The sequence below is a fragment of the Anas platyrhynchos genome, chromosome 1 (genome assembly GCF_047663525.1).
Source record: "Anas platyrhynchos isolate ZD024472 breed Pekin duck chromosome 1, IASCAAS_PekinDuck_T2T, whole genome shotgun sequence".
Taxonomy (NCBI): domain Eukaryota; kingdom Metazoa; phylum Chordata; class Aves; order Anseriformes; family Anatidae; genus Anas; species Anas platyrhynchos.
In genome coordinates, this window is record NC_092587.1 from 171,123,919 (window position 1) to 171,196,007 (window position 72,089).

General features: G+C 36.3%; 1 protein-coding gene and 2 long non-coding RNA genes across 3 annotated transcripts; 1 reads left to right on the forward strand and 2 right to left on the reverse strand.

Annotated features, from left to right (window-relative positions):
• Nucleotides 1–3,245: 3,245 nt before the first annotated feature.
• Nucleotides 3,246–38,016, reverse strand: LOC119715561 (uncharacterized). Its single transcript, XR_005262758.2, has 6 exons — nt 37,760–38,016; nt 34,815–34,924; nt 27,550–27,674; nt 27,143–27,328; nt 5,334–5,399; nt 3,246–4,245 (listed from the first exon to the last, which is right to left on the reverse strand). It is a non-coding gene; the product is annotated as an uncharacterized lncRNA (long non-coding RNA).
• PCDH20 (protocadherin 20) lies at nt 37,992–44,174 on the forward strand. Its single transcript, XM_027472707.3, has 2 exons — nt 37,992–38,191; nt 39,229–44,174. Exons 1-2 carry the CDS (start codon nt 38,042–38,044, stop codon nt 41,938–41,940), a joined length of 2,862 nt encoding a protein of 953 aa, XP_027328508.3. The 5' UTR covers nt 37,992–38,041; the 3' UTR covers nt 41,941–44,174.
• Nucleotides 44,175–44,501: 327 nt separating this feature from the next.
• Nucleotides 44,502–49,706, reverse strand: LOC140001305 (uncharacterized). Its single transcript, XR_011806389.1, has 3 exons — nt 49,072–49,706; nt 46,371–46,455; nt 44,502–45,935 (listed from the first exon to the last, which is right to left on the reverse strand). It is a non-coding gene; the product is annotated as an uncharacterized lncRNA (long non-coding RNA).
• Nucleotides 49,707–72,089: the final 22,383 nt, after the last annotated feature.

Consider the following 72,089-nt stretch of genomic DNA (forward strand, 5'->3'; position numbering starts at 1 on the left):
GAAAACATCCTTATATTTATCTCTTGTAGACAGGACAACACAAGCTAAGCTTCATACTTCGAAATGAATTAAAGACTGGTATTAAATAAGTACGTGCTAATTTAAAACAGTACTTCTTTTTGAGTTGAATAGAGTGGGTGGTATTTATTTCAGCTAACATACAACACCTATATTGTAAGAGACCTTAAGGATACTTGTCAGAATTCTCAGGAAATATTTATATAGTATCCCTGAAGTTTTGCAGTTCATCATCTTCTTTAGTCTAAGCAGAATACACCACATGAATTTAAAAACAGTTCTTAGATTTTCAGAATTTTGTTAGCTAATTTACCTCCTTATGCTTCTGCTCACACAAATCACAAGATTTTTTAAATTATACTTAACATTTTGCAAATAAGAACATGAATACAATTACGATACCAAAGTCTGTCAGACACTGGCCACAAAAACTTGACAGCCTGACAGAAAATTTCAATCAAAAAAGAATAAAGAAAGAAAAATAAAAGAAAAAATATTTTTTTTCTCCAGATTTCTCCTCTCCAAAATAAATATATTTGAATACAAAGAACTAAATATGGAGTCCAATAATGTTAATCTTTTAATCTTAATGTTAATTAAGATTAAATTAACTTAATCTAATGTTAATCTTAATGTTTCACTTTTAAAATGAAGTTTGACACTAAAAGAAGAAACAAAATAAGATATGCCAGAAGAAACTTAGAAAAAAGGCAACTATTCATAAAACCATGTTTATAAATCCTTGTGAGATTTTTCCACATCTGGGATTGTGTCTTGTCAGCTTATGTTCTTGTATGACAATACAATAATTAAAAGGGGAAGAAAGAGACATGTTTACACTGAACTCTCTTACCTAATATTTAAGTATTTAGTGTAGGATGAGATTAATTACAGTTTATGCCAATGTTTCTCATGTTAAATAAATGCTAGGTATAGATAGCTATGCTAGGTATGCTAGGTAGAATGCTAGGTAGAAATAAATCCAATGACATTACATCAAGCTATTCATATCAACACTTCATAGAGTTCACTTCTTTCTCAGCAGAGCTGTACAGGAGAAAGTTAGCTGGAAAGGTTCAAAGCAAAGGCATATAATGAGTTAAAATGTTAGCACTGTTTAGTACTGTCTTCCTCCTTGAACTTCCATAATTGAGCTGTACAAAAATGCTTTGTAGGTGGCTGTTTCTCTCCATTTTAACCATAAATGGAACATACCATAAAAATATTTAGAAACAGGGATTTCCATCACATACATTTAGAGGGAGATGAGATGAATTTCTGATTTACTCAGATGCCACTTGTGTTATTGGCTCATGGAGATACCTGGAGTATCTCTACACTGAGTGCAGTATTTAATTAAGCAAGGGATAGTTGTACTGTTTTTATTTCAAGATAAAAAAAGAGGCCTGAGGGAAGAGGGTTAATTGGCAACCCACTGTCTTTCAACAACTCCTTGAGGGAGGCTGACTTTTATATAATCATCTCTGAGTATTTCTAGGTCTAAAGAAATTAGCTGCTAATGAAACACTACCATTACTTCAAAAGTAGTCACAACAGTTGACTGAGTGCGTACATCTTTACAAATGAGCAGAAATTGTCTGAGGGCTTCTAGAAAAGATGACTGTGGAAAAAAAAAAAAGTGTTCTGACAGTACATTTAAGAGGTTGTGAATATATAAAAAGTTTATAATATATTAATCTTTCTTTACATGTTCATTTAATACTGTATTGGTTTGTTCTGTAGAGTGCCAAATCTTAAAAAAACACCACAAAACACCATGTTAAAAACAGCAGTTTAACATGGTTGCATTAAATAATAATAATAATAATAATAATAATAATAATAATAATAATAATAATAATAATAATAATAATAATAATAATAATAATAAACAATAATAATAATAATAATAATAATAATAAATCTTGGTTTGTATGTTTTTCTTTTACTACTTAAAAAATAAAAACTGGAAATTCAGTGAAACTGTAAATGTTGTTTAGCTGCCAATGTATTTGCTCAGGAATTTGTGTTGGCAAGATTATCTCCCACACAAGGGTACCACAGATCACAGTAACTGGGCATTGGTCAGCTGTAGTAATGATCTAACTGGTAACTGGATAGTTCTTGACTGAATCACTAACAGGATTTTTAATGAATACTATATCAGCACTGGATTGGTATAGTAAAATTCAGCTCTTTCTTGTCTAGCATTTGTTTGCTTCAGCATAAGAATGACAAATCATAGAGCTGGCTGCTGCCATGTTATTGGCTGGGATAGAGTTAATTTTTTTCATAGGCACTCTGTTTTGGTTTTAGAATGAGAATAATGCTGATAACGCACTGATATTTCAGTTATTGCAGAGCAATGATTACACAGAGCCAAGGACTTTTCTGCTTTTCTTGCTGCCCTGACAGTGACTGGGGGTGCATAAGAAACTGAGAAGCAAAAGAACCAGGACAGCTAATCCAACCTGGCCAAAGGGATATTCCATACCATGTGGCATCATGCTCAACAGTAAAACTGGGAGGATTTGACCAGGGCTGCCATTGCTCAGGGCTGGTTGGCATTTCTTGGCTGGTGGTGAGCACTTGCATTTTACATCACTAACTTTTTATTCCTTTTTTTAAAAAATATTATTATTATTAAACTGTCTTTATCTCAACCCACAAGTTCTTGCACTTTTACCTTTTTCAGTTCTCTCCCTCATCCCTCCAGTGTGGGAGCAAACGGCTGTGTGAGTTCACCTTATATGCACTTTCAGCAGGGCAAAAGCCTGCTGAAAATCTGACAAAATTGTTTTCTTTTTGTTATGTCTGATGAATACATGGGGTAAGTGGTAATGTAAGCTCAGAAGAGGATCTGGCATTTTGGCTGTTTCTCTTGTTTCAGAAACAGTATTAAAATGTATGCTTTGCACTAAATTTTGCTTCCATTGCCAGGGGAAAATGCCTTTATGTTCAGCCCATTGTGAGTTTTAATATTCTCTCAGTTTTCCTCCTAACATTTCTAAAGATTGACAAAACAGTATTCCAGGACTTTCATTTATTCAAAATGTTTAAAGAAGTTCTTAAATCCTTTTGAACAGAAAAGAAACAGTTCAGGAAATAAAATGGTGTAATTTGTCAACCTAAGCGACATACAAAATGATTGATGACACCCTGGCTCCACTGAACTTACATAGGAGTTTTACCATTGATTTCAATGAAGACAGTTTTGGAACAGATGTGAACAAATATCTTGTCTTAGCAATTCGTTTTTATGAAGAGAAGAGAAAGCATAGAGAGAACACCATGTTCTTTCATAGAGTGAAGCAATATAATAGAAAAACAATATAAATGGTTTGGAAAAACTAAAAATTAGAGAGAAAAAGAGGTAGGCTATTAGAAACAAAAGGCATTTTTACTAAAAGGAAAAAAAAAAAAAAAGCCTGTGCACATGCATACAAGGCCATCATAGGACTTTCCAAATACTCTTTATTAATTATTTAACAATTCCTAAAAACTGACGGAAGTTCAAAATTTAGGAGAGATTCTTCACAAGACAGATATCACAAAGCATGACCAGTTAGTGAAGAAAATCTCCTAAGATATCTTGACAAACAACAAAGAAAGATTCATGCTTAACTCTTTCATTCTGAATCCTCTTTGGAAGTACCTACCTCTTACAATCTAGGAGTACTAGGAGTCTAGACACTTCAAGAAGTTCTTTGTCACTGGACTGAAAAGTCACCAGGGCAAAAACCAGGTACAAAAAGAGAAGCTTTCTCTAACTCTCCCAGAAAGATGGACAAAAAATTAGGCTACATACAAACTCCACCAACAATATCTCCCAAAATTGAAACTGAGCAACTCTGCAGAAAGTCATCACAGATTCAGCCAGGGCATTACCAGTCCTTACTGGCCATGCCCATTCTACCCTGAAACTTCTCTCCACTTCTGCCCATAGGCCCAGAGGTGACGCACAAGCCCAGACCTGGGCACCTAGACTTGTCCTGTGCTATGCTGTAGGAGTGCCTGTCTTCAGGCCTGCTTGTGGCCCCAGTTCCCTTCTGCTCTTGACTGGATCCCATGGACGGACCCTGGACCTAGTTCATCACCTGCCATGTTGGGAGTTGTCTATGGACCCGGTCACCAGCCCACAGCTCTGTCTTCCATGTCTTCCTCTGGCCCTCAGGACAGTGTCCCAACTCATTCCCTCTTCTGGTGCAGCTCCATTTCTGCAGCTCCCTGAGAGATGCATAGGGAGAAGTGAAGAATAATAATCAGTTATGTCATTCAGTAGCTCACTGGATTCTGCTCCAATTGTTTCTATATTTTTTACAATACTACATGAAAATGAAAAAAGTAGTTTCTGAAGCAACTGAAGTAATTCTGACCAAGATTCAGTTTTATACTTCCTGGATCAACATATTTTTTTTTCATTGTTATTTTTTAAAATACAATATGCTATGGTGGCTTTTGTTTTGTTTTGTTTGTTTTCTGAAGAGAAGTTGATTTATGGACATTCTCAACAGAACAAAAAAGTTACCAAAGAATGAAAAGCTAAAAATACAAAGTTAAAGCCAACAAACCTTGAAAAAAAAAAGTGAGTGAGGGGCTCTGTGATGGTGGCTGGTGGCTGGAGCAGGACTGCGGGTCACAACCCATGTGCCTGGTGCCAGCTGCTGGAGGGCAGCAAAACAGTCTGCCCAGGTGTACATGGGGTGTGCGTGTGCATTTGCTGTCAAACTCCACACTGGAACAGCCATTGAGTAGGTGACCAATGGAGCGGGTGAGAGGGGCTGGGATGTGAACAGGGGTGCTGGGTGGGCAGAGAGGCCGTGCTGGTGCTTGGGGCACCCATGAGTGTGCATGTGCTGGTGAGCCTGGAGGGGCTGTGTGTGTGCCTGCACCAGGGAACTGCTGTTAGTGCCAGCCTGAGAGCTTTGTTTATTTATCTATTCCTGTCACTACTACTGTAATTCTTCCAGAAGTTACTATATAAACGGCTCCTCTGGCAATGGTCTATATATATACACACACACACATATATATAACTCCACCCCTAATTCAAATTCTTCTATAAGACCTTCTTCTACAATGCATATCATAAAACCATCCATGAAGTTGCATCAAATAAACTATCAGTACTTTTCCATATGTAAAAAAAAAAAAAAAAAGTATTCATGTATTCATGTAATACTTTCTGATCACATTCTCCCCCTGTATAACCTACTATGAAGCTCAGAACTGAGGCTTTACTTTGGTAACTGGAAAACATCTAACATACGTTAAATCTTCATGTAGTTTAATAAATAGTAATGAATGATATTTACCCATGCTCAATGTTTTTATCCAACAGTACAATGAAATCTTCAGTTTCAGATAAGTTAATATATTTTCTGAAATAAAAAAGAAATTGAAATAATTAAGTGGCTGGGTTAAACAAACAAACAAACAAAAAAAAAAACACAATATACTTAGGTGAAGACAGATGCATAAAATTCTAGTAAGAAAATGGAAGTGATTTGCTTCAAACATCAAGAACCAAAATGACTAGATTAAAATTGAATGTTTGAGCAAAAAAAAAAATACAGATATCAAAATCTTAAATCTATATGTAGTCACATAGAATAACATTTGTCTTGCCTAAATATACATATCTGGACATTATTTGGTTAATCTGATAATGACTGTATGCTGTCTCCATAGTAAAATGAGCAAAAACATAGGTGCTTCTCAGAGACTTACTCCTGTTTCATGACATCTTCCTAAAATGCTTGGAATTTATTCTGTGGGTACATCTATGGCATTCCACTAATTTCCTCCAGACATTTGTTTCAATTCAACAACTGTTTTTAAACGGATTACAAAAGGGAAAAAAAAAATCTGCTTTTATTTCTGAGGTTTATATTTTGGCTATGTCATATGATGTGAAGGTTAAACTTCCATGTAGTTATAAATGTTTCTTGTGCTGATCGTGTCAGGTCAGCTTATGATGGGTAAACCACAGCCATTGTTGATAGAACCCCATACTCTGTAACTTCTGAACAGAGATGGCAATAAATAATAGTAATAAAGCATAACCTTGCACATAACTCACACATCGTATCATAGTTTGTTATATTCCCTTACAGCTGAAAAATAAAGGTGAGCTTTATTATTTATTTATTTATTTTCCCCAAAACGGGAAAACTGTTTTTAAGCAGGGAAAATATTTTTCATCTTATTAGTTATTGAAAATCATTCAAAACTTTTCAGGTCAAATAATATTCCTATTTCACATTTTCCTTTGTTACAGCAATTATAAAATGACTCATAGAATCATAGAACAGTTTGGATTGGAAAGGACCTTAAAGATCATCTAGTTCCAACCCCCGTTCCTGCAATGGGCAAGGGTGCCACCCACTAGATTGCTTGGGACCTAACCTGGTCTTGAATACCTCCAGGGATCCACAGCTTCTCTGGACAACCTGTTCCAGTGCCTTCACTCTCAGTGAAGAATTTGCTCCTAACATCTAATCTAAATCTTCCCTCTTTTGGTTTAACACTAACTGAAGGAAGATTGTCATGTCCTGTCCCCTGTCCCTGCCCCTCCCCCCCCCCCCCCCATCCTATCACCTCATATCAGTAAAAGAGTACTAGGTTTATTTGTATTGATCTTGCAAAAGTCAGTAACAGTTCTCCATGAAAAGATGGGACTAAAAAATACAAACAAACAAACAAAAAACACCTTGTAAATATAAAATAATTTTTACTGTAAATTTGAGTTGATTTTTTCACTCATCTGGAAAGGATTTCAATTCCCTGCAATTTGTTTAATCGCTCTTTATCTTAGGGAACAGTACATGGAATCAATGTGCTAGCTAAATGTGCAGTTAACATGCTAGCTAAATGTATGATCTAATTGACATTAACTTCTTTCTTTATTTATGTATTTATTTTATTTTTGGTCATAGTCATTCCATACTTATTCCATCCTCTCTTCAGACCAGGAACTGCACTATTGTCAGTGTTTGTGATTCACATCATATGCCAAGTCTTGTAAGATTATTTGATTTGTTATAAAAATAAAAATAAATATTCTTAAGACTCATCAATTTCAGTAAAGGTAACTAAAAAAAAAAAAAAAGAAAAAAGTCCATATAAATACAAAATCAAAATAATCAGAGTTCAGAAAGAAACATAGAAACATGAAGAAAAAAAAAAAAAGAGAGATGTTGATTCATATTTGATTTTGTCTCTATGCTTAAAATATAAAATTTTACTATAAGCATCTTAGACAGATGTTATAGGTACAATATAAAGCTCTGTTTTGTGTGTGTGCATTTTTTTTCCTTTCTGTGGCAAATGATGCATTTGTTCATACTATGTTTAGAACATCAAATAATTTATATGAGGAGAAACCAAATATAAGTGCCTCAGTCAGGCTTAGTTAATTCATTGATAACCAGATGGGGAAGACAGAAAACATTAAATATTATAATTTAAAATGTTCCAGTGTGCCTTTTATAGAAAAAGTAATTGCATGGATGTTAAATATTCACACTGCAAAGTAGTTCTGAAAAATTGCCCATTTTAAATTTGTCTCCCACCAAGTTTCTATTTTCTAACATTACAACACACTCCAAGAAATATTTGGGTTTGACTTGTTCTCTTGATATCAGTGAAGACTGTAACAAAACCATATCAAATAAAAAATATCTCAAAGAATAATCAAGTTTATTTTTCAGTCTTGCTACAAGATGACCACTCTATTGAGCCTGTGATGACTTCACTGTGACTATTCAGTGAGTCTGTAATGCTTCACAATGCAGCTTTTTGATCTATGCTAATCGGTATTCATTATTTGCAATTAAAAACATGTGCTTTTATGATTGCACAAATATTTGATTGTGACAGCTAATTCAACGCTAGCTTTGTCTTCAGTTTCAAAGAAGAAATGTAAACCAATTGAATCACAGTTACGGTAATGACAAAAAATTACTATTAATGATATTGACAATTATCCTATTGCAGTCATAAGTGATCTACATGTATGTAGGCCATACATTTTAAAGTAGTTTCTATCCTGTCATAGTACTGCAATGTAGTTCTGTTAATCTACAAACTCTATTATCTTTTAACTAATCTGTATCTTGTGTAGTCAGTGATGGTGATGTTAAACTTTTTACAGCTTTTAAAACAAAAGTGCTTATTCATCTTATAAATGATATCATCAAGCTTTGAGAGTAAAAAAAAATGCTTTAATTAAGTAATTTCTATATTTTCATTAAATAAATCATTAAGTTTTAAAGAAATATTAAACATAGCCTTTGGATTTTTAATATATCAACTTTTATAATATTTTTGGATGGGGAAGTTTGTATATTTGATTCTATTTTCTTTATAGACATTTTAAAAATTGCTTCTATTTGTATTTTGTATTTATTATATATTTGTATTGTATTTTGTATTTATGTATATTTGTTTATGTTTACATTTATTTTCCTTCTTATATTTCTGTTCTTTTATAACACTAAAGTTTAGGCAGTTTGTTTTCTTCACTGCCTTCACATGATGTGAGAAAGTTTCTGAAATGCTCAACATTGACACAAGCTCCATTATATTCCTTTTCCTTTTTTTTGGATTTATGTGAACCTGACTGTGAGATATCTCTGCTGAAATATTTTAATTTTCAAAGATGTCTGTCAATTACTTCAAGTAATCAGTCAGTTATTCAAAGATTACAATCTGCGTCGCTGGATTTGAAGTCAACAATTTCTCTTCTTTCCTAGTGTTTCAAAAGGCATTAAAATGGATGAAAAAAATATTATTATATATGTAATTCTGATCATTGGAGGAGCTTGCATGCAGTTGTATTATACAGACAAAGGAATTTGCAATGTCTACACAATTAGTATCACACCCAAGCCTGTGCTTAGCCCAATGCAAAATCAGGCAGTCAAGTATGGCAATGTACATATACAACCAATTGCTTTTTTTCATGAATAATTCTTATGTTGAAACTAGTATGCATCATTTGAAATAAGAAGCATAATATTTTGAAAAGATGGGTGTTTATATACATCTTTATAGTCAGAATGGCAGAAGGAAGTCATCAGTTAATGACTTTTACTATCCTTTAAAAAACAAAACAAAACAAAACAATAACAAACAAAAACAAACAAAAAATGGATACTTGTAGGAAACAGTCCTCTGTAAACTATAACAATTTGTTAAGTAAATACCCATTTGACTCCAAAGTTTCAGTATCTTAATAATATCTTGCTGTGGCAGCATTGAAAGACATTTTTTAACAAAATCAGAATCTCCTTTGTACTTTCAATATGTTTGTGTGATGAACCTTTGCTTATTTTCCAAAGGAAAATAAATAACTAAAAGAATGTAATAAGACCCTGCAGAGTACCTGTGAAATGAAGTGTTCAAAAAATCTTATCCTCAAGTCTTTCCTAAACTTCAACCACTATTTAAGAATAAGTGACAACTGGTAATTATCTAGTTTCATCATTGTGACAGTGTGCCTCTCCCTACCCACCAGCCTGGCCTTTCACACAAAACCCTGCTCAATTCATAACCACAAATGGGTGTCATGTTAAATGTGGCTGGTTGTGATAACTGTATCCAATATGGATTAGACAGATAATACACATTAGCCAAGGAGTTAGTTTAGCAATGCACTCACCTGATCACAGTGCTGGTCAATATCCAACTCAAGCCAAATTTGGAAATAACTAAAATCTGCAGCTGGTATGCAAATGTGATTATGAGTCAATCATCTTACCCCATAAAGAGTGAGCAGCCCAAGAGCCTGTTGAGCTCTCTTGTGCAGCAGCCGCAGGCTGTACAACAGGATCTTCCCTTGACCAGGGTCCTTTGAACCTCATGACTCAATGGGAGGGTCTCCTCAACCTTTAGACATAAACCATTGACCAAGTCTGGGACTAAGTTTGGGTCCAGCTGCACCTAGGCTCCTGTCTGAGAAGGAGTTTGGAATACAAGGGCATCCATTCTGAACCTTGTGATTCAACTGGAGGGTCTCCTGACCGTTTGCCCAACCCTGTCATCAATGCTGTAGATATCCAAGTGTGCCCTGCCATCTTGAATCTTATTAAGTAACTCTCTTATTTATGAATTAGCTTTGTTAGATCACTACACTGTATCAATAAAATAAACTGCTTCTTCTCTCTTACAAGTGAAGTGCTTATCATTCTATACATGATAATCAGTCCAAATGTTTGTTTAACTGGTATGTTAAACATCAATAGTCTTTCCTCTTATCTTCATGTAACCTAGTATAATTTCAAAACATCTGTGAAAATATTGTCTCCAATAAGGTATCTTATGGCTGTCATTAATCAAATGCCTGTTGTCAATATATCACTCCTAACAGCAGTGGAAAAGTTTATCATATTTTTTATTTGACATATATGTAATCCAGAAACAGTCTTAAAAGAATTTTTATAATATTTCAATTGTCTATGTTCTTTACATACAATATTTTTGTGACTTTCAGTAACAAGAAAAGACAGCAGGGAAAAAAAAAAAAAAGATAATTATTCATATTTAAATGACCTCTAGGCTAGATGAATGTGATTCACTATTACCTAGGAACAAGCATTCCCATCGAAATAGAGTGAAATGGCTTTCTTCAACATAAGTTCTGTCTATACCAAAAATCTATTTGAGTCTTCTGTCTGGTTCTCTGCATTCTCACAAAACCCCAAGTCAAATTCAAAGCCTCAGTATCATCATCTAAGAAAGCACAGTGAACTTAGCCCATATCATTTATATGGTTATTTCCATTAGAATAATCCTCCTTAATGTCTTTAGATTGTGCTTGTTCAATTTGATTTTCTATAATCACAAAAGACATTATAGCAGTGAGGAAGAAATAAAATAGAAAAGCAGATTCAAAGAATTTTCTGACTAAACAAAGTAAAGAATAACACACTAGGTCAGATAAGTAAATAACTTATAAACAAATAAACTAAAGCTTACAGGATCTAGTTCCAGCCCCCCTATGGCAGGGGGGCTGGAACTAGATCACCTTTGAGGTCCCTTCCAGCCCAGGGCAATCTATGATTCTGTGATTCTAAACAGAGACAGGAGTAAACAGAACATTTTACACAGAAAAGGTAAAGACACAAAGAACGGGAGTCTACAGCATGAATGACATGATAACATTTTTCAGACTAGTCAAGTTAAAAGGTAACATTCAGGCAGATCATCAACTCACCCATATGTGGTCCTTCAAGTGTAAAGAATTGTTTTCTGTTTGGCCTTTGGGAAGTGAGCTGTTTCTAAGCAGCAGGCAGTTCTTTTTAAGAACTATGTAAATGTAACTTGGGTAACTAACTTAGGAAAGAAGGGTCGAGGTTTGAAGATCATCTGCAGGCACTTAGGGAGGGGGCTGATATTTAGGTAAAATGATTATTTCTAACCGTCTTCTGCCAACTCTGAAGTTGCTTTAGAACATTGGCAGACATGTATTTAGCCTTCTTCTTGTCAGTAAACAAATAAATTGGTGATTCAGGTTGTTTATTTTAAAAACTAACTGATGTCACAATGGAGTATTATCAGCCTAATTTTTTTTTTTTTTTGATAATTTTTGGAACATTATCAGCCCAACGTCGTCCATTTAAGTGAATTTTATAACAGAAACAATTTCTAGCTTTCAGTGAAATGTCTTGCACGTTTATTCATTTAAAAAAAAAAAAAAAAAAAAAAAAAAAGAGGGACATGCATTTCACCTAGCAAAAACAAATGTTGAGAAGAAATACCTCTTCCTAATTCAAACATATCTTGAGGGAAACAACAAAGTGAAGTTATACACAATAATGTTGTAAGACTAAATGCATTTCTACTGGTCACTTATATCTGTAAACTAAAAATTAAATGATTTTTGATCATAAACATGAAAAATTTGTGGGAGGGGCAAGGGGAGAGGGAATTAATATGAGGGATCTAGCTGTTTATGATGAGTATTATAAGACATAGTATACCAGGTATATACCTGAGGTAGCTAGAGATTGGAATCAACAGCCCCTCAGGTCTGTTGAAGTTCCATATACCTGGGAATCTTTTTGTTAGAACACAAGGTCCCAAACCTAAATATGTCCCAGAATGCTCCCATTACCTGGCCATACCCAAGTTTCCCTAGTCATATTTGTTTTTTTCACCACTCTATAGGGAAAAAAAGTGTGGGGGGTAGGGGATAAGCCACAATCATGCCCGCTATTCAGAGCAGAATTTTATATTACATGTGTTTTTGATGAATATATTGTCTCTTGCTTGTTCTTTGAATCTGTGGAAACAGTTCAAAGATGAGAAAATCCCAGGAGCATCCTTATAAACAGTGATATGCTCAGATAACACTAAGATATGTAATCTGTCTTCTTAAGGGAAAAAATGGAGCTAATCCAATCAACATTATGTTTGTAAGCGAACTTGTTTAACGTGAAATAAATTCAGAAACAAACATTTTTTTCTCACAAATAAACTCAAAATTTCATTTGCTGGATGAGTGAAAAACAGATGGAATGTTTACTCTCACAAAGAAAAAAAATGTTTCCACCTCTGACTTTTATTTTGCCCTGTGTAAGTAAGATCAGAGAGTTTAGTAGCTTTTTCAGGATTGCCTTCATCATGTCTGTGAAGCCACTCTAAACATTTCTTTTTGAGTATCTTATAAACTCATTCATAAGTTATTCATTCTGTACTCTCTGGGTTTCAGTTGCTAAACTTACATACCTTTCTTCTTTATGTTTAACAAATATTTCTGAAAAATAGATCTCTTCTTGAATTAGATGAAAAACAAATTTGCATTTTTTAAAGTAATTAGGAAAGCTGAATTAATTCTCCTGCCTGCAAAAACGAGATCTCAAGTTATAAAGACTAATTAGCTCAGTTTTGTCACAGATACATGAGATCCAGATGCTTTAATTATCTTCTGTCTCCTGAAATATTTTGAGGTGTCATATATAGAAGTTGCCATTAACACCTTCTGCTATTGCTGTGAATCATTTCAGTTCCATCATATGCAATAGGTTAATGCTTTGGATTAAAGCCCACATGAGCAGTACAAATTTTGAAGACATCTGCAGTCCTCTTGTCTTCAGACAAAACCTTCATTTAAAATTAATGTATACCACTTATTTTAGAATAGTCAATCTAGTAATTATGTTTCTCAGATACTGAGAGATGTGGCCTGCTGTATCTATAGAATTACAGAATCACAGAATCATCTAGGTTGGAAGAGACCTCCAAGATCACCTAGTCCAACTTCTAACCTGACACTAACAAGTCCTCCACTAAACCATATCACTAAGATCTACATCTAAATGTCTTTTAAAGACCTCCAGGGATGGTGACTCCATCACTTCCCTGAGTAGTCCATTCCAATGCCTAACAACCCTTCCGATAAAGAAGTTCTTCCTAATATCCAACCTAAAACTCCCTTGGTGCAACTTTAGCCCATTCCCTCTTGTCCTGTCACCAGGCACATGGGAGAACAGACCAACCCCCAACTCGCTACAGCCTCCTTTAAGGTACCTGTAGAGTGCAATAAGGTCTCCCCTGAGCCTCCTCTTTTCCAGGCTGAATAATCCCAGCTCCCTTAGACACTCCTCATAGGACTTGTTCTCCAGACCCCTCACCAGCTTCGTCGCCCTTCTCTGGACTCGCTCAAGCACCTCCATGTCCTTCTTGTAGCGACAGGCCCAAAACTGAACAGAGTTCTCAAGGTGTAGCCACACCAGGGCTGAGTGCAGGGGGACAATCACTTCCCTAGACCTGCTTGTCACACTGTTTCTTATACAAGCCAGGATGCTGTTGGCCTTCTTGGCCACCTGAGCACACTGCTGGCTCATATTCAGCCGACTATCAACCAATACTCCCAGGTCCTTCTCTTCCATGCAACTTTCCAACCATTCCTCTCCCAGTCTGTAGCTCAGCTTGGAGTTGTTGCAGAACACAACACTTGGACTTGTTGAACGTCATACAGTTGACCTCAGCCCATCGGTGCAGCCTATCCAGATCCTCCTGCAGAGCCTTCCTACCCTCAAGCAGATCGACACAAGCACCTAACTTGGTGTCATCTGCAAATTTACTGAGGGTGCACTCAATGCCCTCATCCAGATCATCGATAAAGATATTAAAGAGGAACGGCCCCAGTACCGAGCCCTGGGGAATGCCACTAGTGAACAGCTTCCAGCTGGATTTGACTCCATTCACCATGACTCTTTGGGCCCGGCTATCCAGCCAGTTTTTAACCCAACGAAGTGCACGCCACTCCAAGCCATGAGCAGACAGTTTCTTGAGGAGAATGCTGTGGGAGACGGTGTCAAAAGCCTTGCTGAAGTCAAGGTTGACCACATCCACAGCCTTTCCCTCATCCACCAAGTGCGTCAGTTTGTCATAGAAGGAGATCAGGTTCATGAAGCAGGACCTGCCTTCCATAAACCCATGTTGACTGGGCGTGATCGCCTGCTTGCCCTTCAAGTGCCACGTGATGACACTCAAGATAATCTGCTCCATGAGCTTCCCTGGCACTGAGGTCAAACTGACAGGCCTATAGTTCCCCGGATCTGCCCTCCGGCCCTTCTTGTAGATGGGCATCACATTTGCTAGCCGCCAGTCAACTGGGACCCCCCCCCAATAGCCAGGACTGTTGATAAATGATGGAAAGCGGCTTGGCCAGCTCCTCTGCCAGTTCTCTCAGTATCCTCGGGTGGATCCCATCTGGCCTCATCAACTTGCACACATCCAAGTGCCATAACAGGTCTCCAACCATTTCTTTGTGGATTATGAGGGTCACATTCTGCTCCCCATCCCCTTCCACCAGCTCATGGTACTGGGTATCCAGAGAAGAACTGATTTTGCCACTAAAGACTGAGACAAATAAAGCATTAAGCACCTCAGCCTTTTCCTCATCTTTTGTAACTAAGTTTCCCCCCGCATCCAGTAAAGGATGGAGTTTCTCCTTAGTCCTCCATTTTGCATTGATATGTTTGTAAAAATATTTTCTGTTGTTTTTAACAGCAGTAGCCAGATTGAGCTCCAGATGAGCTTTGGCCTTTCTAGTTTTATCCCTGTACATCCTTACAACATTCTCCTGAGTGGCCCTCCCTCTTTTCCAAAGATCATAAATCCTCTTTTTTTTTTTTCCTAAGCTCTAGCCACAACTCTCTGTTCACCCAGGCTGGTCTTCTTCCTCACCGGCTTGTCTTTGGGCATGTGAGGACAGATGGCTCCTGAGCCATTAAGATTTCCTTCTTGAGGAGATCCCAGCCTTCCTGGACTTCTCTGCCCTTCAGAACTACCTCCCAAGGGTGTCTGACAACCAGTGTCCTGAACAGCTCAAAGTCTGCCCTCCAAGGGGCAGCTGGCTCTGACTACAGCTCGTCAGCTTCCCTCAGGATGGCTGCCGGTACCTGGCAGCTCCCTCGGCTGCCTCGCGTAGCCTCGATGCCAGAAAAAAAAAGCCCTGCCCACCTTGATCCCCCTTGATCCCCTGCAGAACACGTTTTATATATATATATATATATGTATATATATATATATATGTATATATATATATATACATACATATTTATTTATTTATTTATTTATTTATTTATATATAGTAAAATTCTGTTTCTCCATAGAATATGACAACCTGACTGCTTTCACTTGAAAGGAAACAGGTCTATTTGTTTTGGGAAACATAGAATCATAATAATTTCCTAATATACATCAAATATTTCAATATTAAACCCCTAGTAACATGAAATTTATTAGTAGAGAAAAACACCATGCAGGACTAGATAGTCATCAAAATCCTGATTATACAAATATAAAAATATACATATATATCTTGGGACTGATATTGTTTAATATCTTTATTGTAATAGACAATGGAATTGAGTGCACCTTCAGCAAGTTTGCAGATGACACCAAATGAGTGGTCCAGTTGATACCACAGAAAAAAGGTGATGCTATCCAAAGGAATCTGGACAAGATACATTGCTGGGCCCATATGAACCTAATAAGGTTCAACAAGGCCACGTGCAAGTTGCTGCAGCTGAGTCAAGGCAATCCCAGACACGAGAACAGTCAGGGAGAAGAACTCATTGAGAGCAGCCCTGCAGAGAAGGACTTGGGGATTCTGGCAGATGAAAACCTCAAGAGCCAGCAGTGCACACTTGGAGCCTAGATGGCAAACTGCATCCTGGGCTGCATTAACAGAAGAGGGGCCAGCAGGTCGAGGGAGGGGATTGTCTCCCTCTACTCTGCCCTTAGGAGGCCCCACTTGGAGTACTGCATTCAGCTCTGTGTCCTTCTGAACAAGAAAGGTCTTTTAGAATTGGTCCAGAGGAGGGCCATGAAGATGAGCAGAGGGCTGGAGCACCTCTCCTATGAAGAAAGGCAGAGAGAGCTGTGGATGTTCAGTCTAAATACGAGAAGGCTCCAGGGAAACTTCATTGCAGTTTTCAATACTTAAAGGGGGCTTACAGAAAAAAAAATGGAGAGAGACTTTTTCCTCAGGCAGATAATGACAGACCAAGGGAAAATGGTTATAAACTAAAAGAGGGGAGATTTAGGTTAGAGATTAAGAGGAAATTCTTCAGTCAGAGGATGGTGAAGCAGTGGAACATGTTGCACAGAGAAGTTATGGATTCCCTATTCCTGGAGGTGTTCAAGGCCAGGTTGGATGGGGCTTATAGCAACCTGATCTAGTGGGTGGCATCCTTGCCCATGGCAGGTATGTTGAAATTAGATGATATTTATGGTCCCTTCTAACCCAAGCCATACTATGATTTTATATAATTGTGTATGCTTACAAATAATCTTTATCAGACATTCCACAACTGCAGTAGTGATGGGCTCAGAATTCCCTACAGAAGACAAAGAAAATATCTTTTGATATTGTTTCGGTCAGTTCACTGATTAGCGGAAAGGTTTTTTATTCTGTCAATAGTCAAATAATATATCACAGCTATATGTGAGTGTGCAGGAGTGTGCAGGTGTGAAATGCAGGTATGTTTCCTTAAGCCTTTTACTACTGTGCTATTTGCCACGTGAAGATATTTAAGTAGAACAGTGATATGTCTTCTTACTCAGAAACAGAAAAATTTTCCTTCTTTGCATTGGTGCATTGAAGAATTATGTTGAAAGTCATGAAGAATTAACCTTTTCATAAAACAATGATGCTGAAAGTCATGCAGAATTAACAATCTTTTCTAAACAACTTCTAAAACAAATCCCATATGTTCTGTTCCTTTCCTTGCCATGTTTTCCTCTTCCAAACATGAATGCAACTGTATTAGCTTCTGAATGTTTCAAAACATCTGAATCAAATATAAAATAGAACTCTTTTCCTGTTTCTGATATTATATTAAAAGTTACTTTAGCAAAGCAGACAGGGAGAGAGAGATTTCTACTAGCTGATTCACAAGAAGAATGAATTCTGTCCTGAAGAAACAGATGGCCCCAGTTAACTCTTTGCATGTATGGTTAAATACTGAAGTGTTCCACATCAAACTTTTTTGTCTAAATCTGAAAGACATAATACAGTCTCCCTTGCAACTTGCAGGCTTGAAGCAGGCCTAGATATTTTTAAAAATAGGACAAAATGGATGGTGTAGAATCTTTCATTTTTCTGCTTGAAAATTGCTCATGGATACATTTTGATGTGGACTAAGTGTTCACAAAATACAACAATAAAGAATAAAATTATTTCTGAGTCACATATTGTAAAACTGCCTAGTTACAACCTACATAGTAGTATGTCCAATGCAACATTTGCCAAATATACATAACATCAGAACCTGAAAGGTGTCTGGGCTCTTAACTGTAACTTCATAGGGAGTTAAAGGTTTATATAATTGTAAGCATATGGGCATTAATGACTTAGACATTTAATTTTCAAAAGTAATTTAACCAATTAGAGGTTCAGCTTAAACTGAATTGTAATTATGCTTAGGTTCCAAAGGGGACATTTTTGAAGCTATTCAAATATCTCAAATTACAGCTGATTGATGAGTAAGAATTCGAAAAGAATAAGAGGTATAAGAGACTAGGAAGTCACTGTAATACCAAAGAAATAGATTTTATTTTCACATAATACCTATAATTCTTTATCAATGAGACCTTTTTGAAAACATTAATAATCTAGTCTTAAATTGTGATGAGCAATAAATATCCATTCTCTGCAATTTTAAAATAATGATTCTTTATTATTTATAACCAAATAACCTATTCATGTTTTTCTTGAGGTATCAAAATGTTTTAAAATTCCAAAAGTGATGCTCACCTTTTTAAATAAGGATGTATTGGATTAGTGAAATGTAGTCTATAATACAGGGAGCTGGTGACATTTACTTAGAGTTGCTTGTAAAATTACTTGAGGTCTCAGGTAAAAGGGACTATAGAATTACACATTATTAGTTATTATTAATATTGTTATTATTACTATTATTGATTGTTGCAGCTATTTGAGTTGTCATATAAACTGTGCTGTTTTCAAGGTTTATGAAGTAGATCTCAAGTATATTCTCACATTTTAGATAAATTTGGGGGTGGAAGCTATATGTGACATAGCGTTCCAAATTCTGCTTCAGGCACTCTGTTCCTCTCTGCCATAAATGGTGTGCACTCTTCAGTGAAGCCAGAGACATAGCTAAATGTGCCATTTTATTTAAAAGATAAAGATCAGAAAACAGGTGTTTTGATGCCTGCAGAATTTATACCATTTTCATGACAAGACAACATCTGCTTTTTCACTCCTCCAGCTGACTGAATTATTTAAATGTTCCTTTCTCCATAAGCCTTTGAGTCTTGTATTGCAATAACTTCATCAAGGATATTCTAAAGGGAACAGAGGAAGTCTTTTCATTGTGACTCTACTAGCAAAAGTCAGGTTGAATACGGATTAACATTCCCTTGATCACTGAGCTGAACAGCAAAGTAGAAGAGACAGAGCCAACTAGGTCAGAATGTAGCTAGCATTAACTATGGGGAAAGAGAAGGCCGTGCTATTCTAAATGATACTATAATGGTTCTTTGGAAGCTCAACTCATGTTGTATTACTTCTTTTTACTAAGTCAGGGATATTTCTGGGATAACCTGCACTCATGCTTCTGCAAGGTGATAGAAAAATGCTTCTATCGTTTACATGTCTGGGTGCTGAATTCTTTGCCTGAGCATGTGTTTGGGAGCTGCTGCTAGTCTCAGTGGTGATATGCAAATAAAGTGTTCAGAAAAAGACAAAGGGGGTTGTAATTAATCACCTAAACCTAGATGTTCAGGGTTATCCAAGATATCCGTAAGTAAGATATGAAAAAGTATGCAGCAGTAAAAGACATGGATCGTAGGACAGAAGACAGAGGACATAGTTAGTGATCTAAGATTAGGGCAGATGGTTTCCACTTAATTTGTTTTGAAAATTTTATCACATTCAGATATGTAGGAAGACACAGCAATGGTAAGCATAACCACTGAGAGTCAATGTGTTATGCTTACGATTACATAGCATGGAAGATCTGCTGGGAGTGGAATTTAAGTCTCCAAAATCCCACTGCAGTGCTTGCAATGTCCAGATATTACACAGAACTGAGGAATCTCAAAACATTGTGCAAACATACCAGATGATTCTTTGTAGAAAACTCCTAAAAGAATAGTTTTTCACCTTGTATACACTCCATTATGGGCCTGGGAAGACATATCACTTTTTTTTTTTTTCCATTCTCAGAAAATATGATCACTACTCTAAGTGTGCTAACCCTAATTCTCTTGAAACATTTAACTTAGTATTTTTCATAGTCGGTTTTGTTTTAAGCACACAAGCAGCTCAAGTCTGTACTTTTTTTTCCTTCTAATGCAGTGTTAAATACAGTGAATGTTCACTTAGAAAATCAACGGGACTGAAAAAAGGAATTATCTGGGAAGTGGAAATGAAAGATATAGACAAAAAAGATGTGAGGTGAAAAACATATCTGTCAAGAGTGGGGATTTAAGATCATGGAGAGCTTGGTGAAGGAAGTAGCCATCAGAGAACAGAACAAGAAGGAATCAGTCACAGCAAGAGAAATGTAAATTGTTCTTGGATCAAAACACAACAGATTAGCTTTTACATATTTTTACACTGTGTTGTAGATGAATTATCTGTGGTGTTAGTATAAGGTTTGACATATAGTAATAGCAAAAGTAGTTGCGCATTACAGAATCATAGTACCTGGGCAGCAGTTTACATATACTTTAGATTGTACCTTTATCTCTTATTTATGTATATACATTGTTCCAGGTGTGGTACAGACTTCTGAAAATCCACAGGGCAGATTTGTAAATCGAGAAAAATTTAAATCATTTGCAACTGTAAATAAATGTTAAGTTATCCAAATACAAGATGCTGCACCTGTGTCAGAGCAATCCCAGACATGAGTACAGACTGGGTGAAGAATATATTGAGAACAACCCTGCAGAAAGGACTTGGAGGTTCTGGTGGATGAAAAGCTCAACATGAGCCAGCAGTGTGTGCTTGCAACCCAGAAGGCCAACTGCATCCTGAGCTGCATTAACAGAGGAGTGGCCAGCAGTTTGAGAGAGGGGATTGTTCATCCTATCATTTACTCAGTCATCTGTCACTTTTGTTGATCTTTGGAAGCACAGCAAGTCAAATGTGTGATAAGAAGATCTGCAGGTACCAGGAATTCTGTTTCAAAAGAAGTGATATGCATCCCCAGTTGATACCTCACTTCTAAGTCCTGTTGGGATTTGCAAGATAGAAATGCATTAGTCTTTATTCTAGTGGACGTGGTCTAGTATCCTACAAGATCAGTACCTACAAATAAAATACAGATGAAATGAAAATCTCCTTTTATTCAAGAATCTCTGGTTTAAGTACTTGCCTGCAATGGAGCATACATGTATTAAATTCCTCCTCCTGCTCCTAGCAATTTGGGTACTACTATAACCAGAAGGCAATAGGTATTCAGGTTAAGGTTGAGCTTGCTCACTTTAAAGCTGTTCTGATTTCACAATTTAATCAAATGGCTGCAGAATCAGACAGAAAATGATCTGCAGTCTTACAGTCTGGGCACTGAGCGTAGTAAATGTGCAGTTCATTTCATTGCCTTTTCTATATCATACTTCTCAGTTTCAGAATAAGTTTTCTCCACTTTTTTTTTTTTCTTTCATCATACCAGCCAGTAAGGGTCAGCTGTAAGAGGAAAAACTGAATGTATCTTAATATCAAACAACATTTTAAACCACTACCTCAGTTATGCTAAATTAGAAAGCAGTGAAAAGGTGTAATGAGACCTTTAGGGATAGCCTAGAGAGATAAGTTTAAATATCTTTCTAGCACTTCTCAACAGATAATGGAAGTGGTACACTTAAGAGTCTATTATCCCCTTGTAATGCCTAGGTTTTTCAGAGCTCAAACTGTAGAACTCAGCTCATGCATGAGACCCATCTTTTAAATGTTAACATAGCACCTAACATTGAGCTTAAGTCCCATTTATAGACCCAATCCTTTGTTGCCAAAGTTGCATTCTATTTCTTTTGTATCAGAACTAATAGGAAAATCAGATACTGAAATCATAGAATAAAGAGAATACATGATCTATTTAAAGAAAATGGAAAATCATGCCGGATGAGATTCAGCATTTAACTGAGAGAGTAGTCCTCAGCCTGCAAATCATGGGTTTTCCAGAGCAAAAAGAGGAGCTGTGCTTGATTGCTTGTGCTCAAGAGCTATTTAATGCGAACTGCAGGAGATAGCCTACTCTGCAGTACATTGAAATGGAAGAGATGCATAAAGGCAAAGCCCTTGTCACTGGAAGAGGCTTGCCACAAAAGGCTAAGGGCAATTATTATTAAATCACTATGATATCAAGATAAAGATTGAGTTCTGCAAGCAACAAAGAGATTGGAAAATGTTAAATGTAGGTCAATACAGTACTCTGAGCACAATACCAGGTGTTTTACACTGAATAAAGTGAGAGATAACATCCTCCAAAACAAAATATACAAATATAATAACATTTTGTCAATACATATACCTGGCACTCACGTTTTTCTAATGCCATAGCTCTTAGTCAAGAGCTCAGAAGATCACCAAAGCATTCTATGTATTGGCCTTTGCTACTTACTGATCCTATTAAAAGTTTCTTGAGTCCTTTGTGGCACAATAAATTATATATTATGCTATATTGAACATGAATTTACATGGATTTGCAAATAGCATCTGCCATGGAAGATGTAATTTTAAGAATATCTACATGTAGATCTCTCCATTCTGTCATGTTGATACTGTGAATGGATGGTTAGTCAAGGGAATTCCTAAAGAATTAAAAAAAAAATAGTTCACGTAACAAAATGGGATAAAAATATTTCATGTGTCAGAAACACTTTTGTAAAATAGTAAAACCAAAATAATCAGAAAGTGTAGATGTTTCAATTATTCCCAAAATGTACATAAATTTGCAAAATCTTTTTTTACAACAGCTGTAATTAAACTTTCCGTGACATGAAAAATAATAACTTAGGTAGCATGGTACCATTTATTAATGCAACTATTCAGGGTAGGAAAAGAACACAAACTAGAATAACAAGATAAATCAAGAACAGAGATAATAAAAATACAAGAACAGAAGTAGCAATTTTGCTATAAATAATGTAAAAATATATAAATAAATAAAAAATAAATGTTAAAAAAAAAAAAAGCACTACATTCTGACTAGTAAAAATAGAAATATCAGTCAAGGTGTAAGTGTATTAATGAAAAAAACTGCTCACCTTAGAACCTGGTAAAGTGAAAAGCAACCCCAGTCTGGGAGGGGATGGTGCGGAGGAGGACAGGGTAAAAAAAATGGAATTAAAAGAAAGGGGAAAATACAGTCTAGATAGCAAAAGCATCTTTGACAGCAAAAATAACTTACACCAATATAAATAAGTTTTATCTCTATATGATTATTAAATGTCTCCTGTACTCCTAATCCTGAAAAATAAACATGGTACCAGTGCCTCACTGAAGCCAAATATTTGCATCCTTTAACTATACTGAGGTACAACTTGATATCAGAAAATTTGTGTAGGGTGTGGTGTGTTCAGGAAAGAGCCTGATCTTCCAATTCTATATAAGTTAATACAAACACCCAACTGATATTTTACTAGAACAGTTCAATTTGAGTATTTATGACTATATTTGTCAATACAACCAACAGTACAGAAATAAAATTTTTTAATATCCAGACTACCTTACCACTGCTAGGATCAGCTAGCAATATAAAATCTGATGAATTAGACCAAAGTTTTATAAGGAAAATATTGCACAATGCATTTCTGGACCTATTAAAAACAATATGAAACAAAAATAGGAATGTAAAATGGAAGGATGTGTTTCTATCTCTGTGTTGAAACATGAATAGGGATTTGGGAAAAGAAGAAATAAAAGTCTATTCCAAATGAAAACCACCCTACTATAACCTATCACTGTTAAATGTAGTAAATTGGAATGAGGTCATTATTTTTATTCTTGCTTTTTATTGTTGGTTTAGCAGAAGGAATGACTGATATACTGGATTTGATGGCTTACAAAGTATAAAATGTTACTTCTGTATATTAAAATATGTCATGTATCACATACATCTGGTTTCACGTTTGACACGTTTATTCCTTAGTCTAGTTTTTAAACAGAGTTCTAACATATTCTTGGTGTTTTCTAGAAATTTAGCTACACACAGGCAGACATTACTTCAGTAATTTAGAGCATTTCAAAATTAGTTGTACCAATGCATCTTTACTGGTTGTATAACTGTTTCCACCAACATATTTATGTTTTCATAGTCTTCTTACTATAAAAATAGTCTCAAAAGTGCATATTGATCATTATTAACAAAAATAAATAAATAACTATAACAAAGAGAAAATTGCTATAATGGGATAGTATTTAATTCTTTAAACTCAAATTTAATGTTGGAAATAAAACAGTAATTTTATGTATGTATATATTATGATTTAATAATCAGTACATTGCTAGTAATGTCTTCAAATCTTCAATGTTCAAATGGATGGCACAAGCATTAATACTTTTATCACTTATTCTATCAATATGGAATCATGAATTTGATGAGATTTAAAAAGATCTAAAATTGGAAAAGGATTCTTAATCTTGAAAGCTCCATAGTTTTTCAGATAAAACATCTTACAGAGTTTGAAAATGGCTGATATCTAAGCCACTGGCAATACTGCTTAAAGGGAAAACTGAGAAGCAAAGCCTGCTAGAATTCACACTGTGTCAGCCAAGATCTAAAGTGAAGGAGGAAAAGAAATCATAAATTGGCTGTATGGAATACGAGGTAATTTTAGGTTATAAGTCATGTAACATGAATATAAAGGAGGTTATTATTTAGATGTTTTTTTGTTTGTTTGTTTGATTGTTTGATTGCTACTGCAGTCCCTTGAATAAATACTACTCCTTTATTTTGAACAAACTCTTCTCTGCCACTGAAATCCATTGGTGCTGTAATATGTCAAAAGGAACCCTAAGCAGGTGAAAAAAAAAAAATCAAACCTTAAAAAAATAGTAAGCAATCATAAGCATGGTAACCTGATAAACCAGGCACAAAATGAGGATAGGTTACAGAATTCCTTTATAAACATGGATCTGCCATATGCAAGACAACCACAGGGTCAAGGGCAGCATAACAACTTACCCAATGAAAAGGTGGAGAAAAATATGCTGATTGATAATCAAAAGGTTTGGTCACTAGCTTAGCTGCTCAACTTATGTCCAAACACCCACAAGATAAATGTATAGAGTCGGGTGAGCCATATATAGGGTTAAAAGAGAGAAACCCAGATATGTATGGTTTTTTTTGGATGATTTCAAAAACAGGTCAAATGGGTCATGCTTAAGAAGTGAGAATTTGCAAGAGAAGAATCCATCCCCTAGAGGTTAGATGTTTTGTTAGAATCTTGGAACAGTGTTGTGGCACAAATTCTCTTTATTTAAAACAAGATAGTATGTTACTGATGGAGTAATTCACGAACTAAAACTCTTCTAGAGTGAAGATGATGTAAACTGCAGTATACTATACATGTAAATTGTCTTTATAAAGATTAACAAATGCATATTTATCTTTAACCTATCAAACTCTTAGCCTTTTTGTTGCATTATAGATCCTGCATACGTACAGTAAATAATAATAAGAATAATAATAATGACAATAATAATAATAAAATGCAATGCATTCAAAAAGACAGGGATGCTAGGTGAGTCAAAAGATCAGCATTCAGCCATGAGTTCATCATCCAGTCAATATGGATAACATGGTTAAATTCTTATGCTGCATGTCATTTTAACATCAGTTAAAATAAATTCGTCTGTTGGCTTTCTGTCATGACTTACAGTGATTAGTGAGACAGTAAATGTACTCATTTTGATGAACACACAAAAGAAAAAAAAAAAAAAGCATGTTCAGATAAGGGATCACTGTGGATTATACTGTGGATTTTAAATACTATCTCTCACTCTATTATTCTGGATGAATAGGACAAAGTCCTGTTGTATGTCATATTTGGTAGATTTTTTCCAAGTGAAATCCCATGTACACATATGATCAATTTCTGTAAATTTTTGGGCAAGATAATGGAAACCCTAGAAACACACACACACACACACACAAACTCATTCATGAGTGAAACTGGGTAATATAACTTTTCTGACCAGCTCAGCTTAGTGATGTTTCAAAATGAGCAGATCCAGTGCTTCAAACTGTCAGAGCAAAGTTCCAGCAGTCAACTCATTTTTGAATGTCAATCTACAAAGACATTTTGGTCCTGGGTACATACAGATAAACACAGCAGTGTTGTGAGAAGTCTGTATCTTCCTCTGAAAGTCACAATATTTTCCTATGTTTAACTCAAGGTTATCAAAAAAGTTTAATTTTTATGCGTAGGAAGGTAATACAAGTTTATCTACTAGAGCTCTTTCCCTCAGTGCCAACAGGAATATAATTCTTTCCTCCTTCTGGTGTACAGCATGAGTGGACTACCTAAGCATGTTTCTTATCTTCATACTTATTTTCAAGAAACATTATATATGAGGCTTTAGGTTATATAGAAAATGAATTATGCATGTGACGGTATGGTACAGCCCTCAGTCAGCCTATTTCTAATGCCTACTCTGCCTCTTCTACCTTCATATATTGTGATCAAAAATAATTTTGTTTTTCTAAAAAATATTATTTTCAAACACAGTGAGGTTATTTTTAAAGCACTAAAGATTAACTAAAACAACAGGGAGCCAAAGGAAGGTGATATCTCTTCAGAAAGCAAGATAACAGCTTGGGAAAGCTGAGGATTTTGTTGCTATTGGTTTGGTTTGGTTTGGTTTGGTTTTGTTAGCTGGGGGAGGAGGGATTTATTTTTTAAAAAAAGTGGGAGTACCACAGGTTAGGTGAGAAAGTAGATTTATAAAAATGTCATTAGTTGCTTGTCTCTGTCTGACTCCCCTGCCAGTTATAAAGTTTGATTATTTGATACTGACAATTCCATTTATGAATGACATACTGATACAGTTGGTCATCTGCTGTAGTTTGTTTTTCTTTAACACTGTAGGTCTGTTGGGTAAAGTCAGATGTAAATTAAAGACAAACCATCCCACAACAATGTATTGAATTTTCTCTTTCCAGATTAGGAATTTTAACAATAGCAAATTTTTGGCTCACCTGGTGCCAAAAGCCTTTCTTTCTCAGGAATGTTTCTGAAGCTGTTCTCAGGCCAGACCACTTTGTAACACAGCAAAGCAAAACTGCATAGATAGAAGCTTTTTGTGTAGCAAGTGAAGTTAATTGGCCTCTTGTTACTTCTAATGAGGGAAGTTTCTCTGCCTGTTTCCCAACATACAAAATTTTAATTTCTATATACAGCAGTCTATGGAACAGCACATATGCTGCCTTGAGTCAGTCTGGAACCATTCCACCTTCCACATCCCCACAGTTTTCTTAAGAGGAAGTGAACTGAACGCCTCCATCTGAAGCAATAAATATAAAATCTACATCCTATCCCCCTTCATGCAGCACCAATGGCCATGCAGAGCCAGGAATTTCTCCCAACAATTGAGTGTGTGATTAGCAGATGAAGTGTAAAGGTCACTCACCGGTCTTCCTGGGAACCCAGTAAGTCTCAGTGTTGAGGAAAAATACACAGTCATGTGAGGTATTTGGGTCTTGATCAAGAAAAAGATTCAGACATTATAATGATCAGGTGCCTACCCATACTGTGTGTGAGGAATACATATTGCCTGTGGAAAGTTATCATATTCAGTATGGAATCCAAAGTGCACCTAAAATGCACAGAAAAAAAAAAAAAAAAAAACACATGAATTTGGCATATCATGTGGAACTGGCTAAAGCTAACTAACAAATAAAGTGGAAGATCTTGCTAACTCCTAAACACTCTTCTACAGTCATGGCTCAGATGGATCTCCTGAAAGTATCTTCCTTGGCGAAGCTTCTACCATCAGTCCATTTTACAGAACCGGAGGAGCAGCTCATGTGCATTTACCTGTGTCCTAAAACAAGATGTTCCCTCTTCCTCCATCCCTCGTGGAAAGTTGAGTCCTCTTCACTGAGTCAAAGGCTCTACCTAGCCTTCATTTTATTCCAGTGGATGGTCACAACAATCTGTAGCTTTAAGCAAAATGCAAAATACATTTGGTGAGTACAAATGTGTGATATTTCTCCTGAGTGGGCTTTAGACACCTTACAGAGATCCATTTTAAATGGAACACTGATCAATCTATAAGCTGTTCTGAGTTCTACTCTGTGGCATATAATTATTCTCAAGTATTGTAAAGGGAGACCGGAGAGCAAGCGTTCTTAAGTAGGTGTGAGTTCCTCTGTTCCTTATAAGAGGGAGGGAAAGAGAGGAAGGGAGGGGAGGGCATTTTGTTTGTTTGTGTTTTTTGTTTTTGTTTAAATTACCTCAACACTGAAACTAGCTAAGGGTACAAATTACTGAAGGAAACAAACAAACAGAAAAAAAAAAACACAAATGAACAAAAGTCATGAACTTTTAAAATTCTAAAAGTACTCTCTGAAGTGTGCAATGCCACTGATGTTACAAAGTTCAGTGACCTACAATAGCTGTTATTGCTCTCATAGACCTATAATAATAATTGACCTGGACTGGAACTAACAACACTCAAGAGCACATTTTCAATTTTCCAAATAGTCCATTTATCAAGACACACACACACACATGCACACACACACACAAAAGTTGATGTTACCTAGCTTTTAGTCTGTTTATGCTTTTGGTAACAATAGAAATATAATCGTAAAACTAGAAGGTAATGAATTTAATATCAAATAATTAATTACAAATCAGTAGACAGCTGTATAGAACATCAAAGATAATTTTGTCTTCAAAAAAACAATAAAAATATCAATATTCATCATGTTACAATATACAGAAACAACTGTTTTTTTTTTATAAAAGCTAATATAAGGAATTGCAAAACTGAAAGACAAGAGAAGGATTATAGAATCATAGAGTTATGGAATCATTTTAATTTGAAAAGATCTTCAAGATAATCCACCTAATACTACAAGTCCACCCCTAAACCATATCCCTAAGTGCCCCTTCCACACATCTCTTAAATACACCCAGGAACAGTTAGTTATTCCACCACCTCCATGGGCAGCCTGTTCCAATCCTTAACCAACCTTGCTATAAGGAAATTCTTTCTGATATCCAGTCTAAATCTTCCTTGGTACAATTTGAGACTGTTGCCTCACACCTTATCACTTGTCACCTGAGAAAAGAGACTGGCTGCAACCTCCTTTCAGGCATTTATGGAGTGACAAGGTCTCCCTCTAGCCTCATTTTCTCCAGATCAAACAGCCCCAGTTCCTTCAGTCACTCCTCATATATGTTGTTTTCTAGTCCCTTCACCACTTTTGTTGCTCTTCTCTTCACACACTAGAGCAACTTCTCTAAGGAGTTTTCAAATTCTTCTTGTAGTGAGGGGCCCAACACTGAACACATTATTCGAGATTTTATCTCATCAGTGCTGAATAAAGAGGGACAACCACTTCTCTAGTCCTGCTGGCCGCACCATGTCTGATGCAGGCCACGCTACCATTGGCCTTCTTGGCCACCTGGGCACACTGTTGACTCATGATTTTCTGGCTGTTGACAGCTCCTTCGTCTCCTTTTCTGCTGGCAACTTTCCAGCCACTTTTCCCAAAGCCTATACCCCTGCATTTGATCTAGCCTATCTTTTTTTTTTTCCAGAGCCTTCCTACCCTTAAGTAGGATATTTCTGTTTCAGAAGGTTAAGCATGGCAATCCAAGTGTGAGGGGAATGAAAGCCTCTCACTAACAATTTATGCACTGCACATACATAAGGCATCATACATATCACAGATATTTCTGTTTTATGATCTTTAGACATCCACAAAATGGTTTCACTATCAAGAAAATTTCTAGCTTACACAGTGCCAGCTACTTCTTTCAGAGGTTAATCTTCCTATTTTTGTTCAGCAAAAGAGTAGACATAATCCTTAAAGTTTCAGACTCATCGGACAGATCTGAGTTAATATTAGATGGAATATGAAAAAAATAAATATATATATATATATATATATATATTATTTATTATACTATTGTATATAATAATGTTGTCATTATTTATAATTTTTTTTTCTTTTGCCATGGTTCACTTAGTATCTCTTCCCCTGTCTTGATCTTCCAATTTCTGAATGCTTTTAAAACTTAAACAAATTACTCATTATCAGATGAAACATTCTTTCAGGAAAAACATTATAATGTCAATGACCATATGTGGAAAAATACCTTGCACCTTGCATAATATGCAGAACACACAGGAGTGATATTTTGGGTTTATCTTTTGTAATTTTTTGTTTATTTTTTGCCTGTTTGTTTGATTTTATCTTTGTGGCATGATACACATAATCCAAATGTGAACATACTAAGTTTCGGTTACATTAAAGCTCTCTGGATTGTTTCTTTGTGTTCTGCTTCAAGATCTCCTCAGTAAACTTATTTATAGTACATATTCTATTGAAAATATTATAGTACATATTCTATTGAAAAGAAGACTGAGAGGGGATCTTATCAATGTTTATAAATACCTTAAGTGTGGGAGACAGAGGAATTTGGCCAATCTCTTTTCAGTGGTTTGTGGGGACAGGACAAGGGGCAATGGCCATAAAATGGATCACAGGAAGTTCCACACCAACATGTGAAATAACTTATTCACTGTGAGGGTGATGGAGCACTGGAACAGGCTGCCCTGGGAGGATGTGGAGTCTCCTTCTCTGGAGATATTCAAGGCCCGTCTGGATGCCTACCTGGGCAGCCTGCTCTAAGGAACCTGCTTTGGCAGGGGGGTTAGATCCAATGATCTCTTGAGGTCCCTTCCAATTCCTACAATTCTGTGATTCTCTACATAGAAGTGCTATGTAGGCAGATACCAATTTTGAAAAGATGTACCAAAAGGGCAATCTACTAAGTAAAAGTTATTCCAGCTGGCTGTACCATGCTCATCTTCATTGGCTAGACAAATGGAATCAAGATATTTATATCCTCAAAGGATAGGAAAATACTAACATCATGGTTGAGGTGTTAAAACTGCCATTTGAGAGAGTACATTCCTAAAATAAAATGTGAACATTGGATTAATTGTTATTTCATCTATAAGAAGAGTTGTAAGGAGGATCTGGGGAACTACAGGTCTGTCAGCCCAACCTCGGTGCCAGGAAAGGTGATGGAACAGGTCATCTTGAATACAATCACACAGTGTATGCGGGACCACCAGGCCTAGTCAGCATGGGTTCATGTAAGGCAACTGCTGCCTGACCAACCTCATCTCCTTCTCTGATCAGGTGACCTGCCTGGTGGATGAGGGAAATCCTGTTGATACAGTCTGCCTGGAATTCATCAAGGCCTTTGACACAGTCTCCCACAGTATTCTTCTGGAGAAACTAGCAGGCCATGGCTTGGACAGGTACGCTCTTAGCTGGGCCAAAAACTGGCTGGACGGAAAGGCCCAGAGAGTAGTGGTAAACGGAGTGAAAACCATCTGGAAATGCCTTCTGAGCTTTATTAAACTGCTTGCTGCATTTCTGATGTCTTGAATTAAATGGTTATTATGTGGAGCCCTAGAAATGTGCAGCACTGAGGAAAAGGAAGAAGTCAAACAGTAAAGTTGACTTTTTCAGCATTGCTTAAAATATATATATATATATTTTTTTTTGTCAAATGAAAGTGCTATCAAATTGGAGGTAAAAATTTCAAATGTATTCTTCCTATCAGGTGTATTCTGAGTTAAATCTGATTTAATCTGAGTCCAATAATACACATATGAAAAAATTGGTTTCAGTTGAATAGAGCTACTAGATCGTAACACAATGCATTGAGTTTCTGAAACTATGATTATTTTTTTTCCTTTCCTATCATATGTAATTATTGTCTAATATGGTTATGAAGTAACATCAAAGAATATTTCTTGATTGGTAATTAATGATAAGTGTGCTGCTGTAGTCCAATATTTAGTCTCTTCAGATTCAACAGGGGTCTCCAATTGTTAATTATTCTAAAATTGTGGTTTAAAGCCATATCTGCAGTGTAACTATTGTGACTACACACTCAGCATTCTCTTTCTTAATAATCTACAGTTAAAAAACAGATAAAATTTAAACAACTATATCAGAGCTATTCCCTCTAGCCTGCATTTTTAGTCAGAAGAAAAACAGACATGTCCAGAGGACATTTTACCTCATCTGTTTGAGACACTTCTCTCTTTCAATTCCATAAAACATCTTTTTAGATATCTAAGTTAGATCAAGCAAATACTTCCCATTCTAGTGAATAACCCTCTCTTTCTGTAACACATGAAAACTGAACAAAAAGGAAGTAAGATTTTGATGTGACTGAAGGCTTTTGAAAACTCAAGAAAATCTGTTTATTCATTAACTTCAGGTAACCTTGGCTCTCACAGTTTGTTAATGTCTGCCAATAAAACCCCGTCCATTTGCAGAAAAAAAGTGCTATTAACATATCTCAGTAGCAATTTGAGTGATCAAATCAACAATATGAAAAAAAAAAAAGAAAAAAAAAAAGAAAAAAAAAAAAGAAAAAGAAAAAACAGTCAGCTACAAGGCTTCTGAGGCATAAAGCAAATATGTTTGTTTCTTTCTTTCTTTCTTTCTTTACATAAAAGGTTTACTATGCCCTTATGCCCTAAGTTATTTAGTTTCACTGTCTTCATTTCATCAAGGACATAAAAATGTACTAAAACCCACTAGGAGTTGGTCAATTCCCTTGTCTAAACAACAGAAGCAATTTATCACAAACCCAAGATCACAATATAATTATCCCAGTCTGGTAAAAAGTTTTTTGGGGTCTTTTTGGTGAGCAAGGAGTAAATTAGTACTAGGGAGTTTGAGTTATCAAATCCATTAAGAATTTTTGCCTGAATACTGTCCAAGGGAAGATGATGGACTCTGGTCCCTTGAAAAATTCAAAATACTTAATTGTCAAGGAAGCGACTATACTTTCTGAGTGGCCAAAGACCTCAGGTGAAACTACAACATAAAGTATGTATTACAGAGCAAAGCTAAGTAGTTCATCTGATAAGGTAAAATATGTACAGCTGACTGTTCCAGAGGAACTAAGAGAAGCTGGAATACACTGGAGCTGCAACAATCGTGGGGAAGAAAATAATAATTAAAAAATATATATATCTGTATTACTGCATTGTACCCACTATCTGCCAGTTACCATTTTCCAGTTTCCATCTCAGAAAACAAAATGGAATTGCAGTCTGTGATTGGAGGAGCAACCTGATACATGGAAGCCTACATGGAGACCAGAATAAAGATACAAAGGCACACACCTCTGTATCACATAACCACTTGGCATACTTCAGTGTTCTCCAGTACTGGGAGCATTATGCTACTCCGCATTAGGAGGCTGTAACTTCAGCTCAGAAGCCATTTCTTAATGTGAATGTGAAGTCAATTAAAAGACATATTCATGACACACTCATAATTTACAAGTAGTATGTAGAAGACTAGCTGGAAGAAGCTGGATTACTGTCCCCAAACTAATGTGATAAGGACCATCACAAAGACTTAAGGTATTAATAATTGCTAGCTGTATCATATTAGTTCTGTACCTCAGTATGTGCTTCGGCTTGTATGAACCAAAGGTTGTATCATTATTTCAAGCCTTCCAAAATGCCAGTGAAAGTAAATGTTATTACACTGTGTAACACAGTGTAAAAAGTACTGGTTAAAAAGAGGAAAGAGATGATCTGGAATATGAGCTAAATCCTTACTTCCTAATTACAGCAAAAATGTATGCATAGTTGATAAGCTTTAGTTTTTCTTTAAAAAAAATAATGTTGTGATCAGACTAGAAATATATTTAAAGTAATATTTCTCACTGTCAGAATTTTTTTTTTTTTCTAGACAAAAAGAGACATATGCAAAACAGCTGGGATCATATGCAAAACATCATAACCAAAGAACTTGTATTTTTATGAAACCTCAAAAGAATTTGAGGGAAAAGTTGGTCAAATCTATCAAATGCAGTTGGTTCAAAGACTGCAGGATGCTTTTTGTCAAATGTATTTTCTCCTCCAGTGTTTAACAACTGATATGTGTGTTAACAAGTAGTTCCCAACAGCTGAGATGACTAGAAAAGAAAGCCTCATACACATCTTTCAGCCTTCCTATCAAACACATGCAAAAGTGCGCAAAGAACCAGTCCTTGAAAACATTACTGGAGATCTGAGCAATGCATATCCAAAGAGATGTCAATCTTCCAGATCCAATTCTTCTGTATCTAATCTGGACCCCAAGTTTTTGACCATCTTTCAATGTCATAAGGGAAAACAGTGCCAAGATACCTCTCCCACTATGTGCTTGAAAACAGGATGATCATGCTTGGTCTGATCTACAGTGACATGGAATGATCACAGCTTTCAGTATAAATGTGCGCACCAGATGCTCAGCACCTCCGCAAGCAAGGTCACTATCTAATACTCATAGAGTCTTTCACATTGTAATCCACAACCCTGCACAGGAAGTTTAGAATATAAGTCATTTCCTTACTGAGCAGCAAAGCTCAGTAAGGAAAAAAAAGTTTATATCACTAAGAGTTAAAAGAACCTCCTTGACTTGTCCTATATTTCTTGCAGTTCAAACTCTTCAGAGAAGTGACAGCCTGTTAGTAAGGTCTTGTACCTCACTCAGTTTTTCTGGGACTGGGAAACAATACCAACACCAGTGTTTTCACTCTGACTGAGTTTCCCCACTGAAAGGTACCTAGCCAAAAGGGTCACACTGACTACTGCAGTAACTTTTTTTTTTTTTGTCAGCTGAATCAGTAGAATCTCACTGATGGTTCTTTCACACCACAGCCTTGCTCAGTAGAACCACAGGCTCTAACAGATAAGTTTTTTGGTAGGTTGAGAGGACTGTCTGTATCTCTTGTAAATGTTGGTCAGAGTTGCCAAACATAAATAAAATAAAATAAAAAATTGCATTTGAGATTTCCTTTCAGAAGTGATGGTCCAGATTGATTCATCTGGAAATGTTTCTATTTTCCACTGGAACACTGCCCACAGAAACAAGACATTCAATTGAGTATCAATACCTCCTATAGCCTCTTTAATTATGTCAAATTAATACTCTATTTTACCATAGTAATAATATACTTCTTCCCATGAATTATAAATAACTATGGCACTTCCTGTATGGCTTGTCACTTGACTTCACTCGTGTTTTGCAACTTACTTGGATCTGTGGCATTTCAGGAATCCCACAGCAATGCTCCTACTTGTTCCTTCTTATTCACTAATTACAAACAGAATCTTGGATGCAATACTCCTGCGGGTGGAATATACCTGAATATAGAAACATAATAAAAGCAATGAATATTTTCCTGGGACTTTGAAAGTGGCTCACAAAAACACACACACACACACACACATACACACACACACACACACAAAAAGAAAAAAAAAAAAAAGTGCAAAAAAGTCTCTTCTAAACTGCTTCTTTCCCACCCCTCATACCATATCCCATACACAGCTAGAATACTTCTCCTTAAACTGGAGATTTATTGGACAAATTAGTCTTCAAGGAGCCTTTAAGACTTAGATGTTGTTGGTATCTAACGAGATTAAATATTATAGAGGTACCAGCTGCTCCAGAAAACTTTACATTCTGCTGCTACACTTGTGGTTTAATAAAAGAAAATGTATCAGGTGTAATGAAAAACTGGCTACTGTAATAGCAGAGGCATAGAGGCATCCCTGCTCTATCAGAATGGTTAAGAATGATGGTTAAGAAAAAGTGTACAGTTGGTCAGTAATTTTAAGAGGATAAGATGAAAGAGAGATAAACTGAGATATCAATGGAAAATAAAAGTTTAAGATATAATTTTACAGGGACTTCAGATTCGTTCGCAAAAAGACGACTGATTCACTAAAACTAAGATTATAATCAGTCTATGAAAGTCAAACTCCACATAAATCAGCGTCAAAATCTAACTGAAATCCAAATGAGTCAATATTTCTCCATTGAAATGAATAAAATCAGAGCAGATGTGAGTCAACTAAAAGCATCTGTCATGTCCAGCTAAAACTAACCGGAATGGGATTGAGTTTATGTGTGCTTTTCAAACTGAATGATCTGCAGAACAGTTCACATGGATGAGAATTTAGTAAAGGACTTGGATACTTCGATTCCTCTCTTAAATTATACATGTTTGCTGTGAACTGTATATACTGTACTGCCTGTTCTATTTGTGCTAAAATTGAATGGTAAAGATATAAACTATTTATAAGGGTAGTACATATTGAGTGGTTTCCAAACCCTAGAGATTAGTGAATAATAAATATAGCTGGCCCTCTTATTAGTACCGTAATGTTCTAATGTTTAAGTTACTTATGATTTTTGTGCTAATGTCATTTGTGGATTGAAGTGGATATTTAAATGGTAGTATATTTCAGAGGGATCCAGTGAATAAAACAAAGCCTGATTCTGCTGCCACTGACTTTGCAAAGAATAGGGCAAATTTCCAATTCAGACAAACTATATCATAGTATTTACATGTCATGGCTGGAGGATAATAGGCAAAGGAATTAATGTGATTTGTTTATGGCATTGGAGGAAGTCAGTGTTGGATATTTATGATTCCATTCTGCTCTGCTGCATTCTTCTCTGTTCTGCTCTGTTCAGTTCTTTTCTACTCTACTCTACTCTACTCTACTCTACTCTACTCTACTCTACTCTACTCTACTCTACTCTACTCTACTCTACTCTACTCTACTCTACTCTTATTTGTTTGTGCTGCTGCCTTCCTCCCCAAAATATCCAAGAGCATCCCAAGAGCTGTTAAACATTATGATCTGTATTTTTCACATAGTGTTTGCTCTTGAAAGTTGTAGAATTACAAAGGACTTGGGCATAAGGCTGCCTTTGGACTGTGATTCTCATTGGAGTTGTGGGCGAAAAAGGGAAAAGTATTTTTTTGTTTGTTTGTTTCTTTTGGACTGACAGCAATACTTTTGCTGTCCTATGTGTCTTCATTATCCAAGCTGATGCCAAATGCTGGCGCAATCTGGTTGCCATGGAGTGTGGAGATGTTCAAGGTGGTCCTCAGACCATGCAATTTAGACAGTTTGATCTCTTGTAGAAACTTTACCTAAATGAGGAGCAGCTCCACTGTACTTGACAAATGTGATTGCCTTCCAGAATCTTACTCCTTGAACTCTCATCAGTAGCCTGGATCCAGACCACTGAACACTTTAAGGCTAAAGACCTAGAGCTTGCAGAGAGCCAGTGCAAGGAACACAAGGCAGGTTAGTTATCCTTTTGATAGTCTGAGATGTTAAGGAAATGTGTAATTGGTCTTGCACTATCTGAAGTTTCCCAAGAGATGATAATTTCATGACTAGTTCTATGGCAGTTTCACAGTCTAGCCAAATGTGACTGGAGACTATAAAATGAGAGCGCATAATTTTCTGCCACAAGAGACCTCTGGGTTCCAAGCAGCAGGAAATTGCAGTCGCTGCTCTAATTCGGCAGGACGTGCACCTTGCACCAAGCAAATAGTCACAGACTCCTCAAGACAGTACTTTCATTTCATGCAGACACAAGGGCTCGGCAACACTACTTAAAACTGAGCCAGCTCTTAATTCCTGCTCTGCCTGACAGCAGCCATACCACAGCATCTTTCCACAGAAGGACATCTCGGGATTTTAATTCGTTAATTTAATTTTTTATTTATTAGAAGGACAACTCGAGTTTCTTATTTATTTATTTATTTATTTATTTATTGAATCCACAGAAGGGCAACTCGTGGGTTTTATTTAATATTTTTTATTTATTAAATCCACAGAAGGACAACTTGTGGCTTCTATTTACCTATTTATTTATTTATTAAATCTACGGAAGGACAAATCTAGATTTTTAATTAGTTAATTAATTAATTAAGTCATTTATTGAATTCACAGGACATCTTGTGGGTTTTATTAATAATTTTATTTATTTATTTATTTATTTATTTATTTATTTATTAGATCCACAGAAGGACATCTCGTGTCTTTTAAAAATATTATTAATTTTTAAAAATATTTTGATTTATTTTTTATTTTATTAAATAAATATATATATATATTATAAATAAATAAATATATAAATAAATAAAGGACATATCTTGTTTTTCTCCTTACAGTTTCCAGACGGGAGCATCTCCTTCCGCTGGTGGTCCCAGTGCCTCCCTCCAAGCCCCCCAACCCCTCTCCCCTTGCCCGCCCGCCCGCCCTCCCTCTCCGCAGCCTCCACCGCAGCCTCCGAGGGCGCGCATCCCCCCACCACCCCCCGCTCCGTTCCCGCTTCCCCCTTCCTCTCCCCCTGGAGCGGCGGGGGAGTGTCGTGGGCGGTGCACAGCCCGGCTCAGCCCGGCTCGGCCCAGCCCAGCCCGGCACGGCGGAGGCGGAGGCGGCGGCGGGGGAATGGGCACGGTCTCGGGCTGCCGCGGGGAGGAGAGGCGCCGGGCGGGCGGCGGAGCGGGCGCGCTGCTGGGGCGCAGCCGGCGGCGGAGGCCGGGCATGGGGCCCCCGGGCAGCCGCGGCAGCACCAGCAGCGCCCGCGGCAGCCTCCAGGTGAGGGTGGGGAGGCGGGAGGGGAGGGGAGGCTCCTGCTTCCCCAGCCCGACTTCGCACGCAGGAGCAAAATTATATAGATATATATACATACATATATATATGCATGCCTATATATATGTTGGGTTCTGCGTGCTTTTTTTGTTGTTGTTGTTGTTCCTATTTTATTTTTTTTTCCATGATCGCAGCAGCCGCGAAAAGTTTTTTTCGGTGGTGCTGCCGGCTCCTCGGGTTGTAGCGGAGAGCGGCAAAAAAAAAAAAAAAAAAAAAAAAAAAAGGAAGAGCAGTTAAAAAAAAGAAGGGGGGGGAGAGGGGGAAAGATCCCCCGGGGCGACGACACCCGAAGTTATTTCGGGGAGCCCCCTTCCCTCCGCGGGGCGCTGGGGATGCACTTGTCAGCCAACGCCGGCAACTTCCTTGGCGCTACCCCTCCGCGGCCCCTCCGCTCAACTCATATTTAAGGGTTTTTTAAGCGGGGGGCGGCCCAGCGGAGCTGCGAGGTGTCGTGGGGACAGCCGGGGGACCGTGGTGATCAGGGGCATGCGGGAATAATGGGGCTTTGGGATCGGCGGGGGGTTGGAGGGGGAGTTATAGGGACAGGGACCCAGGGTCGTGTTTCACCTTGCTGGTGTGGGATGGGGAGTGGGTGAGGGAATGTTTGGGGGTCTCTTGGGGTGGGAGGGTGGGTGCAGTGCTGGTGAGATGGGGGAGAAGGTCAGAGCGGGGTGTATTGGTGCCCTTGGGTCAGCCTGGCAAGGGAGCATGTGCTAGGGTGAGTGCAGCTGGTGCTGCCTGGAGGGTACAGATGGCCATGCCCTGGGAGTAGCTGCTGTACTGGGACGGGGAGGTGAGGGAGGAGGACGAGATGTGAGATATCTCACTCCTATTAGAGGGAGAAGGCTTCAGGTTGCAGATGCTGTACTCTCTGCTCGCTGTGTCTGTAGGGGAGGCAGTAGGCAAGGGGGTGGCTACCTCCTGTCTCTCCTCCTTCTCTAACACCACCCTCTCCCCACGCCACTGTACCTCTCTCTCCCCAGCACTTGCTCCTCTTCCTCCTCTTCGTTGGACCTTTCAACTGCTTCGCCAGTTATAGCCGCGCCACGGAGCTCTTCTACAGCCTCAACGAGGGGCTGCCCGCGGGAGTGCTCATCGGCAGCCTAGCCCGTGACCTGCGGCTGCCAATGGCCAGCGGGCAGCGCCCCACGGTCCCCCAGCCACCCCTCTCCTTCACCCTGGCCTCCCGTGGCTTGGGGGGACAGTACGTGCGTCTGGACAACCGCTCCGGAGAGCTGCACACCTCGGCCCTGGAGATCGACCGGGAAGCTCTGTGCGTGGAGAGTGGTGGGGCCACTGTCTTTGGGGAGGCAGAAAGCACGTCCTCCTCTTCTTCCTCCTCCTCCTCACTGTCATCTGAGTCATGTCTGCTGCTGCTGGACGTGCTGGTGCTGCCACAGGAGTATTTTCGCCTGGTGAAGGTGAAAATCGCTATCCGGGATGTCAATGACAACGCTCCCCGCTTTCCTGTGCCCCACATCCACCTCTCGGTGCCTGAGAATGCACCTGTGAACACCCGCCTGGCTATCGAACACCCTGCCCTTGACCCCGATGTGGGCACCAATGGCGTCCAGACCTATCGTCTGCGAGATAACTATGGTGTCTTCACCCTGGACGTGGAGGAGAACGAAAGTGGAGAGAGGACCCCCTACCTGATTGTCATGGGGGCTCTGGACAGAGAGACACGGGAGGAGTACGTCACGGTCATCATTGCTGAGGATGGGGGCACTCCTCCGCTTGTGGGCAGTGCTACACTTACTGTTGGCATCAGCGACATCAATGACAACTGCCCTCAGTTCAGTGACTCGCAGCTCAACGTCACCCTTTATGGGAATTCCAGCCTAGGGACACACGTGGCCACTGTCCACGCAGAAGACCTGGACCTTGGGTCCAATGCGGAGATCACCTACTCCTACAGCCAGAAGGTCCCTCAGCTATCCAGAGACTTGTTCCACCTGGATGAAACCACAGGAGCCATCACTCTCTCCAGTAAAATTGATGGGGATGCCCCAAGGCTCCACAGGCTGATCATATTGGGCAATGGTCCTGGTTGTATCCCTGCTGTGATCACAGTGCTAGTAACCATCATCAAAGTCATGATGAGGCCACCTGAAGTTGTCCCTCGTTTCATAGCTAATGAAGTGGAAGGAGTGGTGTACTTAAAGGAATTGGAGCCTATTAACACACCAATAGCATTTTTTACCATCAAAGACCCTGATGAAAAATACAAAGTCAATTGCTATTTGGATGGTGATGGGCCTTTCAGACTTTCACCATACAAGCCATACAACAATGAATACCTCTTAGAGACCACAAAACCTTTGGACTACGAAACACAGCAGCTGTATGAAATCTCTGTAGTTGCATGGAACTCAGAAGGATTTAATGTAAACAAAATAATCAAAATACAAGTTTTGGATGACAATGACAACTCACCAGTTTTCTCTCAACAGCTGATAGAATTATCCATTGAGGAAAACAATGTTCCCAATGCTTTCTTGACCAAACTGCATGCTACAGATGCTGACAGTGGAGAAAGAGGGGAAGTGTCCTATTTTTTAGGGCCTGATGCTCCTTCCTATTTTTCTTTGGATAAAACCACAGGAGTTCTTACAGTTGCTACTCAGCTGGATAGAGAAGAAAAGGAGAAATACAGATATACTGTGAAAGCAGTAGATTCTGGGTTCCCTCCAAGAGAATCAATAGCAACTGTCACCATCACTGTATTGGATAAAAATGATAATAGTCCAAGATTTATCAATAAGGATTTCAGCTTTTTTGTGCCAGAAAACTTTCCAGGTTTTGGTGAAATCGGAGTTATCAGTGTCACAGATGCTGATGCAGGGCAAAATGGATGGGTTGCCCTTTCAGTCCTGAATGGAAGTGATATTTTTGTCATAGATACTGGAAAAGGAGTTTTGAGAGCTAAAGTCTCCCTGGACAGGGAACAGCAAAGCTCCTATGTGCTGTGGATCGAAGCAGTTGATGGTGGTGATCCTGCCCTGTCTTCTACTGCAAAAATAACTATCCTTCTTCTTGACATAAATGACAACCCCCCTTTGGTCTTGTTTCCACAGTCTAATATGTCTTATTTGTTAGTTCTTCCTTCTACCCTTCCTGGCTCTCCCATCACTGAGGTCTATGCTGTTGATAAAGACACTGGCATGAATGCCGTCATAGCATACAGCATCATAGGAAGAAGAGGCCCCCGGCCAGAGTCATTTAGGATTGACCCTAAAACTGGTAATATCACCTTGGAAGAGTCGCTCATGCAAAATGACTATGGCCTGTATCGGCTGCTTGTAAAAGTTAGTGATCACGGCTATCCAGAACCTCTCCATTCCACTGTCATGGTGAATCTCTTCGTCAATGACACAGTTAGCAATGAGAGCTATATTGAAAGTTTATTAAGAAAGGAGCCTGATATCAATATAGAAGAAAAGCAGCCACAAATATCCATAGAGCCTACACATCAAAAAATGGAGTCAGCATCCTGCATGCCTACTTTAGTGGCTCTGTCAATAATAAGCTTGGGTTCAATTGCTTTAGTAACTGGGATGGGCATTTACATCTGTCTGAGAAAAGGGAAGAAGCATCACAGAGCAGATGAAAACATGGAAGTACAAATCCCATTAAATGGAAGAATTAACCTGCACATGTTGGAGAAGAAACCAATGGAAATTTCCAACATATGATGTTTCCTTGTGGATAATTCAAATCAATATCTGGAAAACCTTAGACAACTCTGAAACACCTAGCTGTGGGTCGTATTGACATAGGTTGCAGTGAAGGACCACTAATTTATAACTTAATAATATTATAATTGTAAATAGCTGTTTACAGTTTTTTAAATTCAAATTCAGTGTACAGCTTTTTTATGAAAACTTAGTACTAACAGCTAGTACCCTGTCTATAAAAACGTGGACATCATTTGCAGCTTTCATTAATCGATATGATCAGTGACCGTAAAAAAAAAAAAAACAAACGGGAAGGTAAGAATTCTTTAAACTCAAGTTTTAAAAGTATTTTTAACCACAAGAGGGCATCAGATGCTCCTGAGCAGGGAACTGGTTGATGTACTGTCCATAAGATAAACACAAAGTATATTTTAAATATATGGATTTTAATATAAAATATGCTTCGGCATACAGAGATTTACATAGACACACACTCAAAAAAGATAAATGTCTGTCCCGATGTGTGTATAATTAAAAGAAGAAGGACAGTAAAATGCACTAGTAAAGAAATAAAAAAAGAAAAAAGAATGTTTATTACCTCACTAGTAAAGCTTTTACAGTAGGATAGAAAAGGCATTAACAAGAAGTGCAATTCCTGTTGAGAAAGAATGCAAGATATTGTTATGAGAATCTGAACTGCTGTGGCATACCATCTTTCATTTGCTCGAGTTTTCACCCACACTCATTTGTTCCAGAAGTCTGCTGGTCATTTTTATGGAAAATTGTATTTAATATTTCCTACAGGAAATAAAGACAAAACCCCATGCTTATCCTTGTAAACATGCCAGATACAAGGAAGCAAGGGAATGGCTAAATCTTTAGTTGTCGCAGAAGTGGTAATATTTTTGGTACTTTTAGCAATGTCGTTAGTACTCCATCAGTTTGGTTGTGTAATAGATTTTTCATGTGATACTTTGAATCTTATCTGCCAGATGAAAAAAAAAAATCACTTCATATTATAGGGAATTATAAGACTTAGTTTGTACTGACTGTTGCTCCTTTTTGGATTGGTATTTCATGTGAAAGATCTTATTTCTGACTTCTGGCTACCATTCCTGGCTCCTTTTCATTGGCTTTGATTTTGGATTAGATCCAAAATCTGACTTGTAAGACTGGCGGCATATTTTCTTGATAATTTATTCTTTGCTGTATCCTCTGCAATAAAGCAGCAGGTTTATCAGTGATGTCTCACTTTCACTTCATTTTAAGAACTGAAAACTATATTTTGTATTATGATTACATCAGATTTCTCTGTGTGAACAAGATAAATTAGTGTTATGCTTAAAACTGATTATTTTGATTTCTGGCATCATATGTCTGTAATGTACCAAAAGTGTTTATATGTCTGCAAATTAAAGCTATATATTTTCATAATAACTTATTCTCTATCTATCTTATCATGCTGAATATTATTTTAGTTACAAGGAATATATATTTCACAAATATCTGACTGCTGGCTATGTTATATCTCATGTTACTTCCCCAAATTAGTACACTTCAGAATCATTATTGAGGATTTATACTATCCTCCTTGATATTGCTGGTAAAGACAAACCTGATGTAAGTTGGGCAGCAGCTGATACCTGCTTTAAAAAGTAGGGAGTGCAATTTGAGGCAGTTTTTGATTTTCTTTCTGTGAGTGGCACATTACTTCACTCTGGGCCTATTAAAATATTGGAGCAGATGTTGATTCTGCTTAGCCTAAGAAAGTGTGTTAAAATAAAGTCCAGATTTTGTCATTCTACCTATTAGAAATAGTGATTTTTTTCCATTTAGAATATTTTCTGTTTGTGCACAGTTTGTTAGATGAGTTTCATGAAAAAAATAATTCAGCCTTTCAGAGGTTTGTGGTTACTCTTTTTTTTTCTTTTCATTTATTTTAATATTATTAAAATATGGAATTCCTGAAATTAATTTGTCACAGAGACATTGTTTATTATCTCTAAAAAAAAACGACATTAGTTCTTTGGATCTGGCTTCTGTATTAGAGATACTCTGTAATCTCGGGGGCAGAGGTGGTCTAGATACTCTGTATTTTTTTCTTCAGTAGGGAGACAAGGTAACTGTTAGAAAGACAGGATTCTTTTAATTGTTCTTTTATTATTTGAATTAGCAGTCCAGTATCTTCTCAAGATGCTATGAACAGAATCAAAACCAAGACTTAAAAAAATACAATAAAACCAATAACCTGATCCTGCAATATGTGTTTGTGTGACACCAGACAGTTATTTTTATTCAGATTTCAGAAATACATAGACTTACACCTCTTTAATTAAACTCACCGAGTTTAAATGTGCTGTTCTCATTGTTGCTTTTCTTTGGTTTGTTTCATTCAAGCACATTCTTAATGCATAATAAAATAAAATGGTATGAGCCTGTAAAACCCAAAGTACCACTCATGAAGCATTTCTCTCCCTCAATTTTCCACACATTTAAAGAAAATCAGTTTGAAATCGCTTCTGCAGCCCTACCAGCATCATGACTTGTAAAAAAAGTCTGTACCCAGAATAATACCTCATAGAGCAAGAGCATATTTTTGCCTTCCTGTGAGCAGCTTTTAGGTAGGAAATGTCACTGAAAATGGTAAAATATGCATAGTGAGTTCTTTAAAAAAAAAAAACACAGCTGGCAGCAGCAAGTAATAAGCATGATATATAAGTATGCAATGTGAATCCTAACAGTGATAAAAAAATAAAAAAATAAAAATAAAAAATCAGAAATCTCAAATTCATAGCACCTGGAATTTTTTTTTTTCCTCCGGAAAATGTTCTTATTCTTTCTCAGTGGAAAAATGCTTGATAACAGCTATATAGCAGATATTTCTTTGACCTTGCTGTTTCCAAATTATCCTTTACAGAAATTCCTTTAACATAAAAAAAAAAAAAAAAAAGTAAATAAAACGAATATAACTGAAGTAAATTAGACTCAAGTATAAAAGGCCTATTTTATTACCACCTTGTGGCAGTGCACTTGCCAAAATATATGCAAATCTGGTCGACACTGGTAGTTGAGCTGGCACAAAAATAAATGTCTCATTCATTTACAATATTCATTGAACAATCTTAGAGTGAGTGGGAGCTCTTTGTTCACTTTAATAAAAAATTAGTGTCCTAAACTTTGTGTTGCCAAAGCGTCATGAACTTGCCATGCAAATTCATCAGAATTAACAAATTAAAAAATAAACAAGAAATCGACAGAGAGTCCAGTGTCATGGACAGAGAAAATTAGCTCAATCTTCTTGCATTCTATTTCATTTTATTCTTTTTGAAAGATCTCAGAGTCCCATTATGCTTTGAAGTTACTGTTTTGATGCAAAATTAACCTAACACCTGGCTGAATATCAATAAAGGATGATACTTGAAAGTGTGGAAGGGGAATTAGAGCACTTTGCTTTTTTCTGTGTCAAAACTCATAAAACAATTAATCTCATGTCCTTTTAAGTACCTTTTTCAGTACCAAGGTTCAAACAGACAACTGTGCTAGAATCCACTAAGGACAATGTAAAATTTCCAATGATCTTAATGGGACATTCATGGGAGGCCACAGTGGTAGTATAAAACTTGTCTTCCATGAAAGCAACGACAGACCCCTGATTTGACTAGTATTTCCTTGTACATTTTCTGCCCCAGCTGCTATTTTGAGATGGTTTCATTAAAATACTTGTGTAAAGAGAATAATCCATGAGTAGAATTTCATTCCTTGATTCAAAGTAATGAACTCTCAGGGAGCAGCAGCCTGCATCACAAAAACGGTTTGCAGTTTGACGTAAGTGGAGATAAACAGCATCTCTGCTATGAAGAAATCAGCAGCTGAACACGCAGAGTGTTTCCTTTCACAATGCAGGTGTATTATCAGAGCCATGCGGGAAACTGCTACCTTTGTACTGTGCTTGTCGCCAGCTGCTTGCAGCCATTAGGTTCTATGTATGTCCCTTCTCACTCAAGTAATGTACTCTGAAAAAAAAAAAAATAAATAAAAAAAAATTGATTTTTAAATATCAGCTAGGTGAAATACAAAACTTTGATTTAGATAACTCTCCTGCAGAGCTGCAGTTTGAGAAGCTAAGCACATCCATCTTCCTTATCAAAATAATTTGATTTTAAAGGGGATGTCTAGTGAAATTTAAATGGAAATAAAGGTATTCAAAACCTCCATTTCCTACAGAGTACAGTCGTACACTTTTTTTTGTATGGGAAGTAGTTGCAGAGACAGATAAAAGTTGCAGGAATTAGCTATATGCTCTATTTTAAAGGCAGCATTTTGAGGGAACCATTTGAAGGCTTCTAACTTACTATTTTTTAACAGGTCATTCAGAGTGATGAAGTTTCAAATGATTTGCAACATGCCATATAGTACAGTCTTATGAGTTAAAGAATGTGTGTAAATACCTGAACAGGCAGTATTGGTGTTTCCTTTTTAGTCTCTGGACCAGACTGAAGGTGCAGATAAGAAGATAAAACTGCCTTCTGCATTCTAAGATAGAGGGATTCAAAGAATTTGGCTCAGAAACAAATGTGAAGTTAAACAGTTCTGTTTTTCATATTATCGACAAGAAAAACACTTTAATTCTAATCAGCACAGATTGATAGGCTGTGTATCTCATCTAACATGCTGCATACCCATGTTTCAGTGTTTTCTGCTCTGTTCTCATTCCAGTTTCATCAGAGAATGAATTTTAAAGGCCAAATTTCAACTCCTAAATATTTCTGAAGACACCATTATTTGAACAGGTACTTAGAAAACATTTTTCTGAATGAAGAAATATTGAATCATTTCTGATGCATTCAGTCATTCATTCCACTACTTGTGGAAATAAATATATGTTTAGTGTTAGAGTTGCAGATTTGAATGTTACTACCTAAAACTGCTGGTAAGCAGTAAGTATTTAACTCAAATACATTATATGGAATCATTTAAACTGTGTTCAGATGGAGATGATTTTCAAGTTGGATATTGCTCTCCTTGCTGCAGTCCTAGCAAGGGAAATTTAGTCTCCTATCCTTCTCTTTTTTCATATTTTCCATTTCCAAAGTTTTAGCTAAATACTAATCTTCAGAGCAAGTCAATGGGATAAGAGCACTTGCATGCTTTGCAGAACCCAAGCAAAGATAGTGACAAATTGATTCCACTGCGTATGTGTCAGCATCTAGTGCCACTTGAGATGCCTTCAGGTATCCCATCTGGCCTTCATCTGCCAATCTGGAAAGATGTAGGTTTTCCACCAATGGACTGTCATAACTACCAGCCCAGTGTGGATGCTCTTGATATTTTAGGAGGGGTTCACTAAACCCCTCTGTGTGCTGAACTGAGTTTTTGATGGGATTCAGCTCCACATTTGCACAACTACATTGAAATGTCTACAGGCAGCTACCAACTTCTGAGCTAGGAGCCTAGGCTTCCATTATGGCCTCTGACAGTCTCATCAACATAGTCAGCAGAACTAGAGTGTGCTTCAGCTTGCTCTAAAGTTGACGTTCAGGGCAAGATTTAACTGCTCTGAAAAATAGTGTCAAGTGCTATCTGGAATGCCCTTGAAATTCTCAAACTTATGCACAGGGCTGTCAGGAAACCTTGTGCCTTTCTGGAGTGTTACAGATGCCAAGTGCTAGATGCAAAATAGCACCTAAAAAGACATGAGAAAACTATGGATAGGTATACATATACTACTAGCGGTGATACATTACATATATCAACCTCTCATCTCCAATGAATAGAGCTTTAGAGACTATAATAAGAACTTAAAATCTAGATCATACAGAGACACGATCTGATTCCTTAGAATCAGAGAAAAATAATAAAATAAAATAAAATAAAATAAAATAAAATAAAATAAAATAAAATAAAATAAAATAAAATAAAATAAAATAAAATAAAATAAAATAAAATAAAATAAAATAAAATAAATAAACACACACACACACCTAACTGATAAGCTCTAAATTCATTCCATTTAATTTTGTTGATTTTAATGCAGCTATGTGTGCCCTCTGCTATGAGTGAAGAGATAAAGGATTGACTTTTATTTATTTATTTATTGCCACAGATATTTGATAAATACTGGAGTTGCCTACTTCTCTCCATTAACTTTGCAGATTACTTAGACTAAGATTTAACTTCCATGTTTCAAAGAACAGAAATCTAGGTCATGAAGTGAAGTACAGATTGCAGTGCTAGGACCTTCCTCTAACACTGTTAATTCATGGAGAGAAATTGGTGTCTCAGACAGCATCAGAACATCAGAACAGCTAGTGTGCTAAGGAGGAGGCCATTTGCTTTCAGTGTTGGTACCTAGAGCTCAGGTGACTTAAGGCCTGTCTTCCAAACACATTTTCATAGACTGAAAAATTCCACCCATTTGGTTTTCACTGTCCAAAATGTTCTCATGGCTTTATCTTTTTTTTTTTTTTTTTTTTTTCTTACCAAAATATTTCATGCAAGTTGCTCATACAGAATACAATAAAAGATGTACTGCTCATTTACATGAAAAAAGGTGTGTTAGAGTTCTCACTGAGGAACTGAGAAATTTTGTTATCCTACAGAGAGTTTTCCGTGTGTCATGAGGGAATGCAAAAATTTTTACCATTTTTGGTAAAGACACTGTCCATCCTTCATTTCGAGACTGAGCTATCATATTTAAAACGAAGACTCAAAAGTCAAAATACTCCCAGTTTGAGGAGACAAAAGCATGCATTGCCTACGGGGGACTGGGGACCCCTGGCCTTGAAGTGCTGCTGCAAGCACTTTCAAAGCTTTTCCTTAAACAACTCAGGATGGGGAGAGAGACAGACAAAAAAAACCAAAAAACTTTTATGATCAAAGGTAACAACCAGAGAGCTAATTAGCTACTACTCTAGCACAGACCAGTCTGCTTCATCGCTTACAGAGATGTCAGTGACAACCCTTGGAGCATCAGATAAAGCCCATGCAAGACCACACTGAAAAGTGAAGTGATCTGACCAAGCTCACATATGGTTTTAGATATGGAAATGAGAACTCAAACCAAGTCCTGTACTCTTCCCTCCATGACCAGCTACTTCTGGCATGAAACATAAATAAATAAATAAAATAAAAACCCTCTGAAATACTTACATTGTACATTGTAGATCTTCTTCAGAGGTGCTTGTCTCTTCATAGTTCAGGATTTATAGACGCACTAATTTAAATCCCATTTTCTTTATGCCTACTGTAATCCCATTAAAATTGCAATCTCAAGACAGTTATGTGGTAGAAGTGTGTCTCCTCTGCCCAAGGCTCTGTTTTATGAAGAATGTATTTATAAAGCATCTGACTGGCAATCAGAGTACAAAGCAGAACTGCTTTTCGGAATGTGTTTTACTTGAGGACAGACTGAAATAGAAAAGAGCAAAACAGACCAAGTATAAATAAATGCAGTGAAAATGAAAGGGCCCTTCACAAAGAGTGCAAGTGAGAAACAAAAAGAAGTGGTCAGAAACAGTATAAAGCATTGTTCTGTGTCTACTGGATTTACTATGTATCATCAGCAGTGTTAACAGTGCCCTTTCAGCAGTATCTCATCCCTTTTCTTAACTTATAAGTATGGGCATTGGTTGCAGAGCATCGGGATTTCCTCACACAATGTGCTAGCACAAAATACATTAAAAACTGATTCTTATTGTCAACAGGTCAAAGTTGTATAGAGAAATAAAGGCTTTGAGTAGAATATCGTTGAAGTGTCTGTTTCATTATGATAACAGCATTCTCTTTCCATGGTGATTTTCTGCAATGTTATTATGTTGGGTGCATTCATTTTTGCTAACTAAGGACAAAAAGATCTTATTAGAAACATTTGTATCTTCTCAGCCAAAATAAAAGCTGATACTGTGACATAATGTTTCCCCGGGAATAGAGAATGCTGCTAATGAAATGAGAATTTTTCTGACAATACATAAATACCCGATATGCTTCAGTGCTCACTTCCCTAAAATACAGAATGATAACATAACCTTCTTTTTCATATCTATAAACAGAATAAACTTTTTATTACAGGAGTAAGAAGAGGGTTCCAATAAACCACTGTGTTTATAGGTTGTAGGTCCTATAGGCCTTCTATTCAAATTTATTCAAATTGTATATCATGTCTCTCTAAAAGTCTACATGTTTACACGTTTAGAGGTTTGTTTGTTTGCTTGTTTGTTTTCCCTCTTTATAAATCATAAGAGAAGAGCAAAAGCCACACCATTCTCTTGGTGTTCTTTTATTTATTTCTGTTTACCATGCTAACTTCATCTGAATAAAAAAAAAAAAAAAAAAATTATTTAATTATCTTTCACTAATGTAAATCCAGTTTAAAAATGTACAAGTGTTCATACTGAACTGTAATTTTTTATGTAAAAATCAGATAGGCCATTATCGTCCATCCCCATTACAGCTGGTCTGAGGGTATAAAAAATGAAACATTAAAGGATCAGGTTAATTTTTTTGACAGTAAATGATATTTTCTATTACCTTTTTATTGAATCTGAATCTTTCTACATATACACAATAATAATTTTATTTGACAAAATTCATAAAACAAATATAATCACAGTATGGCTTGGGTTGGGAGGGACCATAAAGATCATCTAGTTCCAACCTCCCTGCCATGGGCAGGGACATATTCCACTGGACCAGTTTGCTCAAAGCCTCATCCAACCTGGCCTTGAACACTTCCAGGGATGGGGCATCTGGGCATCCACAACTTTTACAGAGGAAAAAATATCTTGATGAAGAACATTCTGTTCACTTATAAAATATTGGAATAGGAACTTCAATATGCGTTTTTTGCACAATATTAACTTTTGAAATAAAAAAGTGATAAAATTAAAAAGCGATTTTTTTTTTTTGTCTATCAGAAAAACAAACAAACAAACAAACAAACAAAACAGGGCACTCACAGAAGTGCCTCATTGAAATACCTTAGATTAAATAGAATGACTTTAGATACTTGTTTTAGTAAGAACAAGTATCATTTTGCCCTTCTCAAATTACAGTGTACAGGAAACACTCATAAAGTGCTGTGGAGCCTCTACACAAATTGAGACAACTTCTTTTTCTTTTCTGAGCATGGAAGGTTTGTTTCTACATTTGTCTTTTACTTTAAGATAGTAAGTGTGGAAGCAAATTTCTTTGAAGTGATTAGTATACCTGCATTTGACAGATCTGATCTTTTTGCTATGACATTTGCTGTTCACAAAAAGAAAAACAACAAATCTTAAAAAGAATGAAATATAGCATACATAGAGACAATGAAAGGAGTCTCCTTCCTATTCTATCTTCACTAGTCTGCTGGTAATAGATTACATATACTCAGTACATAATTTCTTGATGGAAGTTGTACATGTGATAAGAAATACTATACGGAAATAACAAAAGCAGTATGTGAAAATATTCAGGAGTCAAAAATCCTTCTAGCTTAATAAAAATGCATAGTCCTAGCAAGATTTTGAACTGTTACAAATGTCAAATAGAACACAACAGCTTATAGCATCATTACCTCTTCAGCAAGTATCAGAAGGTCATAGGCAAATTCATATGATCCCTTTTACTTTGAAGGTAAAGGCTATTTAGAAATAATTGACTTTAATTCAGGGTATTTTTAAATTAGGTGTTCTACAAGATGACCCCAAGGAAAAAAAAAATAATAATAAAAAAATGATATGTGAAATCCATCTTCACAAGACATGCAATTTTTACAAACGCTTTTCAGATAATGGTCAACAATAAGCTACTGTAAAACTGAAAACTTTCACACAGTGTTATGGGGTTTTGTTCACTTTCCATTAACTTTAAAAAACTAAAACACTAGCATAGTAAGCACTTTGAAGTATCTGAAAGGTATTAAAAACAATAAGGGAAAATATAAGGCCCTTTTGAGTACATCCTTGAAGGGTCAAACTCACTTAACCTGTCATAAATACTGATACACATTAGGCTAAATTTCATTGCAGTTTTGACACAGTTCCTTCTGAGGTGGTTTGAAGAGCCATCAAAAATCAGAAGCAAAGGGGGATTTTTTTATTTTTAAAGAGAGGGAAAATATATACACAAAAGAATGACAAGGAATAAGATGTAGCTTGGAAAATTACAGAACTTGCTGTACTAGGATGAAATAAACAATGAAAAAAGTGATGCTGGAGGTTAATTTGTTAAAATTGCAGAGTAACTACACAAGTTCAGATGGATGCCATTCCAATATTCTGTAAGGCTAAATGGTATCACCAAAACATCTGCAAATCCAATAATCTATTAAACCTAGACAAAATAAAGAAAAAGCTGATTCAGAAATAAGATGGTAATGAATTAAAGGATAAGAGTAGATAGCAATTAATGACAGTAAGAGAGATCCTGTGGAAAACTCATCTTGTGAAAGAAACCTGAATTAATGCCCTGATTAAATTACGGGTTTTGTAAACCTAAGATGTAATAGCAGACTGATGTAAAACATTTGTCTTTGAACCAGATAATACACTTCGAAAGTTAGCGCTATGTGATTTCAACAAAGCAATTTTACCAATGCTTTAGAACTTAGTACTCCTTAATAACAGATGTCAGTAAAAAAGTTTTTAGTGGACATTTAATGAAGGATTTTAGAGAGACGCTTTATGCATAAGTGTTTTAACTTTGTTCAGTATTTTTGATGATGAACTGTTACTTATTATAACCTCATTTATGTTACAAGTATTGCAACTGCAAGGTAAACAATAAGAATAATGAAGTCATCTCATATAGATTTTATGTTACTTTTTACACATTAAATATGGTCATATACATGTGAGCTAGTAGCTGTATATTCTCTTTTTAAACAGTAAGTATGAAATACTCCTTATTTCTGAATAAAGTATGACTCCTGGATTCAAACCATATGACTTTTTACTTTAATTTTATTATTTTTTTATTAAATTAAAATGTAATTTAAAACTATATTAGGAAGAGGTGAACTATTAAAAACAGATTAAGTATAGAGTTTGACTAGTCTTTTTTGTTGGTTGGTTGGTTTTTGCTACTGTTTTTCTGTGACTTTCAAGGATGTCATATCTAGATGTCTACATTTGGTCAGATTACCAACAGATTACTTAAACTACTTACATTTAGTACGGTGAAATCTAAAATCATATATCTCATAGCACAATATTTATGCTGTAGATCTGAGATAGAAGGTTGTATACTGAAGAGAAGTAATTCCTGTGACAAAATAAAATAAAATAAAATAAAATAAAATAAAATAAAATAAAAACAATTTCACTTGAACTACAATGTAATGCCAAAAAGAAACCAAACGGAAAAAATGTTAGAATGATAAAACAAACAAACAAACAAACAAAAAAAAACCACTTTTTTTTCTCTGAAGACAAAAGTAAAAGCAGAAACAGAAAAGTAATACTAGTCTGTACACAACATTATTGTTAGAACAATACTTTAGAACATTGTAGAAAATGAATTAAATTTAGAAACAGTAGTCTTTGTCTTTTTAACTTATGTAAAAGAAAGTAAAGATTACTTTGCAAATAAGCCCTGAACATGGCACATTTTCTATTGGAACAAAAATAAAGGAGTAAAAAGTGGACATTTGGTGTCTTCAGATCAAGCCTGAATGACATGGTAAGGTGAAAGAAAATCAGGCACAACTATATGTACAATATATGATGAACAAAATACAGACTGAATGCAGTGGTGCTGAACTTTTTGAAACTATCATATAGGTTCACTTTATATTATCTTGTATTTACCTCTTTTCCTTTCTGCCACTCCCCATGTTATTGGAGTGTTTAGTTGAACAAACTAGAAGCATCTTACAGTGGAATCAAATACATATATTTAGAAAGAACTTCAAAGGAAGATACTTTTAATAGTGTCTATAAAGAACTTTGAACTATAGTAATTGAAATAAAACCTATGGTCATTTTTTAATGGTCAGCTTTTTCATATATTTATTCACTGATATATTTACTAACTAGACATTTCTCTATCACTGCAGTTATTGGATTCTTAAATAAAAGCAAACAGAGAGGTTCTCTAACCACTATAAATAAACCGTTCTCCATCCGCATATTTGTACATTTAGTGGCATAGGGTAGATTTAAGAAACAGATTAATATAAAAAAATTCCATCAGACAAAAAACATAGATCATTATTACAGCAGAAACAGCTTCCCCCAGAGTACTCCTTGGGATGAGACAAGGAAAGAATTAAGGGCATAGTTTGTTCTAAACATATAAAATGAATTTTGCCTGTAGTCATTCTTCATATAGTTGAATACCAAGCATAATACTAAACCAAATACAAATGTATTAATATCATTTTGCACATTGTCAAGGTTCCTTAAGTATTTACTTTCTCTTGGCAAATTAATCTTTTTCAATCTCTTCTCTTTCAGCAGCTAGACAATGGAAAACACAATACAGTGCAGTATAGTGAATGCTAATATTTATGCATGCATAGATGTGCATACATATGTATATGTGAAGCATGTGAAAACTATATGACATGAATCCTAAATGGGAGACATGTACTTCAATTCTGCATTTAAGTATTAGGCTGTACAACCTTACTCTTGTCTCTTGCACAACTGAGCCTCCTCCTTCTAACCAGTAGTTTCATTGTTCTTCCTGAACAACCTGGCCATACAATTTCATCTCTTGGTTAAACTGAGGTAAATCACTCTTGGACATTTGAAACAAGAGAATATTGAGAATCCCATATAGAGAAAGGAGAATCAGAGCACTGATTCTTGCCCATCATTCAGATTGCAGCACCCTGTGGAGTGCTCACTCTATAGGTGTGTTAAATTGCTGTATTACATAAATGACTGAGGAAGGTGAGGTTGGGAAAAAAAGCTTCTACTCAGCTGCTATCAATTTGGACATTTAATAGTATCAAAAAGTCCAGTGGGATATTAATACTCAGTAATTACTGGACAGATGACTGCAATAAAGGTGGGAGGGGGAGGAGAATGGGGAGGGATGGATATTAAACAGAGGATCTTAGCATTACTGTATAACTGTGACCTGGAATGGTTTGAACTCAGAAGTGTTAGGTCCAATATAAAGCTATTACTCTTGTGAGACTGTCATTCCTCCCCAAAACACTACTGTCAATGATTATATACTGGCTTTATCATTGTCAATTTAGTAGCTTTGAAACATTTTGAATCCCCAAGAGTTTCAAATGAAATAAGTGGCTGTAGTTATATAATAAAATCATACTCAAGCTCGTATTATCTGTCACAGATAATCAGTTTTAAATTGACATCAAACTAGCCAAGACTTTTTTTATTACAATTAAACTACTATAACAATGACTTTTAATATTTAATAAGCTCATTGTAGAAGTCCAGCTTTTAATTATTTTCATGTCAGCCAGTACCACCCTCTCAGCTGCTCTCTGTAATGGACAATTTGCTTCATTTTATGTTGTAGGTCAACAGTGGGGCTTTAATTTCCCTAGCAGACATATTAAGGACCCAAGGATGTAAGAGTTAATCACTCTTAAATGCATACCTTGATGTATCCTAGGTTTATGAAAGACATCAGGCTGCTCTATGATATATATACTATGAAATGCTATGTATTCTAGAAAATGGACTGATTATTGCAATTTGCTCAATGCATTTTTACTTTGCCTTAGCTAGACAAAACAAAACAAAAACAACCAAACACCCTCACCCACCGAAATCATCAACAGTCTCATTAAGCATGCTTAAACTTTAATAAGTATTCTCCTATTCTGAAAGACAGCAGTTGTCAGAAGCAAATTTGAGGAGGGGATGACACAGGAGAGTACACACACATACAAATAAGCTGGCATCCCCCATAAGAAAATACAAACAATAATAAAAGAAAATCCCAGGTCTTATCCCAGGTACATATCGATGTATGTAGATATCTGATTCCTAAGGAGTGAATGAATTCCTTGTTTTGCTTTGCTTGCACTCAAAGCTTTTGCTTTACCTAGTAAACTATCTCCCACTTGTACCTCTTTGATTCTTTACCCCATTTCACCTGAGGAGACTGATCTAGCAGCTGTGTGGTGCTGAGCACCACAGGCTGAGCTGCCTGCTGGGTCCAAAAAGGACCCAAATACGGGCCTTGAAGGGTTTGAGACAGATGACAGATGATGACAGATTTAATTGAGTGTGGAGTGTACAGAAAAAAATTATAAATGTTATAGCTCTTTATCTGTTAGTTGGTGGGCTTCTGTGCTTGCTACAGGGATTGCTTACCTTACTGTATGTAGCATTCCGTGCTTATTAGTGGCTGCTTTCCCTTCTGCACTTTGCTCCTTATCATTTTGCTTTGCTGTGCCTGGGAATATTCTGATAACAGCCATGGCCATGTGCCAGGGCTGGCAGATGGCCAAGGCATTTCTGTTGTTCCTGTGCTGCTGTAATGGACAGGCTGGAACTCCAGAGTGAAGTCTAGTCAGAGTGACTGTGACCTGTGGATGAGTCTGTGTGGGAGCACATACACTTCAAAATGTCTGTGGCCATGGATAAGTCCACTCCAGAGCAAATACAGCTCGAAGCACCTGTAGCCACGCAGAAGTTCATGCCATAGCAGGTACACCTTGCAGTATCTGTGGATTAGGTCATGGAATAACATCTCAAAGTGGCTCTGGCTGTGGATAAAAACATGACTCAGCAGGTGACTGAAGGGACCTCTGAAGGGACTGTGACAAATGCAAAAGGGTCAAGCCACAACAATCAGGAAGCATTTCTTTACTGTGAGGGTAACAGAACAATGGAACTAAAGAGGTTACCTAGAGAGGTTGTACAGTTTCCATTCTTGGAGATATTCAAAAGCCACTTGGACCGTGTTAGTGGATGTAGGCATCCCTGCTTGAGCTAAGAGGTTGGACCAGATGACTTCCAGGGGTCCTATTCAACCTCAACCATTCCATGATTCCTAGAATCTATAATAATAAAAGCTTGTAAATATAGAGTTTTAGCAGTTTTTAATAACATTTTTTTTTATTAATTTAAGCTTTATTTTCACTGAAAATTAAACAATTAATTGGTTTGAGACAGATATTTAGTCACACTGTTTCTCAATAGTCATATGTTTGCTAAAAAGAAGACTTAGAGTTGCTGAAAAAAAAAGTCATACTGTTAAAGCAAATTTACTCAATCTACAAGATGTTATAGAAAAAGTCCTGGTCTTGCAGAAGAAAAATTAGTGCAATCAAAGGCTATTTGCTAAGGAAAAAATGCTGCAAACCAGGAAGGATATATCTAGAGAGCGGGGCCAAAAGACAGTCAGTTCTATGTCTGTGATAATGACAGCTATTCATCTGCCTGACTTGAAATCCTGAAAGCCCAGCCAAGGGAATTGTCTTTAAAAAGTGGTTTGGATTGACCTATATTTAAAATACAACCTTACACAAACATATCTCAACCCAATGAGAATTATTTTGGAGCACATGAAAGGTTTAAGTTTTGGTTTCTTTCAAAGAAAGTGAGTCAGCAAGGGAGTGCTGATGGAATTGGAGAGGTTACCACTTTCTTGCTTATTATTTATTTAATTTACTTCTTTTTCAGTCTCTGTGGGAGACCTGTACTCATATTCTTCTTTGCAAGAAGCTATTTAGACTTCTGTCTAAAGAAAATATACTAATACTATTTGCTTTATTTGAGTAGGTGTATGCTCTTAATCTCTTTTACTGCTGTTATACTTTGAATAAACTATTAAATATTAAGAAGAGTTTAGGTGTCTTATCTGTCAGGAAAGAAAAGTAACCATCAGGCTCTTTCTCTGCTCGTCTGTCAGTGTTTTTTTGTTTGACGACAGTAGAAGTTCTTAATTTGCTGCTGATTTTTGTATCTAATTAGGTTCTTTCTTTGTGGATGGATAAACAAAGGAATAGATTTACAGTTGCTGTATTACAAACCAGAGTACTAAGCATTTTTTCAAAAGGAAGAAATAATGAAAGCATTAAAGAAAAGGATAAGATTAAGAGAGAAGAATAAAAGGAAATGAGTAATTAAATGACAAATAGCCTCTCTAATAATAGCCATCAAGTAAAATATCTTGTGTAATAAGCAAATCCCATACACAGTGAAGAGGCAGAAAGAAGAAATCCCACAGACTATCTACAGATATTGTGAAGCAGTTCAGTGATTGTTCCATATCTATGAGCAATTCGTAAGAGACACTATAATCACGTGAGAGAAAAATAGAGAAGCATTGAAGGTCTGACCATAGTTTCTGAATCTCACCATCCACTTCAGTGTTGGGCAGAAAGTAGCTCTGTTCTGTAATTATTTGCCTCTGATCTGGTTAACTCAGTGAACTCAGTACTTATTCTTCAGCTGACAGATGGACCTATTAAAAGTTTTCACTGCCTTACTCTCATTTTTAATTTCCAAAATCCAAAATGTATATTCCCCAAATACTCGTAAACAAGTTAACTGCCTAAAAGTTCTTGACATTCTGGATGATTTCTGATAAGCAGAATGGCTAGCAAGTAACCTGGCCAATGGACTATAACAAGTTTCTCTCAAAAAGAAATAATTTTTTTGTCTCTGAGTATCTGAGTATTTAGGTATGGCATACAAAGTTAACAGCTTCATGGCAGTTAACTAGAGAGATCACATTAAAAAACAAAACAAAACAAAACAAAACAAAAGTACTGAATGCCCTCTAAAAATAAATGACAGAAATAAGTTGTGTCAGGAACAAGTCTTTTATATCTCAGGTAACATACAGAACCAGAGAGTAAGAGAATAAAAGGGAGCAGCCATAATCTGTCATATACTTTTGGGAGAAAAAAGATTGTCTAATTGTACTGGGTCTATGTAGCAAGATTTTGGTAGCGGGGGGGCTGCAGGGATTCTTCTGTGAGAAGAATCCAGAAGCTGCCCCATGCTAGATAAGGGCCAATTTCAGCCAGTTTCAGCTAGCTCCAAAAGGGACCTGCTGCTGTCCTGTACCAAGCCATTAAGCCATGCTGTTCATGCCTCTGTGAGACCATTTTTAAGAAAGGGGAAAAAAATAAAAAATAAATTATAATTAAATAAATAAATAAATAAATAAATAAATAAATAAATAAACAGCAACAACAACCTGCTGCACAGCAGTTGCTGGGAGAACAAGGAAAAGTGAAACCTCAGACCCCAACGTCAGTGCAGAAGGAGGGCAGGAGCTACTTCAGGGCCTGTGGAGAGGCCCCTGGTGGAGCAGGCTGTCCCCCTGCAGCCCATGGGTCCCACATGGAGCAGATCTCCACGCTGCAGCCCATAGATGAGCCCCCAGTAGAGCAGGTGGATGTGGCCTGGAGGAGGCTGCGGCCCATTGAGAGCCCCCGCAGGAGAAGGCCTTGGGTTGGAGCTGCAGCCCATGGAGAGGAGCCCACACCGGAGCAGGGGTCCTGGGGGGAGCTGCTGCCTGTGGGGGACCCATGCTGGAGCAGTTTGCTCCTGGGGGATGGACCCCATGGTATGGAGCCATGTGGGAGCAGTTCTTGAAGAGCTGCTGCCTGTGGGAAATCCCCACAGGCACAGTTTAGGAAAGATGGCATCCCGTGGGAGGGACCCCACGTGGAGCAGGGGCAGAGAGTGACAGTGAAGGAGCAGCAGAGACAAAGCGTTAGGGACTGACCACCGCCCTCATTCTCCGTTCCACTGTGTTGCTTTGGGGGAGGAGATAAAATAGTGTTGTGCAGTCCCCAGCATGTACTGGTGCCTGGGGTTGTTCTTCCCCAGGCTCAGGTCTTTCCACTGCTCCTTTTTGAACTTTATGAGGCTCCAGTCAGCCCATTTCTTCAGATAGTCAGCATCCCTCTGGATGACAGCATGACCCTCTGGTATATCAGCCACTCCTTCCAGTTTTGTGTCATCTGCAAACCTGTGAGGGTACAGTTTGCCCCAGATCATTAACGAACTTCTTTAACCAGGTTGGACTGAGCATTGACATCTGGGGTACACAGCTTGTTTATGGCCTCCAAGTAGACTTTGTTCCACTGATCACCACCATCTGGGCCTGTCTGTTCAACTAGTTCATCTCAATGGGTTTATCCAGACCATTTTTTCAGAAAATTATCCTCCTTCTTTTATATGATAGATAATTGATGATGACAATTAAAACAAACAAACAAACAAACAAACAAAAAACCTGTTCTGCTTAGTATCAGAGGGTGCAGACAGTGCTTTGAACAGAACATTTTGTATATTTTTTGGTGGATTCTGCTCAAGAGATACTGGCTTTCCAATGCTTAGATAAATGCTTTAGTTCTTGAGGATTAACAGAGGGGGTATATCACAAGAGTTCTTCCATATGAAAACTGTCAGTTCTTGTGTCTTTCTGTGGATTTAGTTCATTTTCTCTCATGAAGTTCTGTAGACTGGAAGACAGGTCAAACATATATGAAAAATACATATTTTCCTACTTTTTTACAGTTACATAGTTTTTAAGTTAAAGGAAATCTCATTTGTTATTACTTCATCTCTCCTTTTCTGCAGTGAACTTTTCTCATCTTTTCTCATCTTTCCTTTTCTGCAGTGAACTTTAGTCAAAAGCAGTATGGCATGCTGTTTTATCAAAGACAGACATTACAGACTCGACTACAATTTTCAGTTAATCATATGAGAAAGAAAAGAACTGTGAGGTTTCTTCTTCAAAGCATCTTTTTTAAATTATTTATTTCTTATATTTATAGCTCGTAAACCTGATCCTACTTAAGCTTTCCCATTTGACATTAGTGTCCTCTACATTCAGAGGCTCTGTATATCATCGGGGTTTTACCCTAGTGCTTACATACACCCTTTCTGTGGATTAAAAATAGACCATTTTACTTAATGAACTGTAATATCTTGTCTCATCATAGTTCAAGTCAATATTTGCAGTATGACTTCTAGTTGCTGAAGTATCAGATATTTTTATACTTATTTCATATTGGTTAAATGCAATTATCTATTAATAATCTAAAAGTGTATCAGAGGTCAATTATGTATATGCATATATATGAATATATATGAAAAGGAGGAATGTAAATTCTGAGGCAATTTGGTTAGGTAAAATATTTAGTCTTGTCAGTCTTAAGATTTTTTTTCTTTTTTTTTTTCTTAATCTATTCTTAGAACAATGTTAGCCGTTGGTAAATCATCAGAAGTAGGTATCCAATGGACAAAAATGACAGTGCAAGATTACAATTTACCTCTTCATTACAATGAAGAGGTAAATATTGACAAAGTCAGTTTTAGAGAAAAAGTAGTTTTAAGCTTTCACTTAGTTGTACATTTCTTCTGTAAGCCATCAACAGTCATATAGCTTAGAATTAGTGCATTCTCTCTAGCCACTATATAAAGCTAATTAGACATGAATTGATCTAAAAGGTTGGACAGAAATTAGGGTGATAGAAAAATACCACCTGTTTAATTGAATAACTATACTCTATAGTTCTATACTCTATAGTACTCAAAAAAAAAAAAAAAAAAAAAACAGTAATTGAAAGTTTCTGAATTAATCAGGTCTCAGCAGAAATTTCATTCACCTGGACATGACAGTAATTTGACCCTTATACTTCTAAATTCAATCTTGCTATTTAAAATATTATTTGATGACTGTGTCCATAGAATTTCCAAAAACAACCAGGTAGCTCCTTTCTTTCCCAAAGACTTCCTAAAAACAGTTAATCAGGTCAACTTATCCAGCAACCTAGATTACAGTATGGTTGAAATGAAGAGAAAGAGGCTGTCCAGTTCAGCTGAAGAAGCTGCATAAAAGAGGTGAGACATCAAGTTGTCCATGCATTTCTCCTTTTTATAGAGGGAACTCAGAGCTACTAACTCAGATCAAAATATCCACAGTTAGAGAGGCTGAGTCATATTCCCAGTCCCCTTTGATTTTCTACATGTTTACAAATTCTGAAGTCCCAGAAGATAAATGCCAGGTCTTTTGCAAGACCCAGTGGGCTGTGCAAAATGAAGGCAATTCTTAAATTCCCAGTGGAAGCCCTAAACCAAAAGACATTTTCAATTTGACTTCAATACGCCAGAAAGGAGGAATGAGACCCTCACAAAACTCAGTAATTGCTTTCTGATGTGGGGGTGAAGTTAGCACAAACCTCCTACATAATAATGAAACGGGTAGGGTGCTTGCTCTAGAAGCTATAGGCCAATGTTCTATTCCTCTCCTGCATGAATACCCCAAGTATATGTGTGGCTTTTTTTAGATTTTCTTTCCTTTTCTTACACTTCCCCTGTATTAAGGGAAATTACAATAGCACCCTGCTGATCTACTTCAGGCTAAGGGAAAGATTAAGCTCACTTTCATACCTAAAGTACGTCTTTGGTGATAAACAGTTGTGTAAGCCAAAGAGCATTTGTTTTTCAATAGTACCTTAAGTTGCCTGAATTCAGTCAAAATTATTTGAACTGTTTTTTTCTCCATATCTGAACATAACAAACACTGTGATTTGAATTGCAGTCTATTCAACCTCACGTAAGTTCTATGCAAGTTCAAATTTAAAGTCTTGTCTGTGTGATGAGTACAACAATATAAGGTATCCATTGTTTCCTTCCTATAAAATAAATCTATTCAAAAAGGGTTTTTAGTTCTGGGGGGAAGATTGGGGGATAGGAGGTAGGAGGAGAAAAGGAAAATGCAGCACGATAATTAAAGAAATTGCTCAGAAATGAGAAAGCTGTACTCAGCTCCCTCATCTGCTTCAAGGTTCTAGAGTCCATATCTCCAATTGCCACAAAAATCTTTAGTATGAAGCCTGTTCAGTTCTGTTCCTTTGTTTCAAGCGGAGTGCCCATGTAGCCAGGATTTACAGACTCAGAAAATTGACTCAGCCCTTCATGAACTTGAATATTAAACAATATGTTGGTCTTTTTGTAGACAAAACAAAAAAAAAAAAATTGCCTCCCACAGCACTGGTTGTTAAAATTTGCAGAGAAGAAAATCATAAATATTTTAAAAGTGAAAATGAGAGTCTGGAAAGCTAGACTAAAATTTTCAACATTTTTTTTTTTTTTTTCTTATTAAATGTTCTGCAAATGCATGACAGAGAAGAACATAACATATAAGATGCTTTTAACAATGAAGTTTCTATTGATTTTGATAAATCAGTACAAAGTTTACATCTAGTCTACTAAGTGGTCCAAAACTTCTCAGAATTTAAGGTAAATTTTTCACTTTTCCAGGTTTTACCCTAGGGTTATTAATGGCAATTTTGTTTTGTTTACTTTACTTTACTTTATATTTTATTTTAGTAAAGAAAAGTAAGGTTAGCTACTAGTCTGAAAATTAAAAATTAAATTGGTCTTTAAAGGATCAATTTACAAGTGAACTTTAGTGCCTGGCCCATTTCAGAAATTTGCATCCGTCATCCATCAGTGTTATTTGCACTCAGTGGTAAAACCAGAAGTTAAAAAGGAAACAGTATATCCATGTAAAATTAATTAAGTTCAGCCATGACCTCATTACATTGATGGAGTGTACTGCAGCTACCTGAAACCAAAACAAATTTATTTTGATTGCATATACTTCAGTTTATGAAAACAACATATCTCACCCAAGTCACAGGATTTGAGGAACATATATATGGCTTTTATTCCAAAGTTCAGCTTGCATTTATATTATGAAATGGAATCTCTCTTGTTCTTTTTGAGTCTGTAACACAAACATTTGATTTGCAATGAACGCTGCATGATCAGTTCTTTGGCAGAGGTTTCATTTCATCGGATTTAATTTTAAAGTTCATGTATGTATTAACATAAGTATTAAAACCATCAGAATACTCTCTACTGACACCCTGAATCCTGTTAAAAAAAAAAAAAAAAAAAAAAAAAAAAAAAAAAAAACAGACAAACAAACAAACAAACAAAAAACTATTAATCTCAGGGAGAACTTGGTAGAAAATTTTTTTTTTTTTTCCAGTTCACTAAAGCATTTGGAATTTCAGCAAAATTCCTAGACAGCAATGATATATGATACTCTGACTACAGCCTTGGAATTACTTGTCATTGGGAACATGAAGTAAGAAAGCATTAAATCCTTCATATAAGGGATTTAATCCAGGTCTTCTACATCCCAGATAAATATCCTTTCTACTAGGTTGCTTGTTCTTCTGGGATTTCTCTTCTTCACTTTTTCCTGCCAGAAATTCTATCCAAGAGCAGGGAAACCTTTCCAAAAGTATTTAATTGAAACCAATTCAATGCAGCAAAAAGGCATAGTTGGAAGAAAATGGCATTTTCAGGGGACAAATTCACTTTATTGAAATATTTTTGGTTGGCTATTGCTCACCAGTTCTGAGACTTATTTAGATTATTATATGCACAAATCTCTTACTAGCTTAACACAGAGAGAGAAAAAAAAATAAAAAGGAAAAACAGAGTGAAAGAAAATTCCACAGGGATGTCACTGATGCCAGCAGTACACTTTGCTCATGAACACAGCTTGCTGAAATAAATTTTGCCTCTGGTTTGCAATGCATGGCTCTGTGTTTTTATAATTTTAAAAACATTACACTTGATATTGACTTGTGTATGCAGGTATGGTATGCAGATAAATTCATTTTAAGTTTAGGTTCCTAACTAGATCTTCAGAAAAATGAGAATGAAAATAAAAGCAAACAAACAATCCAAAAATCAAACAACAACAACAATAACAAACATAGCCTAATGTTTAAAACAGAAGATGAAGAAATTTAATTGTAATCCTAGCTCTGCTAAAAATTTTTTGTAGTGTTCTGGATAAATTACTGATCTCCTACTTCCCTGTCAGAGGGAACAACATATTAATACTAAACACAGAAAGGTAGTGAGATGATTTATTTACTGATAAGCCTCAGAGCAGTAAAATATTAATCTGTACAATCCTGTAGAACTATAATGTGATTTTCAAAAATAATTTCACCAAGAATCGAATAGCATTAATATGGCATTTCTTACATCTTTAAAATGATATTTTAGGAGCATAGTGTGAATGTAGGTAACACTGACCTCCTTTTTTTTTTTTTTTTTTTTTTTTCTGTGAAAGTAGAGCTTAGATTTAGATGGGAGGCAATGCTATTACAGAAGATACTACATCACACATAGTGTCATCTTGTCCCTTAACACAAAAATACACTGACATAATAATTAATGAATTATGTAACTACTATAACATACTGAGAAGTGTTTTTCAAATCAAATCAAATCAAAACTGTAATTTACATCAGCATAGTTCCAATAATCAGGTTGTATTTTTATACATAGCAATGAAAATTAATACAGTGCCATTGTTTCTCCCAACATCAACAACTTTTGCAATGGTAATGACTAACAGAAAATAAAGTGTACAACTTGAGACTGATAAATATTACTTAGTATATTTTGCTGTGTAATTCTAGCACTCAACAGCCCTTCAGCTTTTCTTTTAACACTTGCAGATTATGCCAGGACCAAACTGTATGCTTATCTAACTTGTTGCATATATGTGGGATGTGTAAAAAATCAGGAGGCTTTTTATAAGAAACACCTCCATTACATTTAGAGTAAATATAACACGTTTATAATTGAACAGTGTTTTGTTGTTGGTTTCTTTTTGTTTGTTTTTGTTGTTTGTTTATTTTTAAAGATACACTAAGTGGAGAATTAAACCATCTTTGACTAGTAGTATTGCTCTGACATGGAATTTCCTTCTCTTGTCCTGATTTTGAAGAGCAGTTAATATTGTCTTACCTCTGACAAAACCATTCTGGAAACTAGAGTATCTGAAATTACATTGAATTATTTAATTGTGTGGACAGCAAGTAGTTAGTATCACTTCTAGACTGATCAAATTTCTAGATAGGCATTATTGTTCTATCTATGTCATGAACAGAAACAATTACCAGGCCAATAAAGCAAGAGGTAGTGTTACATAGGATTGAAATAATGATCATCACATCGACCTGGTTATGATACAATTTAACTTTCTCTTTTGCTTCTTTTCTCTTTAATAATTCAGGCCACCTTTTTCTACATTTTCTTGCTTATGTTCTGACTTTGCGGTGTTTATATTCTTGATTAAGTGGTATTGTTAACATGTTCTTTCTGACAATATTTAGCTGCTATGTTAAAAACAGCTTGCAAACAGTAGTTCAAATATACCCTGCAATGCAAAATAAAATTATCTATAGGCAAATACATTCTAAAACTGAAAAAACATTTTTTGTTGTTGTTGTTTGTTTGTTTTTACTGGTGACCCTCGAGGCTTTCATAATATGCATGTTTGCATAATGGGCAAATGCAGTTTATTGAATTCTTTACTTTTCTGTTGAGAAAATACTAGAATTCACAAGAGTTCATGAAAATATTTTCCACAATGAAAATCAACAAATGCATACTAGAAATAGAAAACTGCAGGGAACTATCATAATGGCAAGAGGTGCAGAAGGGAGAAGGAAGACAGGAAAGAGAGTCTAAAAGGGATGGAAAAAGTAAAAAGATGGAGAAGAAGGCAGTGTGTATGTTGAGGGGGGAAACATTCCTTTGAACAGAAAAGGATTTTTACTCGTGTTATAACTCATATAAAAATGTTCCAGAAACTTCAAGTAAAGAAACATTATAGATCTGTGTTGCTATCTGTAGCATAGCTACATAGCTATAAGGGCTACTATGTTCTTTAGTAAAGGGAAAAAAAAATCTTTATCCCCATGCATTTTGTGCTACTTTTAGTTTCTTTTCTGGTTTCTATCTCTCTTGTGTATAAATAGATTTCATGTTACATTAAAGTCATGGTGGAATTTATTACCACTGTTATTTTCATTCTGCAGTAAACTGAGTTTACACAATCCCTTCCTTTACAGATTTCTTCATTGCCCTTATCTTCTAATCTTCAGGGTCTGGTTAGTTAGCTCTAATCCATATTAAGCTATTTCCTGTAGTCTTTATTTTTTCATCTTATTACCATTTTCTAAACCATTTTTATACACTGAAAGTTTCATACTCTTACTGATATAGTTTATGGTAAAATAATCTGAAAGGTCCTATCAAGATCAGACTTTATTCTTCTACATGCACATTCAGGCATCAAAGTATTGTAGTCTGCATTTCTAGGGGATGAGCATATGAAAATAATTATTAGATCTAAAAAAGTATTTTTACAAGTGTTGTGTTAAATACATTTTACAGCTAAATAAAATTGTCTTGGAATAAAGAGTAAGAATAGAACTGACTGTCCACTCTGTTTAATGGTAGCTCCCCTCCTGGGTTTCCTTGGTTCCTTTTTCAGCTGTTACAGCAGTCTTAAAAACAACTCCACTATAACTCTAGGCAGTTTGACTGGACACTATCTGGTGGTTCCTGTTGTCATGGGGACTACACACTACTGTTTATCCACTTCGTACTCAGCAGTATTACCACTGACTGTTTATCTGCCAAGTGCATTAAAGAAAAGTGTTTAGACACAGTAGAGGCTATGTACTTTTATTATTAAAAAAAAAAAAAAAGCCACAGATATTCATCAGAGATGGGAACTGATTCAAATCTGATTTACTAGGTAACCACAATTCACATTTGCTTCCTGAATAGTTATTTAGCATATTTGTCTTGGGTTTGTTTTGGGGCTGGTGCTGGTGGCGTTCTGTTGGACTGAAAGCTTGACCTGAGACAGCAGTATATGCTTGCAGCTTGGAAAGCCAACTGCATCCTGGGCTGCATCAACAGAGTAGTGGCCAGGTCAAGGGAGGCGATTCTCCCTCTCTAATCTCTTCTCGTGAGACCCTATGTAGACCATATGTGAGAGCTGTGTTCAGGTCTGGGGGCCCCAGCAGAATAAAGTTTAGATGTTAGGAGGAAATTCTTCACTCAGAGGGTGATGAGGCACTGGAACCAGTTGCCCAGAGAAGTTGTGGATGTCCCATTCCTGGAGGTGTTCAAGATCAGGTTGGATGGGGCTTTGAGCAGCCTGGTCTAGTGAGATGTGTCCCTGCAGATGGCAGGGGGGATGGAACTAGAAGACCTTTAAGGTCTCTTCTAAACCAAACCATTCTACATGTATGATTCTATGATATTTTATAGCCTTTATTCTATGTCATTTCCCTCTTTTTTTTTTTTTTTTTTTTCCCAGAACTTAAGTCATTTTAAGTGACGTATATTGGCATATCTTCACATGATTTCTGAAAGGCATTTTTAGGTTTGTCATTGTGTTAGAAAAACTCAGAATTGTAAGTACTTTTCTCCCCATGCAAAAAGAAGATGCTACCTGTCTGTGACTTAGAAATGCATACCTGAGAGCTGGAGAAGATGAGACACAGACACTGTATCCACAAATAGGGAGCTAGAGAAGATTTATCCCAGATTATTGCAAAATCATGTCAGAGGAGAACTGCAAGGTAGTACAAGAGATAAGAAATGAAATGCTGTTTGTTAAGCCAAGATGCACCATTGTTTGGTCTCACAGTGGCAACATAGTAGATGCCTAGAGAAAAATCATAAGAATGGGACAGGTATGGATTTTTATTTTATTTTATTTTATTTTATTTTATTTTATTTTATTTTATTTTATTTTATTTTATTTTATTTTATTTTATTTTATTTTATTTATTTTATTTTATTTTATTTTATTTTATTTTATTTTATTTTATTTTATTTTATTATTTTTTATTTTTTTCCTGGTTTATCATCTCTGTTAACTATGTCAGATTCTGCAAAAGAAAGGGGATTTTCTGAGGTGGATGTGTCTTTGTCTGTTCATGTTTAATAACACTTTCTTCCATTAGTTTTTCCAATATTTCTTTTGGACTCCATTAAAGGTTTTGGCATCCACATCTTGTGACAATGACATCTACAGTGTAATTACTGATTATATGGAAAAGTAATTCCTGATCTTTGTTCATAAACAGTCAGTTAATTTATTTTGATGAAATAATAATTACCTCCAATTCTTGTGCTCTTCACCACTTTCATATGATTCATGATTTTAAAAATTGTCGTGATGATTAAAAAAAAAAAAAGATTTAAAAATCATTTCATTATTTTAAAAATCATCATGAAATCAGTCTTCTACAGGCTCCACGCTCCCTTTTTTTTCTAAAGAAGCTTTCCATACCTCTGATCATCCTTGCTGAAGTGCCTTTTCAGGTTTTCTATATCTTGAAGTTGTAAAAGCTTGAATAGACCTTCACAGTTATAGACGTGGACTCATCATGGGTTTAAGTATGGGTAAAATATTGTTTTCTCTTGTGTTTGTTAACCTTTTTATAATAATTTTAACATGCCTTTTTGAGTTCCAGAGAACACTGAGCTAAAATTTTTAAAGAACTACTCACCATGACAGCAAGATCTCTTCCTGAATGGTAATAGCTAATAGGTCTCAGCTTTGTTTGTATATATAGTCAATGATTTTACCCACATATTTATTATTTTGTAGTGGTCAACACTGAATTTCATCTGCCATTTTATTGTCCAGTCATTCAATACTGTAGATGTCCCAGAGGCATTTCACAGCTGATAAAACTAAATATATCCTGAAGGATTTTGTACTATTGTTAATTTTTGTCAGTTTACCACATGCTCCCTTTTCTAGATGATTTATAAATCAATTGAATAGGACTAGGAAAAATCTTCCATTTTGGAGGCTGGTCATTTTTTTCTCATCTCTTAACTAGGTATTTATCCATGTGGAGATCTAACATCTCGTATAATGACAGCTTCATTTACTTTGACCTTTCATAAGGCATTTTCATTACTTCGACATGATAAACTCTGAAAAAACATACCTGGCTAAGGAGGGGTAAGAAACAGTTTTTCCACAGAAGATCTCACACAAGAAGCATCCTCCAGCTATTGTAATATGGCATTAGATCTACATTCTCCAGATCATCTGGAAAAAAAATAAAAATAGATGATAATCAACATCCATTCCCCACTGAAAAAGATGACATGAGATTTTCCAGGCCATGGAAGAGTTGGATCATGTGCTACTATTATTCCTATATATATAACTAAGAGAATGCCCAACGCATAAGCAGATTCATGGCACAGATCTTCTAACAGTAAGAACCACAGAACCAGCTGCTAAGAAACAGATAAGAAATTGAGCCGTTGTCAATGCATACTGATGAGAAAACATGGAAAACATTCAACCATGCCACCAAAGAGAATATCCTGACTAGTTTAGATTAAAGAAATCTAAACTCTCACCCAAATAATTTCTATCTTTGTTTTGTTCTATCCATCATTTATACTGTAACTGCTACAGTTTCCTCTGCTCTTCATATAACCAGTAGCAATTCATAGACTGAAGGGCATGCAAGTTTTCACAGTAGTAGAACATTTGTTAATGTATTCAATGATCACAGAAAGTAATCTGTTTGCTCAGGCTCTAGTTTTGCTCCCAGACAGTTTCTCATGTTGTTCTGAGAGCAGAAGTCAGAGAGCAAGATCAAAGAATATTTAAATGTGGTTAATAAAAAATGCCTAGTTTAGGTGGTTTGCATTATTTATCCCATCCTTTACTCAGTCTGACACAACTCCTGGGTCATGGTAAAGAGTTTTTACTTTTCATCTTCATGGAAAATTGAGACTAAATTTTTATTTACCCATTGGCAACAAAATACTGCTATTTATCCCAGCTAATGAGGGGGAAAAATAATGTGACAATTTGTTACTTGAAGATAAGAAACAGTGAAGGATTCTTTCTCACTTTTTCTTCTCTGTGCCTGTTGTTTCACATTTGATTTATGTTCTTTACATTCCTTCCTTTCTCTGTTTAGAACAAGAACAATGGAGACATATGACAACATATCTAGCAAGAGGCAAGAATAAATACCAGGCATTTACATTAATAGTACCAGAAAGAATTTACAGGAAGACAGGATACATGAAAAATACTGTCAACCTGGATAAAAATGCCTATAAATACACATGTACAGCTCTGACATTTTATTCCAGTGCATGACTCAATATAACCCTGCAACAATGAATGCCCTTCTATTTCAAAAATGATCAAAACATTTTAAGCTGAATTCTGATATACTTATTTCAACTTAGTAAAAGTTTACTTTGACAAGAAATCCAGTTACTTGGAACAACTTGTGGATCTGTTAACTTTTCAGAATATATGGAAGCATCAATCTGCAAATTAATTGCCAGTTAATTGAGAAACCTCATTCTGCTTCTTTTCTTTATCTGTTTCTAACATCTGATTTCTACATACTGCAGAATAAAAAGTAAAGTTAAAAAGTTAGAATGTTCATATGTCACCACATATCAACTAGAATGGCTTTAGCTTTGCTTGAAAATAAATAAATAAATAAATAAATAAATGCAACCTCTAATGTATATCTCAAATAGTGGAAAATATACCCTTGTCTGTTCTAACAGAAGAGCTTCTAGACCTTGCATAACAACATTTTTAAAGGTTTGATTTTATGTAGTGAGAACACCTTCACTGTACACATTTTGTTTAACATTTAGATGTTTTTAAAGCAGTGTTTCAAAGAGATTCTAAATGTGATTCTGTATGACAGAACAGGTGGAGCATAAGATGACTCACAGCAGAACAGATGAAAGGACTATCAAAACCAGGATACTTCCTCCAACAGCTTCTTACACCAGATGTTTCAGAGGAATAAAATAAATAAATAATTCACTAGCTAAATGTGTGAAATTCGAGTAGGAGAGGTGTAGTAGGGAGTGCTCTTTGTGGAGCTTGGTTGGGTTCTTTTACATGTATGTCACAACCATGATGAGACTGATGACCTTTACAACATCATCCGCAGTAGGTTATTCAAAAAGCCTACTGTTCAGATGACCACTTTGACCTTTCCCAATCTATCTGCTTTGATATACTTTGGAAGCAAAAGGCAAATATTCTAAATAGTCTCTTATCCACCCATGCTTTCTTCCATTAATGTCTCTATTTTATGCTCCAGGCACATTCAACAGCACTGAATTCCACAGTTCAGATGAATTCACAAAGCAGATATTTACCAAAAATAAAAACAGAAAAAAGGATGAAGTTACACATACTTGAAAACAATGAAAATGACAGATACAAAATCAATAATTAAAAAATGTGTATTTCAGAATTAAAAATACATTTACATATACTCATCAATATATTTATTTGTAAATGACTGAAAAGTAATATTTATAGCTTTCTCATAGTTTATACTACGCTTATACTATGTTTACATA

Bases quoted from the DNA above. Each gene is read 5' to 3' on its own strand.
- PCDH20 (XM_027472707.3), top strand. From the start codon at position 38,042: ATGGGCACGGTCTCGGGCTGCCGCGGGGAGGAGAGGCGCCGGGCGGGC. The intron at 38,192-39,228 runs GTGAGGGTGGGG...CTCTCTCCCCAG, and splicing joins GCGCCCGCGGCAGCCTCCAG to CACTTGCTCCTCTTCCTCCT.